Here is a 69616-nt window from a genome sequence, read left to right on the forward strand (position 1 = left end):
ATTATGAGAGGTATAGATAGGATGTCTGTCAGTTGGTTGTTGTGATGTGTCTAGTGTGATAGTGTAGTGGGTAGTGCTCGTCACTCTCACTTTCAGCTTCCACCACTACCTAGAGGCCTTGAGAAAAGGAGAGCTGAATGTAATTCTCTCCCCACCAGTACACAGCCTCTGCAACAACAAGCCTCACGTAGTGTCTCCTCACTGACAGCACACAGAAACTGAACTCCTTTCGGATTCAGGCTGAACTACAGAGGTCTGGCCCCTGCAGACGTAGCATGTAGGCCCACTGGTGTGGACACATCCTGGTGCTTGTGGATCAGATCCCCACCTATGGGTAGGTAGCCACACTGCCTTGTGGGCAGCCTCGGAGGAGACAAAGGCTACGGGAGTAAATCCAGAGTGGAGACCCTAAGGCGAATGCACATCATTGAACATCCTTCCGACAGCTCCAGCAGCCAAGCTGGTGCCAAGCATATTCCTTTAGACGACACTGGTCAGGCTGAAAGGAGGATGCTGACAATTGACCATCCCAGGATCTCCACACTTTCCACCCAGGCTTGTGGCCTGGAGAGATCGCTCATCCACTGTCCTTCAATGCCATCATCATAGAAAAGGTAAATGGAAATAGACTACAACAAGAGGTCATGTGTTAAGGATGAAAGATGAAATGTTCAGGGCAAGATGAGGGGAAACTTCTTCACTCTGAGAGTGTGGAACGAGCTGCCAGCACAAGGGTGGATGTGAGCTCAATTTCAACATTTAAGAGAAGTTTGGACAGGTACATGGATGGGATGGCCCCATCATTAAAATTTTCCCTCAACCCATTTTCAAGGACTCTTCATCTCATATTCTTGATATTTATTGTTCATTTATTTTTTATAATTACTTGCAGAATTGTACTGGTTGAACACCCAGTTGGTGTGGTCTTTCATTGATTCAATGATGGCTGTTGTTCTATTATGGATTTATTGAGTATGCCCACAAGAAAATGAATCTCAGGGTTGCATATGCTGACATCTATATACTCTGATCATAAATTTACTTTGAACTTTGTGCAGGTGTACCTAATAAAGTGACCACTGAGGTTACATCCCAGAACCCCTCTCCAACAGCACCGTGGGGTACCTTCATTAGACGGGTGGTAGCAGCCAAGGTGGTGGCTCACCTCTCACATTCTCAAGGGCAACTTGGCATCAGGAACTGGCCACTGACACTCCCTTCACAGTTCCCATGACCCAGATTCAATCTTAACCTCTGTGTGGAGTCTGCACGGCATCACTGTGGCCGTCCTGGTTTCCTCTGATGCTCCGGTCCCCCTCCCGTTCCAAAGCCACACAGGTACATTAATAGGCCACGGCCAGTTGTCCCTGGTTGTTGGTGAGCGGCAGGAGAACTGGGAGAGTTGATAGGCAATTGAGAGAGAACATTTCCGGGGATATCAGTGAGGCATGGGATGGGTGGAGTGTTTTTATATATCAAAATAACTTCATCCATAATATACATGGTTTGCAATGCCTTTCATTCTTACATTCCTAGTCAGTGTGTTCTATCACATTCCAATAGCACAGCTGCTACTTCTCCGGTCCTCGGCACTGTACTGTCCTCACCCAACCCAGCCTCTCCCCGTCCAGTAGCCAAAGAACCCTAGTCTCCCACTGAGCCTTTGTGTTACTGCACCAAGCCTCAGGGCATCTGTCAGCACATTCTCCTGCAGCCTGCAATGTCCCAGTCAGCACTGTTCCTCCTCTCACTGCGCTGGCAGACTAACGGGCATGACGATCATGTCCATGTGTGACTCTGGGAACAGCCCTTGGCCAGTGGTGGGATGGGGCTGGTATTAACTCAATGGGCTGACTGGCCTCGTTTGCTGTAAGGAAATACAGATTATGGAAGAAGATAGAACACAGAACATTGAACACTACAGGACAGTCCCTTCAGCCCATGACTTTGTGCCAACCTTTTAACCTACTCTATGATCAATCTAATCCTCCCTTCTACATAGCCCTCCATTTTTCTATTATCAACGTGCCCACTTAAGCATTCCTTAAATGTTCCTAAATGTATCTTGCTCTAGCAGGGTGTTCCACACACTCACAACTCTCTCTGTAAACAACCAACCTCTGACACCCCCCCACCCATACTTCCTCTAACTATCATAACCCCTCATATCAGCCATTTCCGCCCTGGGTAAAAGTCACTGTCTGTCTACTCGATCTATGCCTCTTTTCACCTTGTGCATCTCATCCAAAGAGAAAAGATGGAGCTCACTCAACCTACCTTCATGAGACAGACGGCATCCTGGTAAATCTCCTCCACACGCTCTCCAGAGCTTCCACATCCTTCCTTGGAACACAATATTCCAAGTGTGGTCTAAGCTGGGTCTATAGAGCTGCAACATTACCTCGCAGCTCCTGAACACAATTCCCTGAAGGTGAGGTGGGTTTTGCAGAAGGTGACCAGGAAGACACTTTTTTAAGCTGCCTTTTGGTGTCCAGAAAATTGCATAACATGGAAGAAGGAGATCCTGATTGCCTGCTTCAACCTTCTCTCTAAGGAACTGTTTGACTTTTCATATCCCGGTTAAAGTCCGAGGATGAGCAATGCATGACTCAGCAACTCAGTCCATCTCACACTAATCAGTTCTGATGCATGTGCAGTTGCTGGTGCCTGGTCAGATTAGCTTCAAGCTGCCAGGCAGGTGAATAAAGTTGTCCTTCCCAAATCAGTTTGGAAAACACCAGTCTACTTCATCAGGAGAGAACCAAGCCACTATTTATATAAGGAACATACTTAACTAATTATAAATCACAACCATATTTAAAGCTGTGCAATTGGACACCTCCAGACACGTATAAATCTAATCTCCTGAGTCACACTCTGCAAAGGTTGTACGGACAATTCAGTATGACATTGCAATGCAGAGATAATGGATGTTGTGATTAACTACAGCAGGGGCCAGAGTCTGAATTTACAAATTAGTTTAAGTGCAATTCCTTGGAAAAGAGTGACTGCTTTGAGAAGAGACTTCGTTAAACATGAGTAAATAACCGTGTTCTGAGCTCATGCAGATTCACCAACAGGTCTCTCTGGGGAGAAATGTCAGGGAAAAACTTTATACTGAGATGACAAGAAATGAACACAATATTCCAGTACTCCAGTGTATGCCAGCTTGAAAAAGTCCCTAAATAATCATTACCAACACATTACTTGTGGAGCCGCATACTGGACAATCGTTACACAGTCAGGAGTGCTTACCGTGCCACCTCACACCTTCACTTCAGGTAGTCTGATCATTTGGCTGTACTCCTACTCCCTGTGTGTAAGCAGAAATTGAAGACTGCAGCACCAGTAGTGTGGACCATGAAGGTATGGACACAGGGGACACCGGAGCTTGAGTTGGTGGACTGGACTGTATTCAGGGATTCAGTTTCGAGTCTGAATGAGTATGCTACAGCTGTCATTGACTTTTTTAAAACCTGTTTTGACGAGTGTGTGCCTACAAGAACTTACAGTACATACCCAAATCAAAAGCCATGTATGAACATGGAGATTCAAAGTCTGTTGAGGGCCAGATCTGTGGCATTTAAGGCTAGTGATCTAGAACCATGCAAGAAGGCTCGGTACAACCTATGGAGGGCTATCTCAAGCACAAAAGAACAATTCCAAATGAAGTTGGAAACGGAATTGGATGCAGGGTTTTCAGGCCATTCCTTCCTACAAAGTGGATCCTAACATCATGAATGGCAGTGACACTTCACTCCCAGACGAGCTGAACTCCTTTTATACTCACTTCGAAAGGAAAGAAACTACAGCTATAAGGATCCCTGCAGCACCCAGGGACCCCGTGGTCTCTGTCTCAGAAGCTGACATCAGATCGTCTCTCAAGAGAGTTTACCCTTGCATGGTGACAGGCCTCGATGGGGTACCAGGCAGGACTGTGAAAAACCGGTTATTAGTTCTTTAGTAAAAGTTGAAGAGACAAAATTCCTTTTTTGTACAGATTGAAAAGTCTAGATTTGGACAAGCTCATCGTCACCCCATCAAAAGTTTCCATTGATGGGGGTGTTCAAATACATTTTCAATCTCTCATTGCTACAGATGGAAGTTCCCTCCCTGCTTCAAAAGGGCAACAACTATACACAAGTCCAAGTAGATCAGGGTGAGCTGCCTTATTGTCTGGTAACAGTCACATCAACGATGATAAAGTGCTTACAGAGGTTGGTCATGGCCAGAATCACCTCTTGTCTCAGCAAGAACCTGGGCCCATTGCAATTTGCCTATTGCAACAATAGGTCTACAGCAAATGTGATCTCATTGGCTCTTCATGCATCCTTGAATCACTTGGACGATACTAATACCTATGTCAGGTGTCTATAGCTCAGCGTCTAACACAATGATTCCTACAGTCCGATAAAAAAAACTCCAAAATCTTGGACTCTGTACCTCCTTTTGCAACAGGATCCTCAGTTTACTCACTGAAAACCACGTCTGCGCAGATCGGAAAAAATGCCTCCACCTCGCCAACGGTCGTCGCTGGTGCACCTCAAGGATGTATGCTTAGCCCACTGCTCTACTCTACACCCATGACTGTTCGACTAGACACAGTCAAACACCATCTATAAATTTGCTGACCACACAACTATTGTTGGCAGAATTTCAGATGGTGATGAGAAGGTGTACGAGAGCGAGATAGATCAGCTGGTTGAGTGGTGTTGCAACAACAACCTTGCACAACGTCAGAAAGACCAAAGATCTAATTGTGGACTTCAGAAAGGGTAAGATGAGGGAACACACACCAGAGCTCACAGAGGGATCAGAACTGGAAAGAGTGAGCAGTTTCAAGTTCCTGGGTATCAACATTTCTGAGGATCAATCCAGGACCCAGTACATCAATACAAACATCAAGAAGGCATGATGGCAGCTGTATTTCAATAGGAGTTTGAGGAGGTTTGGTATGTCACCAAAGACAGTCACAAATCTCTACAAATGTACACACACTTCTTGCTGTAATTCAGCTTTTCCCTTTGTGTATTGCAATGTACTGCTGCCACAAAACAAGAAGTTTCACAACACGCACCGGTGATATCAAACCTGATTCTGATCCGGATTCCTCCACAATACAGAATTCGCTTTACGGGTGAGTTGTAATGCTGGACATTAAGTAACCACGGTAGCTTAGCAGTGGGAGGAAACCAGAGCACCCGGAGGAAACCCACACAGTCACATGGAAAACATACGAACTTTTTACAGGCTGCGGCGGAAATTGAATCCGGGCTACTGGTTCTGTAAAGCTTTGTGCTAACCACTACGCTGCTGTGCCATCCCATTACTCTATCATGCCACCCCACTACGCTGCCATTCTGCCCCATTACACTGCTGTGCCACCCCATTACTCTATCATGCCACCCCACTACACTGCCATTCTGCCCCATTACACTGCTGTGCCACCCTATCATGCCACCCCACTACGCTGCCATTCTGCCCCATTACACTGCTGTGCCACCCCATTACTCTATCATGCCACCCCACTACGCTGCCATTCTGCCCCATTACACTGCTGTGCCATCCCATTACTCTATCATGCCACCCCACTACGCTGCCATTCTGCCCCATTACACTGCTGTGCCACCCCATTACTCTATCATGCCACCCCGCTACGCTGCCATTCTGCCCCATTACACTGCTGTGCCACCCCATTACTCTATCATGTCACCCCACTACGCTGCCATTCTGCCCCATTACACTGCTGTGCCATCCCATTACTCTATCATGCCACCCCACTACGCTGCCATTCTGCCCCATTACACTGCTGTGCCACCCCATTACTCTATCATGCCACCCCACTACGCTGCCATTCTGCCCCATTACACTGCTGTGCCACCCCATTACTCTATCATGTCACCCCACTACGCTGCCATTCTGCCCCATTACACTGCTGTGCCACCCCATTACTCTATCATGTCACCCCACTACGCTGCCATTCTGCCCCATTACACTGCTGTGCCACCCCATTACGCTATCATGCCACCCCACTACGCTGCCATTCTGCCCCATTACACTGCTGTGCCACCCCATTACGCTACCGTGCCACCATAGCATAAACCGCTAAGCCTGTGAGCCACAGAGCAGCGTGGCTCGTTGGGCCGGAAGGGCCTGTTGCGTGCTGTATCTCTAAATAAAATAAAATAAAAATGAATAAATGAACTTAGTAGCTGAGGCCTGAGAAACTGCCGACCATTTCCAGCTGACCTACAATAGGAAATTGTTCCTTTCTGAGTTAGTACAACAAGACTAATGTGCACCAGTGCTGGTCAGCGGATGAAGTTCCATTGCTACCCAGAATCGGTGGGGTTGGCTAAAGCGCGGTGGGCACCAGATCGAGGGGTAAGAAACCGGGGGTCTATCAGCCAGTGCTCATCAGGGGGTTGGGTGCAGGGAGGGTCAGTAACTTACGTTATCATATTAGAGGACCTCCCCTAGGACTGGCACTTAGAGCACCACAGCACCTTTGCTGATCTAGAAGCTTGCTCAGATTTGGCATGCCACTTAAAACTTCGACGAACCTTTATAGATGCACATTGGAAAATATCCTGACTGGTTGCATTAGGGCCTGGCATGAAAATACCAATGCCCAAGAGCGGAAAAGCCTACAAAAAGTAGTGGATTTGGCCCAGTCTGTCATAGATAAAGTCCTCCTCACCACTGAGCACATCTACATGGAATGCTGCCACAGGAAACAGCATCCATCATCAGAGAGTCCCATCTCCAAGGTCATGCTCTCCTCTCGCTGCTGCCATTGGCAGAGAGGCATTAGGACCACTCCAGCAGGTGTGTTATTACCCTTCAACCATCAGGCTCCTGAACTGGTGAAGACAACTTCACTCATCTCAACTCTGAACTCATTCCACGATCTATGGATTCACTTTCAAGGACTCTACAGTCATGTTCTCAGTATTGCTTATTTATTGTGTATCTTGTGGACATTGGCTGCTTTTCATCAATTCAACTGTATTGCTTTGCTCCACTCTGAATGTCTGGAAGAAAATGAACCTCAAGGTGATATATGTACTTTAAAGCTTTAAAGCTGGTGAAATGGGGTGGGCGTAGATTCCATTAGGGGGTCTGGGGATTATACTGGATGCGGCTTTTGTATTATTAGAAATCACCTGACATGACCGGCTCCTCTCAGACTGAAAACAGATGCTGGAAACACTCAGCAGGTCAGGCAGCACTTGAGGAGAGAAAAACAGTCATTGTTTCCAGCTGGAGTTCCTTCGTCAAAAACAGTTAACTGTCTGGGAGTGGGCTTACAGAAAATACATCACCCATCTCTCTCTGTAAGTTATGTTGGTCAATAAAACCCTTCACTAGCTTGCTCCACAAACTCTCTGGCAGTATCTCAGGGTGCTGAACTAGGAGATTGAAGATTCAGTGGCTTAGTCAGTGAGTTCATGTGGAACAGATATTGCTGCACATAGTTTCCTGCTTACCTTCGTCAGGCAGGGCGTTGACTATAAGAGACAGGATATTGTGTCACGACAACACAAGTCATTGCTGAGACTGCATCTGGAGATCTGTGTGCAGTTCCCTTGTTTGAACTCCACATTTAGAGAAACACCTTGACTGCATCCATCCTGTTGACCCTTGCAAGAATTATGCAAGCTTCAATAAGATCTCTATTCTCAGTCTTCAAAACCATAGAAAATACAAATCAAAGACGTTTATTATCATAGAGATGGAGTCATAGAGAAGTACTGCACAGAAACAGGCCCTTTGGCCCATCTAGTCCATGCTGAACCATTTAAACCACCTAACCATACATGGCCCATAGCCCTCCATACTCCTTGCATCCATTGTAGCTATCCAAACTTCTCTTCAATGTTGAAATCAAGCTCACATGTGCCACTTGTGTTGGCAGCTCATTCCAGACTCTCACAACCCCCTGAGTGAAGTAGTTTCCCCTCATGTTCCCCTTAAACCTTTCACCTTTCACTCTTAACCCATGGCCTCTGGCTATAGTCTGGCTATAGTCAGTGGAAAAAGCCTGCTTGCATTTACCCTATAAATACCCCTCATAATTTTGTATACTTCTATCAAATTTCCTCTCAATCTTCAGCATTCCAAGGAATAAAGTTCTATTCAATCTTTCCTTATAACTCAGCTCCTCCAGTCCTGGCAACATCCTTGTAAATTTTCTCTGTACTCTTTCAACCTTGTTTACATCTTTCCTGTAGGTTGATGATGATGATGATGACGTCGATTCAGGCCTGAGAGGCCAGCGTCGGGCATTTTCGTGCCTTACAAGGCACGGAACGAAAGACTGTGTGGCGCGCCACTCCTCACACAGACATTTCGCAGTTTTTTTTCTTTATTTTACGAGGTCGAGTTGTGAGCTCAACACTCAACCCGGCACAGATGGAAAGTGTTTTCGGGAACAGCCCGACTGGATTCTAATCCGGGAACCTCTGTTCCAGAGTCCGGCACTAATGTCACTGCGTCACCAACCTCCTGTAGATTGATGACCAAAGATGCACATACTGCCAATTAGGCCTCACCAACTTATACAACTTCAACGTAACATCCCATCTCCTGTGCTCAATATTTAGATTATGAAGATCAATGCGCCAAAAGCTTTTTTATGATCCTGTCTACTTGTGACACCACTTTCAAGAAACTATGGATCTGTATTCCCAGATCCCGCTGTTCCACCACACTTCTCAGTGCCCTACCGTTCACTGTGTAAGACCTACCCTAATTGGTCTGACTGAAGTGCAAAACCTTGCATTTGTCTGCGATAAATTCAATCTGCAATTTTTCAGCCCATTTTTCCAGCAGGTCCAGATCAATCTGCATGCTTTCACAGTCTTCCTTGCTGTCTACTGCACCTCCAGTCTTGATGTCATCCGCTAATTTGCTGATCCAGTTTACCACGTTTTCATCCAGATCGTTGCTATAGATGACAAACAACAATGGACCCAGCACTGAACCCTGTGGCACTCGATTAGTCACAGGCCTCCAGCCAGAGAGGCCACCATCTACTACCACTCTCTGGATTCTCCTGTATGCCAACGTCTAATCCAATTCACTATCTCATTTTGAATACCAAGTGACTGAACCTTCGTGACCAAACTTCCATGCAGGAAATTGTCAACTGCCTTGCTGAAGTCCATCTAGACAACGCCCACTGCTTTGCTTTCAGCCACTTTTCTGGTAACTTCCTCGAATAACTCTGTAAGATTGGTTAGACATGACCTACCATGCACAAAACCATCCTTAATCTGTCTGTGTCTATCCAAATACTTATTAATCCAATCCCTTGGAATACCTTTCAATAATTTTCCCACTACAGATATCAGGCTCACCAGCCTATGATTCCCTGGCTGATCTTCAGAGCTTTTCTAAACCAGCGGAACAACATTAGCTGTCCTACAATCCTCCGGTACCACTGACACTGCTTACCACCAACATACATCATGAAATGTGTTGTTTTGCTGCAGCAACAGATAAAATAAAAAAAAACAAGTGATACAAAAAGAGAGGCAGTGTACACAAGTTCATGGATTGCCCAGAAATCTGACAGTGGAGGGAGCTTAGGATAAAATAACCCTTAGGAGGCAGTGATCACAATATGATTGAGGTCAATTTGAAATTTGATAGAGAAAAAGTAAAGTCTGATGTGGCAGTATTTCAGTAGGGTAAAGGAAATTGCCGTGGTATGGGAGAGTAGTTAGGCAGGATTAATTGGAAGGAGATGCTGTCAGGGATGACAGCAGAGCAGCAATGGTATGAGTTTCTGGGGAAAATGAGGAAGGTGCAGGACAGATGTATTCCAAAAATGAAGAAATACTCAAATGGTAAAATAGTACAACCGTGGTGAAAAGGGAAGTCAAAGCTATTGTAAAAGCAAAAGAAAGGGCATACAACACGGCAAAAATTAGTGGAAAGATAGAGGATTGGGAAGTTTTTATAAACCTATAGAGAGCAACTAAAAAAAATCATTGGGAGGGAAAAGATGAAATATGAAAGCAAGCTGGCAAATGATCTCAAAGTTGATGGTAAAAGCTTTTTCAAGTGTTTAAAACATAAAAGAGAGATGAGATTGGGTATAGGACTGCTAGACAAGATAGGACAAAGTCAGAATGGTTTCCTAATCTTGTCTGACAGACCTGTTGGAATTATTTGAGAAGATTCGTTTCTATAAGAAAAATAGGAGGCTATGGGTAAGCTTAGGTAGTTCTAAGGTAAGGACATGTTCAGCTCAGCTTTGTGGGCCGAAGGGCCTGTATTGCCCTGTAGGCTTTTCTATGTTTCTATGTTTCTATTACGAGTAGGATAGATAAAGGGGATGCAATGGATGTTGTATATTTGGACTTTCAGAAGGCCCTTGACAAGGTGCCACATATGAGGCTGCTTACCAAGTTAAGAGCCCATGGTATTACAGGAAAGTAACTAAAATGGTTAGAGTACTGGCTGATCGGTAGGAGGCAGCGAGTGGGAATAAAAGGATCCTTTTCTGGTTGGCTGCCAGTGACTAGTGGTGTTCCACAGGGGTCGGTGTTAAAATCGCTTCTTTTTATGCTGTATACCAATGATTTAGATGATGGAATATATGGCTTTGCTGCCAAATTTGCAGATGATATGAAGATTGGTGGAGGGGCATGTAGTGTTGAGGAAACAGCTAGGATGCAGAAGGACTTTGACAGATTAGGAGAATAGGCAAGAGAGTGCTAAATGAAATACAATGTTGGAAAATGCCTGGTCATGCACTTTGGTAATAGAACTAAATGTGTGGACTATTTTCTAAACAAGGGGAAAATCCAAAAATCTGGCATGCAAAGGAACTTGTACAGAACACCCCCAGGTTTAACTTGCAGGTTGAGTCGGTGGTGAGGAAGGCACATGCCATGTTAGCATTCATTTCAAGAGGTCTAGAATACAAGGGCAGGGATGTGATGCTGAGGGTTTATAAGGCACTGGTGAGGCTGCACCATGAGTATTGTGAATAGTTTTGGGCTCCTCATCTAAGAAAAGATATGATGGCATTGGAGAGCATTCAGTGGAGGTTCATAAGAATGATTCCAGGAATGAAAGGGTTATCATACAAGGAACGTTTGACGGCTCTAGGTCTGTACTCACTGGAATTTAGGAGGATGAGGGGGCACCACAGTGAAACTTTTTGAATGTTGAAAGGCCTAGACAGAGTACATGTGGAAAGGATGTTTTTCATGGTTGTGGAGTCTAGGACAAGAGGGCTCCACTATCTCATGGTCTTATGGATTTTACCCATGATGGGCTGGGCTGTATCCACTAATTTTTGTAAGATTTTCTGTTCAAGGGCATTAATGTCTCCATACCAGATTGATGCAGCCAGTAAATATACTCTCCATAATTGATATATAGAAGTTAGTCAAAGTTTTAAATGCCATGCCAAATGTTCACAAATTCCTAAGGAAGTAGAGGCACTGATTCGCTTTCTTCATTGTTGCACTTACGTGCTGGGACCAGGACAGGTCCTCTGAAATGATAACAATGATGAATTTAAAGCTTCCTATGATCCCTCGATGGGGACTGGCTCCTGGACCTCTGATCTCCTCCTCCTGAAGTCAATATCAGCTCCTTGGACTTGTTAAAATTGAGTAAGAGGTTGTTGTGGCACCACTCAGCCAGGTTTTCAAAGCTGAATCAACCCCACCTTTGATTTGGCTTATGACAGTGGTGTCATTAGGAACTTAAATATGGTACTGGAGCTGTGCTTAGCCTCACAGTCATAAGTGTAAAGCGCGTAGAGCAGGAGGCTAAGCACACAGCCCTGTGGTGCACCTGTGCTGATGGAGATCATGGAGAAGATGTTATCTCCAATCTGAACTGACTGGGGTCTGCAAATGAGAAAATCAAGGATCCAGTTGCACAAAGAGGTATTGAAGCCCAGGTCTTGAAGCTTATTGATTAGTTTTGAGGGGATGATGGTATTGAATGCCGAGTTGTAGTCAATAAAGAGCATCCTGATATATGTATCGTTGCTGTCCAGACGTTGCAGGGTTGAGTGAAGAGCCAATGAGATGGCATCTGATGTGGACCTGTTGTCACAGTAGGCAAATTGGAGCGGATCCAAGTCACAGAAATTGTTATGTTTTATCACCAACCTCTCAAAGCACTTCATCACTGCGACTGTAAGTACCACTGGACAATAATCACTGAGGCAGGCTGTATGTTTTTCTTGAGTACCAGTATAATTGAATCCTGCTTAAAGCAGTTGGGTAGCTCAGATTGCTGAAGTGAAAGGTTAAAGATCTCAGTGAACACTCCAGCCAGATTATCCAGTCTTTAGTACTCGGCCAGGTACCCCATCCGATCCGGATGTTTTCCGTGGCTTCACTCTCCTAAACAATGCTCTCATGTTGGCCTCAGAGACTGAAATCACAGGATCATCGGGGGTTGTGGGAGTTTGTGATGGCCCCTCCGTGTTTTGACAGATGCTCATCTGGCAGTGAGGCCCTGTTGTCACCTATTTCACTTTATTGCAGGCGAGAGCATTCAAGCCCAGCCACAACTGTCGAGCGTCCTTCATTGATTCAAGTTTAGTCCTTCTTGGACACTGGTATGATGGTTCCCTTTCGAAGCAAGTAAGAACCTCCGACTGCAGCAGTGAGAGATTGAAGATGTCCTTGAACAGTCCCACCAGTTGGTTGGCACAGGTTTTCAGAGCCCTACCAGGTACACCATCAGGGTCCGGTGCTTTGCGAGGGTTCATCCTCTTGATAGATGTTCTGACATCAGTCTCCAAGACAGAGATCGCAGGGCCACCAGATGCTGCAGGGATTCACACAGGGATTCTCCCTTTCAAAGTGAACATAGAAAGTGTTGAGCTCATCTGGGAGTGAAGCACCACAGCCGTTCATGATGTTAGGTTTTGCTTTGTAGGAAAAAACGGCCTGCAAGTCCTGGCAGAGCTGATGTGCATCCAATTTTGTCTCTAACCTCAATCAGAATTGTTTTTTGCCCTTAAAGTAGCATTTAGTACCTGCAGCTGTTGTATATTTCTGAATTACTGACTCCGAATGCCACAGATCTAGCCCTCAGCAGACTACGAATCTCTTTGCTCATCCGTGGCTTTAGGTTTGAGTATGTCCAGTATTTTCTCAAAGGCACAGACTTATCCACACAGGTCTTGCTGAAGTCAATGACATCCATTCAAACTCGAAGATGAAACTCTAACGGTGTCCATTCCATCGACTCAATGCAGTCTTGTAAGTGCTCCTCTGCCTCCCTTGACCATTGCTCACCACTGATGCTGTCTATAGACTGAGAGTAGTATAGCCAGATGATCAGACTTTCCGAAGAGTGGGCATGGGATGTCACGGTAAGCATTCTTGATGGTGATATAACAGTGGACACATGTGTTGCCTCCTCTGGTACAATAGCTGATATGTTGGTGGTGGGTGTTCCATGACTTCTTCAAGCTGGCCTGGTTGGAATCTCCCACAATGGCAGGGAAGGCATCAGGGTGTGTAGTTTCATGCCTGCTGATTATGTCACTCAATTCCTCCAGTGCCTGACTGACGTTGACCTGAGACGAAGGTGCGCTACTACCAGGATAATGGCAGAAATCTCCTTCAGCAGATAAAATGGGCAACACTTGACTACTATATGCTCCAGGTCAGATGAGCAGGACTGAGAAACACCACATTTATGCACCATGATAATTATAATGCGTATTCCTCCTCCTCTACCTTTTAAAGTCTGAGCTGTCGAGTCTTTGTGGAGAATTGTGAAGCCATTGAGCTGTAGAGCTATGTCCAAAATGGCGGGGGTATAGCTATGTTTCTGTGAAGCAAATTATACAGCAGTCCCTGATGTCTCTCCGGTACAGCAATCTTACTCAGAGCATTTCAATTTTATTTTCCAGAGACTGGACATTTGCCAACAGGAATAGTCGGGAGAGGGCACTTGTGCTTCCATCATACTTGCAAACTGGCGCACTGTCCCCACTTCCATTTGCAATTCCAGTGTGCCATCCGAGATTCATCGATTTTGTCTAGCGATGGATCTTTTTAACTGTCTTAAAAGGATGCTGCTTACTGACGTACCCATGGCTGTGACTGTGGGTTTCAGATGTAGTAGTTCTAAATGGATGCATACAGTCCCCCCTGAGAGGCCACATCTTTTTTTTTAATTATTTATTTATTAAATTTTAGAAAATTACAAGAATAAATGTGATGATAAAATAGTAAGAAAAATAATATTAACCCTCCCCCCCCCCTTAGCCCTTGTCTAAAGAAAGAAAGAAGAGAAAGATTGCCTGGATATCGGAGGATCCCCACATGCTCCATGGAGTTCAAAATAATTTTAATATTTATTTTTTCTTTCCCCAATTACTTTATAATTTCATCTTCAAAGGAGCTATGTATTTAATCCTATCTTTTGTAAGTATGGGAACCAAATTTTCAAAAATATATCATATTCATTTCTTAGATTGTATGTAATTTTTTCAAGTGGAATACAACTATGTATTTCATTGTTCCAATGATCCATATTTAAATATAAAACAGATTTCCAAGTAACTGCAATAACTTTTTTGGCTACTGCCAATGCAATTTTTATAAATTTTTTCTGATACTTATTCAATTTAAGTTTCGGTATTGTCCCTTCAACGTCTCCTAATAAAAATAATACTGGACTATGTGGGAGTTGTACTCCAGTAATTTGTTCCAATAAAAGTCTTAGATTTATCCAAAATGGTTGAATTTTAAAACAAGACCAAGTAGAATGTAAAAAAGTACCAATTTCTTGATTACATCGAAAACATTGGTCAGTCATACTTGAATTTAATCTATTTATTTTCTGTGGTGTTATATATAATTGATGTAAAAAAAATATATCGTATTAATCTAAGTCAAACATTTATTGTATTTCTCATACTATCAGAACATAATCTTCACCAATTTTTTCCATCAATTTTAACATTCAAATCAGATTCCCATTTTTGCCTTGATTTATGAATTCCTGATTTAATTGTCTGTTTTTGAATCAAATTATACATACAAGAAGTAATTTTTTTAATTTTTCCTTTCTGAATTAATATTTCTATTTCACTAGGTTTTGGCATCAACATTGTTTGACCCAGCTTTTCTCATAAATAAGCTTTTAATTGAAAATAATGAAAAAAGAGTATTATTTGATATTTTATATTTATTTTTTAATTGATCAAATGACATCAATATACCTCCTTCAAAACAATCACCTATATATTTAATCCCCTTTTGGAACCAATTGTGTAAAAGTGTATTATCCATTGTAAAAGGAATAAGCCTATTTTGAATTAAAGTTCTTTTTGCTAGTAAAGATTTCTTTATCTCATCGTCCATATTTACCTTATTCCATAAATCAATCAAGTGTCTTAATATAGGAGATTCTTTTTTTTCCCATATCCATTTGGATTCCCACTTATATATAAAATCTTCTGGTATGTTTTCTCCTATCTTATCTAATTCTATTCTAATCCATGCCAGTTTTTCTTCATCAAAAAAAAGACACAATAAATCTAAGTTGATTTGTTTTATAATAATTCTTAAAATTTGGAAGTTGTAACCCTCCTAAATCAAATTTACATGTCAATTTTTCCAATGATATTCTTGACATCTTTCCTTTCCAAAGAAATTTCCTTACATATTTATTCAGTTCTTGAAAAAACTTCTGAGGTAATTGTATTGGTAAAGTTTGAAATAAATATTGCAATCTAGGAAATATATTCATTTTTACAGCATTAACTCTACCTATTAATGTTATTGGTAACATCATCCATTTATCAAGATCCTCTTTTTTTTTAATAATGGCAAATAATTTTGTTTATATAAATTTGTGATAAAAATTTATCTATCTCAGCAATCTTATTTTGTGATTCTGATTGATATAGTTCAGTATAAAAAATTTTTTAAATTTCATTAATTTCTAAAGGTTTATAAGTAACCTTATTTACACTTGTTCTAATTGCATTTATTGTTTTAGAAGCCTGTTCTGTTTCAAGCAAGAATTTTATGTGATCTTTCACCTAATTCGTAATATTTCTGTTTAGTTCTCATAATTACTTTTTCTGTACGATGTGTCTGGAGTGTATTATATTGTAGTTTTTTATTATTATATTGTAGTTTTTTATTAACAAGTTGTCTTCATTTTTCTTCTGTCATATATCTTTGAGATTCTTTTTCTAACTTTATGATATCTTTTTCCAATTGATCTATTTCTGCTGTGTATTCCTTCTTAATTTTAGATGTATAACTTATAATCTGACCCCTTAAATATGCTTTCATTGCTTCCCATAATACAATTTTATCCTCAACTGAATGTAAATTTGTATCCAAAAAAAATTGAATTTGTTTTTTCATAAAATCACAAAAATCTTGACGTTTTAATAAAATTGAATTAAATCTCCATCTATAGATCAATTCCTCCTTATCCATCATTGTTATTGTCATTATCAAGGGGGAATGATCTGACAATATTCTTGCTTTATATTCCACACTTTTCACTCTATCTTGAATGTTTTTTCATAATAAAAAAATCAATCCTTGAGTAAGTTTTATGTCTATTTGAATAAAATGAATAATCTCTTTCTCTTGGATTAATTTTTCTCCATATATCAATCAGGTTTAAATCTTTCATTAATGGTAAAGTTAGTTTTATTACTTTTGATTTTGTAGCAACTTTAGTTGATCTATCCAAAACTGGATCTAAACAAAAATTAAAATCTCCACCTATTAATATTTTATCATGTGCATCAGCCAAGTTCAAAAAAACTTCTTGTATGAATTTTGCATCATTTTCATTTGGTGCATAAATGTTCATAGAAATCCATAATTCTGAAAAAATTTGACAATGTGTAATCACATATCTCCCCACAGAATCAATTATTACATTTTATATTTTAATTGGTAAAGATTTATTAACCAAAATTGCAAATCCTCTCGATTTTGAATTAAATGTAGCTGCAATGACATTTCCAACCCAATCCCTTTTTAATTTCCTGTGTTCTGTTTCTGTTAAATGTGTTTCTTGTAAAAAAAAAGCTATATCTCCTTTTATTTTCTTAATATATGTTAAAACTCTTTTTCTTTTCACAGGTCCATTAATTCCATTAACATTAAAACTTTAAAAATTAAGTAAATTAATCAATCATAATACCTTGGGAACTCTTTAAAATTTTCCATGTTGCTATGAGTCTCTCCCCAACCATCCAGGCAAAAAAGAAGAAAAATAGAAGAAAGATAACTAATATATAAGAAAAAAAACAAAATACCCCCCCCCACTAATGTTGCGAATAAAAAGAACACAACATTACCCCCCCATTTTACTGGTCATGGCAATCGCCATGATTGTACACGTGAAACTCGCAACCATCGATCAGGAGCTCCTCCAGCTCCCCCGCAAAAAAAAATGAAAATATATTAGTGAAGAAAAAAAAGAAAATAATTAATATCTTTACTCCCTATTAATACTCCTCGACTATTTTTTTCTTATAAATGTCCGTCAAGTCCAATGTTGTTTCAGTCTTCATCATTAGTCCATTTCATTTCTATAATTCTTCACTCCTCTTCGTGGACATCAGGTAATTCTTGTACAAATTTCTCCGCTTTCCAGTAATCAATGAAAAATCTTCTTTCTTCGTTATCCAGGAAAATTATCAATAAAAAATTTATAGCCCTTTTCCCATAGAGATTTTTTCACTGGATTAAATTCCTTCCGCCTCTTCAGAAGATTGTAACTTATGTCTGGATAAAAAAAAAACTCTTTTCCCTTCTATTATCAATGGCCCATTTCTCTTTTTAGCACCTTGAGTAGCTGCCTTCAAGGTCATTCCTTTATCTTGGTACCTTAAGCATTTTATCAAAATTGATCTTGGATTTTGATCTTGTTGAGGTCTTGGTCTTAAAGCTCTGTGTGCTCTTTCAATTTCAATTACTTGGCTTCCTTCTTTCATTTCCAAAATGTTCGGAATCCATTCTTGAAAAAATTTTATTGGATTTTCTCCCTCTGTACCTTCCATAAGACCAACAACTTTGATATTATTTCGTCTACTAGAGTTTTCAAGCGCATCTATTTTTTCCAAAATCCGTTTTCTTTCTGTTGTCCAGGCAAGATTATTGTCTTCTATCTTATCTATTCTTTCAGTGGTTTCTTCAACTTTTACTTCCATCTCTTTAACTTTATTATCCATCTTCTTTTGTTTTTCCACCACATTATCGAGTGTATTTTGCATCCTTCTTATATCTGTTCTTATAGCTTTTAATTCATTCGTCATATATATCAGGATATCTTTTATGTCTTCTTTAATCTCCTCCTTCTTTTCCTCTTCTTCTTCCTCTGAATTTCCCAAAGAGTCTGATTCTACTTCCAATTCACTTCCAGTCGTAGTTGGGATTTGTAGTTTTGTTAATATTTGTTCATGCGTACTTTCGCGCATGTGTTGTTCTTGCTGTTTCTTCTTAGAGACCGCCAATATTGCTGCAACTTCCTGTCCCACATCATCAGAGTGCCATGCAGAGTGCCATGCCATGACCCTCTTTCATATTGATAAGGCTGGTTCTGCTGGAGTCCGTTTGCCTCGTTTTATATTGAGAAGGTTGGGTCATCTGGGGCCAGGCTGTCTTGTTTTATATTGAGAAGGTTGGGTCATCTGGGGCCAGCCTGTCTTGTTTTATATTGAGAAGATTGGATCATCTGGAGTCAGGCTGTCTCATTTTATATTGAGAAGGTTGGGTCATCTGGGGCCAGGCTGTCTTGTTTTATATTGAGAAGATTGGGTCATCTGGAGTCAGGCTGTCTCATTTTATATTGAGAAGGTTGGGTCATCTGGGGCCAGGCTGTCTTGTTTTATATTGAGAAGACTGGGTCATCTGGAGTCAGTCTGTCTCGTTTTATATTGAGAAGGTTGGGTCATCTGGGGCCAGGCTGTCCTGTTTTATATTGAGAAGATTGGGTCATCTGGAGTCAGTCTGTCTCGTTTTATACTGAGAAGGTTGGGGCATCTGGGGCCAGTCTGTCAATAGATACAATATGAACTCAGTGTCTTTGCTGATCTGAGTATCCCAGGAAGTCTCTATCATTCTCTGCCAATGCTGGTTACAACTTTCAGAAAAAAGGGCTTTGCGTTATTCCAATCAGTTGGGAGGCTATTAGTTTTGCATTTACCTATTAATCAATACTTGCCCGTTAAACTTTGGGCAGCAATTCTTGTTCAGCAGGTGGGAAAGCTACCACACCACTCCAGCATGCCCCTTCACAAGGTCCACTGTGATGGTTCTATGCAATCAAAGGCCAGCGAGTTTAGTGTAGAGTGCTGTAGAGAAAAGATCCCCTTATTTTCCCTTCTCATTGTAATAGTATCTCATTGCCCTAATGGCAATCCCTCTCTGAGCCTCATCCTGGAGCCCAGAGCTTTGCATTTCACCTTCAGTCCCTGTCAATTTCCTTAGTCGCTTTCCCTGCCTACGGAATGGTGGCTACCTTTTTGCCAGCGTGAGCAAGCCGCGGTTTGATGCAAGGGCCACTAAGGAAGTTTTCAGTTGTGCTGGCACTTCTTACATTCCTGCAAAATTCAATAAAGCTCTGTCAGGTGCTGGTCCATGTCAGAGTAGCACTCTGAGAAGCCTTTTAGTTCTGCGCAGGAACTGTGGATGTCAATATATTTATAGATTCTCACAAAGTACTCCTGGGCAGGTGGAGGATGGTTGTCTGTTGTCCATAGACAATCTGAGCACAAATCCAACACCATCTATCTTCTACCTTTAACAGGCCAATAATTGCTTCCTGCAGTCTATATGGCACCTCCAACACACGTGAACCTGTTTATGCTACCTGTGCAAAATGCAACCAGCATGTCCCTTGTGTCAGTTTCCTCAGCCGATTGATGAAACATTCGCATTGCAAGTCAGATGTTTCCCTCAGTGGAGAAATAAACTCCTGTGATATTTTCTCATGCCAGGTATTGGATGGAAGTTGTTAATAAGAGTGTCAAAGGTTATGGAGAGAAGGCAGGAGAATGGAGTTGAGAGGGATAATAAATCAGCCATGATGGATGACTTGATAGCAGACTTGATAGTTCAAATGACCTAATTCTGCTCCTATGGTCTAAAAGAAACTTTCAAACTGAGAACAACAGAGCTCTTCTTTGTCTGATATGACCAAGATAAACAAACTCTCCTTTAAATCACCTAGTACTTTGCAAGTGCCAATCCTCATCAGTGGAAGTTTTGAATGGCAAAGATCTTCTTGATCACCAATCACGAGTTCTGAAGCTCTGTCTGTGATGCACAGAACTGAAAGCACACGTGAACATAATCATTTCTGTATTATGCTTTACAAGGAAATGCGAAACCCTTGTAGTTACACAGTCAGAAAGATATACAAAATAGAAACAAGCTCCTTGGTCCAAATTGTCCACACCCAGCAAACTGCCTAACTGAACTAGTCCCACTTCCAGCAAGATGGTGGCGTGCCTGATTGCAGCAGCTTCTACGGGGTCAATGCAAGGGATTTGTGGATCAATGAGCCTATTCCATTTTTGTTCATTTTTGTGTGCAGGGGAGGGGGATTTAGGAGTTGATGACCAAGCTCTATTCTTTTCTTTCTTGGCTATGTGGCTATTGGGAGAAGAAGAATTTCAGAGTAGCACGCTTTGATAATAGATTAACCTTTTGTATCTTTATATTTTATACCTTTTATTGAGTACAGGAGATTTAATGTTATATTAAAGTTGTGTAAGATGTTGGTGAAGCCTAATTTGGAGTATTGAGTGAACTTTTGGTCACATTTCTACAGGAAACCAGTTTGAAAGACTTGATTCTTTGGAATGTGGAAGCTTGAAGGGAGATTTGATAGAGATATACTAAATTGTAAAGCATGTAGGTAGGGCAAATGCCAGCAGGCTTTTTCCACTGAGGTTGGGTCGGACTACAACCAGAGGTCATGGGTTAAGGGTGAAAGGTGAAAAGTTTAAGGGGACATGAGGGGAAACTTATTCACTCAGTGAGAGTGTGGAATGAGCTGCCAGCACAAGTGGTCCATGCGAGCTTGATTTCAAAGTTTAAGAGGAGTTTGGATAGGTATGTGGGTGGTAGGAGGGCAATGGTCCTGGTGCAGGTCGATAGGAGTAAGCAGTTTAAAAGGTTTAGCAAGGACTAGATGGGCCAAAGGCCTGTTTCTGTGCTGTATTTTTTAATGCAATAGAACATTTAAAAGGGAAATCAGAACAGCTAAAAGAAGACATGAGACTTCTCTGGCAGACCAAGTGAAGGAGAATCCTAAGGCTTCCATAGATATATTATGAGTGTAAAGGGGGTTTCTTCTGATTACCCCGTTTGGCGGGGCCGAAGGCTGCTCCCCCTTGACGATGACGAGCTGAGTGAGCCTGAGGTGACCCAGGGGGTTACATGAGCAAAAGGCTAGCAGGGGACAAAATTGGTTCTCAGGAAGCTGAGAGTGATAATTCATGCATGAAGCTGAAAGAGGTGATCTTACCTAGATATTTTGCATCTGTATTTACTCAGCAGGCAGACACAGAGTCTATAGAAGTGAGGCAAAATAGCAGCAAGGTCACGAACACTACCAATTACAAAGGTTGAGTCATTTTCTGTCGAGGCAAATTAGGGTGAATAAATCCCCAGGGCCTAGCAAGGTGTACCCCCAGACCCTAGGGTAACGTGTAAAGTGTATTCTTGCTATGTTGAAAGATTGGAGCGACTGGGCTTGTATACTCTGGAATTTAGAAGGATGAGAGGGGATCTGATTGAAACGTACAAGATTATTAAAGGATTGGACACGCTAGAGGCAGGAAATATGTTCCCGATGTTGGGGGAGTCCAGAACCAGAGGCCACAGTTTAAGAATAAGGGGTAGGCCATTTAGAACGGAGTTGAGGAAAAACTTTTTCACCCAGAGAGTTGTGGCTCTGCCTCAGAAGGCATTGGAGGCCAACTCTCTAAATGCTTTCAAGAAAGAGTTAGATAGAGCTCTTAAAGATAGCGGAGTCAAGGGATAAGGGAAGAAGGCAGGAACAGGGTACTGATTGAGGATGATCAGCCATGATCACAGTGAAAGGCTGTGCTGGCTCAAAGGGCCGAATGGCCTTCTCCTGCACCTATTATCTATGGGAGGTAGTGCAGAAACTGCAGGGACCCTCGCTCAGATATTTAAAATGTCCTTAGCCACGGTGAGGCGCAGGAGGATTGGAGGATAGCTAATGCTGTTCCGTTGTTTAAGAAATGCTCTAAGAATAAGTCAGGAAATGAACAGTTGGTGAGTCTGACATCAGTAATGGAAAAGTTATTGTTCTAAGGGACTGAATATATGAGTATTTGGATAGACAGGGATTGATTAGGGATAGTCAGCATGGCTTTGTGTGTGGTAGGTCATGTCTAACTAGGAAAGGGGATGAAAGCAAGCCAGGGTATGTTAACAACATGCATTTTGGCAAGGTCCTGCATGGGAGGCTGGTCCAGAAGGCTCAGTCACTCGGAACTCAGGTTGAGGTGTGAGAGGGTAGGTCTCACATGGTGAGCAGTAGAACAGAGGGATCTGAGAATACAGAACCATCTCTCATTGAAAGTGGGGTCATAATTAGATAGGGCAGTAATTATCTTTGCACATTAGCCTTCATAAATGTGCATTTGAGTACCAGAGTTGGGATGTTATGTTGAAACTATATAAGAGCTTGGTGAGGCCTAATTAGGAGTACTCTATAGGGAGAAGCGCTGTCGACGTTTCCGGCCGAGACCCTTCGTCAGGTTCGTCAATTTCGTCCTGACGAGGGTCTCGGCCCAAAACATCGACAGTGCTTCTCTTATAGATGCTGCCTGGCCTGCTGTGTTCCACCACCATTTTGTGTGTGTTGTTTGAATTTCCAGCATCTGCAGATTTCCTCCTGTTTGGAGGACTCTGTTCAGTTTTGATCACCGACCTACAGGAAAGATTTAAATAAATTTGAAACAGTACAGAGCTTACTTTCAATGATGTTGCCAGGACTTAAGGACCTGAGTTATAGGGAATGGTTGAATAGGTTAGGACTTTATTCCCTAACGTGCAGAAGACTGAAGGGAGATTTGATCGAGGTATACAAAATTATGAGAGGTATAGAGAGGTAAATATAGGCAGGCTTTTTCCATTGAGGTTGGGTGAGACTAAAACTTGAGGTCATGGGTTAAGGGTGAAATGTGAAATGTTTAAGGGGAACTTCTTCACTCAGAGGGTAGTGAGTGTGTGGAACAAGCTGACAGCACAAACGGTAGGTACGGGGTCAATTTCAACATTTAAGAGAAATTTGGATAGGTACATGGATTAAAGGGTGTGGAGGTCTATGGTCCAGGTGCAGGTCACTAGGATTAGACAGATTAATGGTTCAGCACAGACTAGGTGGGCCAAAGGTCCTGCTTCTGTGCTGTGGTGCTCTATGAATCCGTGAGTGTTAATGTGAGTGCACAACATTTCTTTCCCTGCCACAGGCCAGTACTCCTCCTATGCCAGGCTTTGATTCAGGGACATAGTCAGAGTCATTGAGGCGTGGAGAGAGAGTGTAACAGGCTCAGATGAAGGGTCCTGCCCTGAAAGGTCAACTGGTTATTCCCATGGATGCTGCATGTCCTGCTGAGTTTCTCCAGCATTTTGTGTGCTCCGTTCTCGATTCCCAGCAGTTACAGAGCCTCTTGTGTTCATGTTGTTCTGCCTGGTATCATCAACCCACACCTGGGTCACAGGTAGTTACTGAGCCAAATTACGTTATGCTTTATTGTGTAATACCGCAGACTCAAGGAGTGGGATAACTTCCCACTTCTTCAGAACAGCAAGGTGTGTCCTGTGGGAGAAGGGATGCAAGATCACCTTGTGTTTAGGAGAAAGGGGCCACTATTCCTTCTTCCCAGACACTGAATTCCACACGGAGTCAGGCACTCTCCAGATGAACACCACCTCTGCATAGTTATGCAGTCTCATACCAGATCCATTGACTGACACCACAACTAATCTCTCTTTACGACAGAATAACCCAATGTGGTGAACTATGTGCCTGTCTGGACACGCCCCCTTCTGACTGCTCCTATGGCTCCTCCCACAGGCCCCTGTATAAAGACGATCTGAGGCCTGACGCTCGGCCTCAGTCTCCAGGACATGGTATGATGGACACTCACTCCTGGTTCCTTCTTCCAGTCAATAAAAGCCGATATCTCGCCTTACGTCTCAGTGTGAGTTATTGATGGTGCATCAATTTTATTGACTAGAAGTTTTAAAACATGGAAACCGTTTTGCGTCCGGACTGGTTAGATTTGGACCCTCAAGACCCTGACGCAGCTCTCGCTTTTGAACACTGGCTTGCATGCTTCCAATCGTACTTGGAGGAGGTTCGTGCAACTGAACCCGCCGTTATGCACAGAATTCTACTCTCGAGGGTCACCCCCAAAGTTTACTCCATTATCCGGGACCTGCCGACCTACGATGGGGCACTGGACGCCCTCAAAAGACAGTAGCTGCGGCCGGTGAACACCGTCTACGCAAGACATCGTTTAGCTACCCGGCAACAGCGGCCTGGCGAATCGTGCGCTGAGTTTCTCCGAGCACTACAGACACTCGTCCGACCTTGTGACTGCAAGACGCTCACGGCAGAACAGCATGCGGAGCTGCTGGTGCGAGACGCCTTTGTGACGGGACTGAGGTCAGTGTACATGCGCCAGCGGCTGCTGGAAAATGCCGACCTTACCTCAAGCTCGGCGATGGAGACGGCCAACGCTCTGGAAGCTGCGCTGCACTACGCCGACGCTGGCCAGTCGCGCGATTCCCCACCGGTTCCGTGGACACCTCAGACCCCGCCACCGCCGGCTCCCGGGAGCGAATTCGCCAACGCCGCTGCCAGTCGCGATTCCACGAGCTCCCCGAACCCGACCACAGCGGCAGCCCGTCAAATGCCTGTGCTTTGTTATTTCTGCGGCCATAAAAAACACCCTCGACAACGCTGTCCAGCGCGAGAAGCGACCTGCTCCAGCTGCGGAAAGCGAGGCCATTTCGCCAAGGTCTGTAAGTCTCAACCTCGAGCGGAGTGCAGCGCTGCAGGTGAAACGTGGGGGCTGCCATCTTGCATGCCCGGATGTGGGCGGCCATCTTTGTCGGCGTCAGCACGCCCCGCCCCCGACCCTCCAATGCTTACCGGGTACCCCGGATGTGAGCGGCCATCTTTGTCGACGTCAGCATGCCCCGCCCCCGGCCCTCCGATGCTGACCGGGTACCCCGACGGCTCAACTCTGGCCACCGTAACCCTCGACCAAAGCGCCCCACACCAGCTTGCAAGGTCCATGATGGACATCCGGGTGGAGGGGCACAGGACTAGATGCCTATTTGACACGGGCAGCACTGGGAGTTTTATTCACCCGGACACAGTGCAACGCTGCGGACTTGCAACGCGGCCAGTAAGTCGGTGGTTCCATTTGGCTTCTGGGTCGCATTCCGCAGACATCCGGGCGGGTTGTGTAGCGACTTTGGTGGTGCAAGGCACAGAATATCGGGACTTTGAACTGCTGGTCATGCCTAATCTGTGCGCACCTGTGCTATTGGGGCTGGACTTCCAGAGCCACCTCGAAAGTGTGACTATGGTATACGACGGGCCCCTCCCACCACTCACTGTCAGGAATCCTCAGTTTTGTGGGACTTCTTCACATACCCCGCTACTGACCACACACACACACACCGGCCCACACATCCCATCCAGAACCAGGCCGACAGCTGCGCTACCGACACCACTTGCAGCCTCTCCACTCTCAAGGTCCCTCCCCCACCGCTGTTCGCCAACCTGACCCCTGACTGTAAGCCTGTGGCAACTAAAAGCAGGAGGTACAGCGCGGGGGACCGGGCCTTCATTCAGTTGGAGGAGCAGCGGCTGCTCAGGGAGGGGATCATTGAGCCAAGCTCAAGCCCTTGGAGGGCCCAGGTGGTTCGGACCGGGCAGAAAAATAGGATGGTGGTGGACTATAGCCAAACCATCAATAGGTTCACGCAGCTTGACGCGTACTCCCTACCCCGCATCGCGGATATGGTCAACCAGATAGCTCAGTACAAGGTGTACTCGATAATAGATCTGAAATCCGCTTATCACCAGCTCCCCATCTGCCCAGAGGACCGCCCCTACACCGCCTTCGAGGCGGGCGGCAGGCTCTATCACTTCCTGCGCGTCCCTTTCGGTGTCACGAATGGTGTCTCTGTCTTCCAGAGGGAAATGGACCGGATGGTGGACCAGTACCAACTGCAGGCCACATTTCCCTATCTGGATAACATCACCATCTGTGGTCACGACTGGCCGGATCACAACGCCAACCTCCAACGATTTCTCCAAGTGGCCGCAGCTCTGAACCTTACTTATAACAGGGACAAGTGTGTGTTTGGAACCACCCGCCTTGCTATACTTGGGTATGTCGTGGAAAACGGGGTTATTGGCCCTGATCCCGAACGTATGCGCCCCCTGTTAGAACTCCCTCTTCCCACCACTCTCAAGGCCCTCAGACGGTGCCTGGGTTTTTTTTCCTATTACGCCCAATGGGTCCCCCATTATGCAGACAAGGCACGCCCCCTGGTCAAGTCTACCTCGTTTCCCCTCTCTGCTGAGGCCTGCGCGGCCTTCAGCTGCATTAAAGCGGACATTGCCAAAGCTACGATGCATGCGGTGGACGAGACCGCTCCCTTCCAAGTAGAGTGTGATGCCTCCGATTTCGCTTTGGCTGCTACCCTCAATCAGGAAGGCAGGCCAGTAGCATTCTTTTCTCGCACCCTCCAAGGCTCCGAAATTCGGCACTCCGCGGTGGAGAAAGAAGCCCAGGCCATAGTGGAGGCTGTTAGGCACTATCTTGCTGGCAAAAGGTTCACCTTGCTGACCGACCAGCGCTCAGTTGCGTTCCTGTTCAGCAATCAACAGTGGGGCAAAATCAAAAATGATAAGATTTTGCGGTGGAGAATAGAACTCTCCACCTACACCTATGATATCCTGTACCGGCCTGGCAGACTCAATGAGCCCCCTGATGCCCTATCCCAGGGAACATGTGCTCGACCAGCTGTACACCCTTCATGCACAACTTTGCCATCCAGGGGTCACCTGATTTTACCATTTCGTGAAAGCCCGGAACCTGCCGTACTCCCTGGAGGACATCAGGACGATGACCAGGGACTGCCAAATTTGCGCTGAGTGCAAACCGCACTTCTACCGTCCTGACACGGCACAACTTGTCAAGGCCACCCGCCCTTTTGAACGACTGAGTGTAGACTTTAAGGGCCCCCTTCCCTCCACTGACCGCAATGTCTATTTTCTCAGTGTTATCGACGAATACTCACGGTTCCCCTTTGCCATCCACTGCCCCGACACCACTGCCACGTCCATCATAAAAGCCCTGCGCCAGCTCTTCACTCTGTTCGGATATCCCTGCTATATCCACAGTGATAGAGGGTCCTCCTTTATGAGTGACGAGCTGCGCCAGTACCTGCTAGCTAGGGGCATTGCTACCAGTCGGACCACGAGTTATAATCCCCGGGGTAATGGCCAGGTGGAGCGGGAGAATGCCACAGTGTGGAAGGCCACACTTTTAGCCCTTAAGTCAAAAGGGTTGCCGGTCTCTCGATGGCAGGAGGTCCTCCCTGAGGCACTGCACTCTGTCTGCTCTCTGTTATGCACGTCCACCAATGCCACCCCTCACGAACGCCTATTCTCTTTTCCCAGGAAGTCTGTCACTGGGACCACCCTACCAGTTTGGCTGACGTCCCCGGGGCCAGTGCTGCTCCGGAAACATGTGAGGAGCAATAAATACTCCCCGCTGGTAGAGAGGGTTCACCTTCTACATGCGAACCCCCAGTATGCTTACATGGTCTTACCTGATGGGTGGGAGGACACGGTCTCCATCCGCGACCTGGCACCCGCAGGTGCAGCAGACCACTACCCTGAAGGCTCTCCGGTAACTATGAACCCTGCACCAGAGGTGACACCGTACTCACCAGGCCCTACACAGATTCCTCACGACACTTGTATACCGGGCGTTTCGTACACATTTATACCAGGCGCCTCGCACATGCGTGAGGGATCACCGGCGCCTAGTGGGCAAGAACAAGCGCAACCTCCGTCCCCTGTGCAATCACCAATGTCACCGGCATCCATGCGATCACAGCCGGTGCTATGTAGATCGCAGCGACAGATTCGACCACCTGATAGACTTGACTTGTAAGAAACTTCGCCACATGGGGACTCTTTCAAACAAAGGGGGGGTGAATGTGGTGAACTATGTGCCTGTCTGGACACGCCGCCTTCTGACTGCTCCTGTGGCTCCTCCCACAGGCCCCTGTATAAAGGCGATCTGAGGCCTGACGCTCGGCCTCAGTCTCCAGGACATAGTATGATGGACACTCACTCCTGGTTCCTTCTTCCAGGCAATAAAAGCCGATATCTTGCCTTACGTCAGTGTGAGTTATTGATGGTGCATCACCCAGGGATGTAGCTCTATAGTTCAAAGATATGGTTCCCAGAGGTGAAAGTTCTGGAAGACACGAATCTGTCCCAGCACATCAGGTGGGCCACTTCAATGCCTGGGCCTGTCTGCTTGCACAACTGAAGATTCATTGTTGTCTCAGGATCACCTGAATCACAGCCAAATTCATTTCTGAGTTTATTGGAAATAAAATCTTATTACATTTCATAATCAGGAGCGGGGGCTTGTAAAAGTTGTTTCGTTGCTATAGTGATAAAACTCTTCTGCACAGCATTGCTGCCTTTTTGCTGGCCTGGTGCCACATCCCACAGGTCTACCTTCTAAAGCATGGTGTCAGCTTTGTGTAGAAGCAGACATTTATTCCCCAGAGGACCCTCCCAAATGTTAGCATTTCTCTCTTCCTCAGAAGGAGTGGAAGAATTTTCAGTCGTGACTGGGCAATTTCATCTTCAGCTTATCTACAATCAGCAGACATGCTCCGATCCTGGTTGCGGTGAACTACATATACCTGTCTGGACACGCCCCCCCCCCCCCCCCTGCTGACTGCTCCTGTGGCTCCTCGCACAGACCCCTGTATAAAGGTGATTGAGGCCTGAGCCCAGCCCTCAGTCTCCAGGATGTAGTATGGTGGTCAACCACTGCTTGTTCTTTCTTCCAGTCAATAAAAGCCGATATCTCACCTTCACGTCTCAGAGAGAGTTATTGATGGTGCATCACTGGTAGAACTGAAACAGTGTTTACACTGGATAACTCGTACTTCCTGCCCTCTACCTGGTTCTCTGAAATCATTGCGGTACAGGGAGGGGCTCAGCTGTTTGCTCATCATCCCCTGACCCACAGGGGCTGTTGGCTGACGGGAATGTGGAACTTCAGAGTCCTACAGCACGCTGATGTGCTTCTGAACTCTCCACCTCTCTGCTCTGCCCAGACTACCCTGCAGTTCAGTAGCCATCAACAAATGCATAGGTTGGGCCTAGCGTCCTGGTGTGAATCAAACACAGAGCTCCAGATACGGTCTTGTGTGGCTCGTGAGACAGTACATTTGGTTAACAAACCTGTAAGTGGTGCTTAGTGCTTGTGTTATTATACAAATGGTACTTTGTAAGACCCTGGTGCTTCTATTTAGTGTTTCTGTCAATAAAGTGATTTCAGACACCTCCTGAAAGTGCATTGCCAGAATACCCAAGGAATCACCGCATTTCACCAAAGGAGCCAACAGATCTGTAGACAATGCAGTTAGCATCAGTCAGGGCTTCATACTACAGCACCTCAAATCCCCTGGTACATACTGTGCGTCAGAAATCTCTTTGGTGATTCAACACCATCGCCTCTGAGCTTCTGCAAGAGAAACTCTCCAAACAATGTAGCGCGAAAGGTTTAAAAAGAAGGCAGCCATATCCAGCATGTAGCATCAGAGTGGGAAGCAGAGTGAGGGGCAGCAGAGTGGGGGTCAGCAGAGTGAGGGGCAGCAGAGTGAGGGGCAGCAGAGTGAGAGACAGTAGAGTGAGGGGCAGCAGAGCGAGGGGCAGTATCGGAGCGGGCAGCAGAGTAAGGGGCAGCAGAGTGAGAGGCAGCAGAGTGGGGGTCAGCAGAGTGAGGGGCAGCAGAGTGAGGGGCAGTATCAGAGTGGGCAGCAGAGTGAGAGGCAGTAGACTGAGGGGCAGCAGAGTGAGAGGCAGCAGAGTGAGAGGCAGCAGAGTGAGGGGTCAGCAGAGTGAGGGGCAGCAGAGTGAGAGGCAGCAGAGTGGGGGTCAGCAGAGTGAGGGGCAGCAGAGTGAGGGGCAGCAGAGTGAGAGACAGTAGAGTGAGGGGCAGCAGAGCGAGGGGCAGTATCGGAGCGGGCAGCAGAGTGAGGGGCAGCAGAGTGAGAGGCAGCAGAGTGGGGGTCAGCAGAGTGAGGGGCAGCAGAGTGAGGGGCAGTATCAGAGTGGGCAGCAGAGTGAGAGGCAGTAGACTGAGGGGCAGCAGAGTGAGAGGCAGCAGAGTGGGGGTCAGCAGAGTGAGGGGCAGCAGAGTGAGGGGCAGCAGAGTGAAGGGCAGCAGAGTGAGAGGCAGCAGAGTGAGAGACAGCAGAGTGAGAGGCAGCAGAGTGAGGGGCAGCAGAGTGAGGGGCAGCAGAGTGAGAGACAGTAGAGTGAGGGGCAGCAGAGTGAGAGACAGCAGAGTGAGAGACAGCAGAGTGAGAGACAGTAGAGTTAGGGGCAGCAGAGTGAGAGACAGCAGAGTGAGGGGCAGCAGAGTGAGGGGCAGCAGAGTGAGAGACAGCAGAGTGAGGGGCAGCAGAGTGAGAAACAGCAGAGTGAGAGACAGTAGAGTGAGAGGCAGCAGAGTGAGGGGCAGCAGAGTGAGAGACAGCAGAGTGAGGGGCAGCAGAGTGAGAGACAGTAGAGTGAGGGGCAGCAGAGTGAGAGGCAGCAGAGTGAGAGACAGCAGAGTGAGGGGCAGCAGAGTGAGAGACAGTAGAGTGAGGGGCAGCAGAGTGAGAGACAGCAGAGTGAGAGACAGCAGAGTGAGGGGCAGCAGAGTGAGGGGCAGCAGAGTGAGAGGCAGCAGAGTGAGAGGCAGTAGAGTGAGAGACAGTAGAGTGAGAGGCAGTAGAGTGAGGGGCAGCAGAGTGAGGGGCAGCAGAGTGAGGGGCAGCAGAGTGAGAGACAGTAGAGTGAGGGGCAGCAGAGCGAGGGGCAGTATCGGAGCGGGCAGCAGAGTGAGGGGCAGCAGAGTGAGAGGCAGCAGAGTGGGGGTCAGCAGAGTGAGGGGCAGCAGAGTGAGGGGCAGTATCAGAGTGGGCAGCAGAGTGAGAGGCAGTAGACTGAGGGGCAGCAGAGTGAGAGGCAGCAGAGTGGGGGTCAGCAGAGTGAGGGGCAGCAGAGTGAGGGGCAGCAGAGTGAAGGGCAGCAGAGTGAGAGGCAGCAGAGTGAGAGACAGCAGAGTGAGAGGCAGCAGAGTGAGGGGCAGCAGAGTGAGGGCCAGCAGAGTGAAAGGCAGCAGAGTGAGAGACAGTAGAGTGAGAGGCAGCAGAGTGAGGGTCAGCAGAGTGAGGGGCAGCAGAGTGAGAGACAGCAGAGTGAGGGTCAGCAGAGTGAGGGGCAGCAGAGTGAGAGACAGCAGAGTGAGGGTCAGCAGAGTGAAGGGCAGCAGAGTGAGAGACAGCAGAGTGAGGGTCAGCAGAGTGAAGGGCAGCAGAGTGAGAGACAGCAGAGTGAGGGTCAGCAGAGTGAAGGGCAGCAGAGTGAGAGACAGCAGAGTGAGGGTCAGCAGAGTGAGAGACAGCAGAGTGAGGGTCAGCAGAGTGAGGGTCAGAAGAGTGAAGGGCAGCAGAGTGAGAGACAGCAGAGTGAGGGTCAGCAGAGTGAGAGACAGCAGAGTGAGGGTCAGCAGAGTGAGGGGCAGCAGAGTGAGAGACAGCAGAGTGAGAGACAGTAGAGTGAGAGGCAGCAGAGTGAGGGGCAGTAGAGTGAGAGGCAGCAGAGTGAGGGGCAGTAGAGTGAGAGACAGTAGAGTGAGAGACAGCAGAGTGAGAGACAGTAGAGTGAGAGGCAGCAGAGTGAGGGGCAGTAGAGTGAGAGGCAGTAGAGTGAGAGGCAGTAGAGTGAGAGGCAGCAGAGTGAGAGGCAGTAGAGTGAGAGACAGCAGAGTGAAAGGCAGTAGAGTGAGAGGCAGCAGAGTGAGAGGCAGCAGAGTGAGGGTCAGCAGAGTGAGGGGCAGCAGAGTGAGAGACAGCAGAGTGAGAGACAGCAGAGTGAGGGGCAGCAGAGTGAGAGACAGTAGAGTGAGGGGCAGCAGAGTGAGAGACAGTAGAGTGAGGGGCAGTAGAGTGAGGGGCAGCAGAGTGAGAGACAGCAGAGTGAGAGACAGCAGAGTGAGAGGCAGCAGAGTGCGGGGCAGCAGAGTGAGGGGCAGCAGAGTGAGAGACAGTAGAGTGAGAGGCAGCAGAGTGAGGGTCAGCAGAGTGAGGGGCAGCAGAGTGAGAGACAGCAGAGTGAGAGGCAGCAGAGTGAGAGGCAGTAGAGTGAGGGGCAGCAGAGTGAGAGGCAGCAGAGTGAGAGACAGCAGAGTGAGAGACAGCAGAGTGAGGGGCAGCAGAGTGAGAGACAGTAGAGTGAGGGGCAGCAGAGTGAGGGTCAGCAGAGTGAGGGGCAGCAGAGTGAGAGACAGCAGAGTGAGGGGCAGCAGAGTGAGGGGCAGCAGAGTGAGGGGCAGCAGAGTGAGAGACAGCAGAGTGAGAGACAGCAGAGTGAGGGGCAGTAGAGTGAGAGGCAGTAGAGTGAGAGGCAGCAGAGTGAGAGACAGTAGAGTGAGGGGCAGCAGAGTGAGAGACAGTAGAGTGAGGGGCAGCAGAGTGAGAGACAGTAGAGTGAGGGGCAGCAGAGTGAGGGTCAGCAGAGTGAGGGTCAGCAGAGTGAGGGGCAGCAGAGTGCGGGTCAGCAGAGTGAGGGTCAGCAGAGTGAGGGGCAGCAGAGTGAGGGTCAGCAGAGTGAGGGTCAGCAGAGTGAGGGGCAGCAGAGTGAGGGTCAGCAGAGTGAGGGGCAGCAGAGTGAGAGACAGCAGAGTGAGAGACAGCAGAGTGAGGGGCAGCAGAGTGAGAGACAGCAGAGTGAGGGGCAGCAGAGTGAGAGACAGCAGAGTGAGGGGCAGCAGAGTGAGAGACAGTAGAGTGAGGGGCAGCAGAGTGAGGGTCAGCAGAGTGAGGGGCAGCAGAGTGAGAGACAGCAGAGTGAGAGACAGCAGAGTGAGAGGCAGCAGAGTGAGAGACAGCAGAGTGAGAGGCAGCAGAGTGAGGGGCAGCAGACTGAGGGCCAGCAGAGTGAAAGGCAGCAGAGTGAGAGACAGTAGAGTGAGAGGCAGCAGAGTGAGGGTCAGCAGAGTGAGGGGCAGCAGAGTGAGAGACAGCAGAGTGAGAGACAGCAGAGTGAGAGACAGTAGAGTTAGGGGCAGCAGAGTGAGAGACAGCAGAGTGAGGGGCAGCAGAGTGAGGGGCAGCAGAGTGAGAGACAGCAGAGTGAGGGGCAGCAGAGTGAGAGACAGCAGAGTGAGAGACAGTAGAGTGAGAGGCAGCAGAGTGAGGGGCAGCAGAGTGAGAGACAGCAGAGTGAGGGGCAGCAGAGTGAGAGACAGTAGAGTGAGGGGCAGCAGAGTGAGAGGCAGCAGAGTGAGAGACAGCAGAGTGAGGGGCAGCAGAGTGAGAGACAGTAGAGTGAGGGGCAGCAGAGTGAGAGACAGCAGAGTGAGAGACAGCAGAGTGAGGGGCAGCAGAGTGAGGGGCAGCAGAGTGAGAGGCAGCAGAGTGAGAGGCAGTAGAGTGAGAGACAGTAGAGTGAGAGGCAGTAGAGTGAGGGGCAGCAGAGTGAGGGGCAGCAGAGTGAGGGGCAGCAGAGTGAGAGACAGTAGAGTGAGGGGCAGCAGAGCGAGGGGCAGTATCGGAGCGGGCAGCAGAGTGAGGGGCAGCAGAGTGAGAGGCAGCAGAGTGGGGGTCAGCAGAGTGAGGGGCAGCAGAGTGAGGGGCAGTATCAGAGTGGGCAGCAGAGTGAGAGGCAGTAGACTGAGGGGCAGCAGAGTGAGAGGCAGCAGAGTGGGGGTCAGCAGAGTGAGGGGCAGCAGAGTGAGGGGCAGCAGAGTGAAGGGCAGCAGAGTGAGAGGCAGCAGAGTGAGAGACAGCAGAGTGAGAGGCAGCAGAGTGAGGGGCAGCAGAGTGAGGGCCAGCAGAGTGAAAGGCAGCAGAGTGAGAGACAGTAGAGTGAGAGGCAGCAGAGTGAGGGTCAGCAGAGTGAGGGGCAGCAGAGAGAGAGACAGCAGAGTGAGGGTCAGCAGAGTGAGGGGCAGCAGAGTGAGAGACAGCAGAGTGAGGGTCAGCAGAGTGAAGGGCAGCAGAGTGAGAGACAGCAGAGTGAGGGTCAGCAGAGTGAAGGGCAGCAGAGTGAGAGACAGCAGAGTGAGGGTCAGCAGAGTGAGAGACAGCAGAGTGAGGGTCAGCAGAGTGAAGGGCAGCAGAGTGAGAGACAGCAGAGTGAGGGTCAGCAGAGTGAGAGACAGCAGAGTGAGGGTCAGCAGAGTGAGGGTCAGAAGAGTGAAGGGCAGCAGAGTGAGAGACAGCAGAGTGAGGGTCAGCAGAGTGAGAGACAGCAGAGTGAGGGTCAGCAGAGTGAGGGGCAGCAGAGTGAGAGACAGCAGAGTGAGAGACAGTAGAGTGAGAGGCAGCAGAGTGAGGGGCAGTAGAGTGAGAGGCAGCAGAGTGAGGGGCAGTAGAGTGAGAGACAGTAGAGTGAGAGACAGCAGAGTGAGAGACAGTAGAGTGAGAGGCAGCAGAGTGAGGGGCAGTAGAGTGAGAGGCAGTAGAGTGAGAGGCAGTAGAGTGAGAGGCAGCAGAGTGAGAGGCAGTAGAGTGAGAGACAGCAGAGTGAAAGGCAGTAGAGTGAGAGGCAGCAGAGTGAGAGGCAGCAGAGTGAGGGTCAGCAGAGTGAGGGGCAGCAGAGTGAGAGACAGCAGAGTGAGAGACAGCAGAGTGAGGGGCAGCAGAGTGAGAGACAGTAGAGTGAGGGGCAGCAGAGTGAGAGACAGTAGAGTGAGGGGCAGTAGAGTGAGGGGCAGCAGAGTGAGAGACAGCAGAGTGAGAGACAGCAGAGTGAGAGGCAGCAGAGTGCGGGGCAGCAGAGTGAGGGGCAGCAGAGTGAGAGACAGTAGAGTGAGAGGCAGCAGAGTGAGGGTCAGCAGAGTGAGGGGCAGCAGAGTGAGAGACAGCAGAGTGAGAGGCAGCAGAGTGAGAGGCAGTAGAGTGAGGGGCAGCAGAGTGAGAGGCAGCAGAGTGAGAGACAGCAGAGTGAGAGACAGCAGAGTGAGGGGCAGCAGAGTGAGAGACAGTAGAGTGAGGGGCAGCAGAGTGAGGGTCAGCAGAGTGAGGGGCAGCAGAGTGAGAGACAGCAGAGTGAGGGGCAGCAGAGTGAGGGGCAGCAGAGTGAGGGGCAGCAGAGTGAGAGACAGCAGAGTGAGAGACAGCAGAGTGAGGGGCAGTAGAGTGAGAGGCAGTAGAGTGAGAGGCAGCAGAGTGAGAGACAGTAGAGTGAGGGGCAGCAGAGTGAGAGACAGTAGAGTGAGGGGCAGCAGAGTGAGAGACAGTAGAGTGAGGGGCAGCAGAGTGAGGGTCAGCAGAGTGAGGGTCAGCAGAGTGAGGGGCAGCAGAGTGCGGGTCAGCAGAGTGAGGGTCAGCAGAGTGAGGGGCAGCAGAGTGAGGGTCAGCAGAGTGAGGGTCAGCAGAGTGAGGGGCAGCAGAGTGAGGGTCAGCAGAGTGAGGGGCAGCAGAGTGAGAGACAGCAGAGTGAGAGACAGCAGAGTGAGGGGCAGCAGAGTGAGAGACAGCAGAGTGAGGGGCAGCAGAGTGAGAGACAGTAGAGTGAGGGGCAGCAGAGTGAGGGTCAGCAGAGTGAGGGGCAGCAGAGTGAGAGACAGCAGAGTGAGAGACAGCAGAGTGAGAGGCAGCAGAGTGAGAGACAGCAGAGTGAGAGGCAGCAGAGTGAGGGGCAGCAGACTGAGGGCCAGCAGAGTGAAAGGCAGCAGAGTGAGAGACAGTAGAGTGAGAGGCAGCAGAGTGAGGGTCAGCAGAGTGAGGGGCAGCAGAGTGAGAGACAGCAGAGTGAGGGTCAGCAGAGTGAGGGGCAGCAGAGTGAGAGACAGCAGAGTGAGGGTCAGCAGAGTGAAGGGCAGCAGAGTGAGAGACAGCAGAGTGAGAGACAGCAGAGTGAGGGTCAGCAGAGTGAGAGACAGCAGAGTGAGGGTCAGCAGAGTGAGGGGCAGCAGAGTGAGAGACAGCAGAGTGAGGGGCAGCAGGGTGAGAGACAGCAGAGTGAGGGGCAGTAGAGTGAGAGACAGCAGAGTGAGAGACAGTAGAGTGAGAGGCAGCAGAGTGAGGGGCAGTAGAGTGAGAGGCAGTAGAGTGAGAGACAGCAGAGTGAGGGGCAGCAGAGTGAGAGACAGCAGAGTGAGAGACAGCAGAGTGAGGGGCAGCAGAGTGAGAGACAGTAGAGTGAGGGGCAGTAGAGTGAGGGGCAGCAGAGTGAGAGACAGCAGAGTGAGAGACAGCAGAGTGAGAGGCAGCAGAGTGAGGGGCAGCAGAGTGAGGGGCAGCAGAGTGAGAGACAGTAGAGTGAGGGGCAGCAGAGTGAGGGTCAGCAGAGTGAGGGGCAGCAGAGTGAGAGACAGCAGAGTGAGAGGCAGCAGAGTGAGAGGCAGTAGAGTGAGGGGCAGCAGAGTGAGAGGCAGCAGAGTGAGAGACAGCAGAGTGAGAGACAGCAGAGTGAGGGGCAGCAGAGTGAGAGACAGTAGAGTGAGGGGCAGCAGAGTGAGGGTCAGCAGAGTGAGGGGCAGCAGAGTGAGAGACAGCAGAGTGAGGGGCAGCAGAGTGAGAGACAGTAGAGTGAGGGGCAGCAGAGTGAGGGTCAGCAGAGTGAGGGGCAGCAGAGTGAGAGACAGCAGAGTGAGAGACAGCAGAGTGAGGGGCAGCAGAGTGAGGGGCAGCAGAGTGAGGGGCAGCAGAGTGAGAGACAGCAGAGTGAGAGACAGCAGAGTGAGGGGCAGTAGAGTGAGAGGCAGCAGAGTGAGAGACAGTAGAGTGAGGGGCAGCAGAGTGAGAGACAGTAGAGTGAGGGGCAGCAGAGTGAGAGACAGTAGAGTGAGGGGCAGCAGAGTGAGGGTCAGCAGAGTGAGGATCAGCAGAGTGAGGGGCAGCAGAGTGAGGGTCAGCAGAGTGAGGGTCAGCAGAGTGAGGGGCAGCAGAGTGAGGGTCAGCAGAGTGAGGGTCAGCAGAGTGAGGGGCAGCAGAGTGAGGGTCAGCAGAGTGAGGGGCAGCAGAGTGAGAGACAGCAGAGTGAGAGACAGCAGAGTGAGGGGCAGCAGAGTGAGAGACAGCTGAGTGAGGGGCAGCAGAGTGAGAGACAGTAGAGTGAGGGGCAGCAGAGTGAGGGTCAGCAGAGTGAGGGGCAGCAGAGTGAGAGACAGCAGAGTGAGAGACAGCAGAGTGAGAGGCAGCAGAGTGAGAGACAGCAGAGTGAGAGGCAGCAGAGTGAGGGGCAGCAGAGTGAGGGCCAGCAGAGTGAAAGGCAGCAGAGTGAGAGACAGTAGAGTGAGAGGCAGCAGAGTGAGGGTCAGCAGAGTGAGGGGCAGCAGAGTGAGAGACAGCAGAGTGAGGGTCAGCAGAGTGAGGGGCAGCAGAGTGAGAGACAGCAGAGTGAGGGTCAGCAGAGTGAAGGGCAGCAGAGTGAGAGACAGCAGAGTGAGGGTCAGCAGAGTGAAGGGCAGCAGAGTGAGAGACAGCAGAGTGAGGGTCAGCAGAGTGAGAGACAGCAGAGTGAGGGTCAGCAGAGTGAGGGGCAGCAGAGTGAGAGACAGCAGAGTGAGAGACAGTAGAGTGAGAGACAGCAGAGTGAGGGGCAGTAGAGTGAGAGACAGCAGAGTGAGAGACAGTAGAGTGAGAGGCAGCAGAGTGAGGGGCAGTAGAGTGAGAGGCAGTAGAGTGAGAGGCAGTAGAGTGAGAGGCAGCAGAGTGAGAGGCAGTAGAGTGAGAGACAGCAGAGTGAGAGACAGCAGAGTGAGGGGCAGCAGAGTGAGAGACAGTAGAGTGAGGGGCAGCAGAGTGAGAGACAGTAGAGTGAGGGGCAGTAGAGTGAGGGGCAGCAGAGTGAGAGACAGCAGAGTGAGAGACAGCAGAGTGAGAGGCAGCAGAGTGAGGGGCAGCAGAGTGAGGGGCAGCAGAGTGAGAGACAGTAGAGTGAGGGGCAGCAGAGTGAGGGTCAGCAGAGTGAGGGGCAGCAGATTGAGAGACAGCAGAGTGAGAGGCAGCAGAGTGAGAGGCAGTAGAGTGAGGGGCAGCAGAGTGAGAGGCAGCAGAGTGAGAGACAGCAGAGTGAGAGACAGCAGAGTGAGGGGCAGCAGAGTGAGAGACAGTAGAGTGAGGGGCAGCAGAGTGAGGGTCAGCAGAGTGAGGGGCAGCAGAGTGAGAGACAGCAGAGTGAGGGGCAGCAGAGTGAGAGACAGTAGAGTGAGGGGCAGCAGAGTGAGGGTCAGCAGAGTGAGGGGCAGCAGAGTGAGAGACAGCAGAGTGAGAGACAGCAGAGTGAGAGACAGTAGAGTGAGAGACAGCAGAGTGAGGGGCAGCAGAGTGAGAGACAGCAGAGTGAGAGACAGCAGAGTGAGGGGCAGTAGAGTGAGGGGCAGCAGAGTGAGAGACAGCAGAGTGAGAGACAGCAGAGTGAGAGACAGCAGAGTGAGAGACAGCAGAGTGAGGGGCAGCAGAGTGAGAGACAGCAGAGTGAGAGGCAGCAGAGTGAGAGACAGCAGAGTGAGAGACAGTAGAGTGAGAGGCAGCAGAGTGAGAGACAGCAGAGTGAGGGGCAGCAGAGTGAGAGACAGTAGAGTGAGAGACAGTAGAGTGAGGGGCAGCAGAGTGAGGGGCAGCAGAGTGAGGGGCAGCAGAGTGAGGGGCAGCAGAGTGAGAGACAGCAGAGTGAGGGGCAGTAGAGTGAGGGGCAGTAGAGTGAGGGGCAGCAGAGTGAAAGGCAGCAGAGTGAGGGGCAGCAGAGTGAGAGACAGCAGAGTGAGAGACAGCAGAGTGAGAGGCAGCAGAGTGAGGGGCAGCAGAGTGAGAGACAGCAGAGTGAGAGACAGTAGAGTGAGAGACAGCAGAGTGAGGGGCAGCAGAGTGAGAGACAGCAGAGTGAGGGACAGTAGAGTGAGGGGCAGCAGAGTGAGAGACAGCAGAGTGAGGGGCAGCAGAGTGAGAGACAGTAGAGTGAGGGGCAGCAGAGTGAGAGACAGTAGAGTGAGGGGCAGCAGAGTGAGAGGCAGCAGAGTGAGGGGCAGCAGAGTGAGAGACAGCAGAGTGAGAGACAGCAGAGTGAGAGGCAGCAGAGTGAGGGGCAGCAGAGTGAGGGGCAGCAGAGTGAGAGACAGCAGAGTGAGGGGCAGCAGAGTGAGAGACAGTAGAGTGAGGGGCAGCAGAGTGAGAGACAGCAGAGTGAGGGGCAGCAGAGTGAGGGGCAGCAGAGTGAGAGACAGCAGAGTGAGAGACAGCAGAGTGAGGGGCAGCAGAGTGAGAGACAGTAGAGTGAGGGGCAGCAGAGTGAGAGGCAGCAGAGTGAGGGGCAGCAGAGTGAGAGACAGCAGAGTGAGGGGCAGCAGAGTGAGAGACAGTAGAGTGAGGGGCAGCAGAGTGAGAGACAGCAGAGTGAGGGGCAGCAGAGTGAGAGACAGTAGAGTGAGGGGCAGCAGAGTGAGAGGCAGCAGAGTGAGGGGCAGCAGAGTGAGAGACAGCAGAGTGAGGGGCAGCAGAGTGAGAGACAGTAGAGTGAGGGGCAGCAGAGTGAGAGACAGCAGAGTGAGGGGCAGCAGAGTGAGGGGCAGCAGAGTGAGAGACAGTAGAGTTAGGGGCAGCAGAGTGAGAGGCAGCAGAGTGAGGGGCAGCAGAGTGAGAGGCAGTAGAGTGAGAGGCAGCAGAGTGAGAGGCAGCAGAGTGGGGGTCAGCAGAGTGAAGGGCAGCAGAGTGAGAGGCAGCAGAGTGAGGGGTCAGCAGAGTGAGGGTCAGCAGAGTGAGGGGCAGCAGAGTGAGGGGCAGCAGAGCGAGGGGCAGTATCGGAGCGGGCAGCAGAGTAAGGGGCAGCAGAGTGAGAGGCAGCAGAGTGGGGGTCAGCAGAGTGAGGGGCAGCAGAGTGAGGGGCAGTATCAGAGTGGGCAGCAGAGTGAGAGGCAGTAGACAGTGGGGCAGCAGAGTGAGAGGCAGCAGAGTGAGAGGCAGCAGAGTGAGAGGCAGCAGAGTGAGGGGCAGTAGAGTGAGAGACAGCAGAGTGAGAGACAGCAGAGTGAGGGGCAGCAGAGTGAGAGACAGCAGAGTGAGGGGCAGTAGAGTGAGAGGCAGCAGAGTGAGAGACAGCAGAGTGAGGGGCAGTAGAGTGAGAGGCAGCAGAGTGAGAGGCAGTAGAGTGAGAGGCAGTAGAGTGAGGGGCAGCAGAGTGAGAGGCAGCAGAGTGAGAGACAGCAGAGTGAGGGGCAGTAGAGTGAGAGGCAGCAGAGTGAGAGGCAGCAGAGTGAGGGGCAGCAGAGTGAGAGACAGCAGAGTGAGGGGCAGCAGAGTGAGAGGCAGCAGAGTGAGAGGCAGCAGAGTGAGAGGCAGCAGAGTGAGAGACAGTAGAGTGAGAGGCAGCAGAGTGAGAGGCAGTAGAGTGAGAGGCAGCAGAGTGAGAGGCAGCAGAGTGAGAGGCAGTAGAGTGAGAGGCAGCAGAGTGAGGGGCAGTAGAGTGAGAGACAGTAGAGTGAGAGGCAGCAGAGTGAGAGGCAGTAGAGTGAGGGGCAGCAGAGTGAGGGGCAGCAGAGTGAGGGGCAGCAGAGTGAGGGGCAGCAGAGTGAGAGGCAGTAGAGTGAGAGGCAGCAGAGTGAGAGGCAGCAGAGTGAGAGGCAGCAGAGTGAGGGGCAGTAGAGTGAGAGACAGCAGAGTGAGAGACAGTAGAGTGAGGGGCAGCAGAGTGTGAGGCAGCAGAGTGAGAGGCAGTAGAGTGAGAGGCAGTAGAGTGAGAGACAGTAGAGTGAGAGGCAGCAGAGTGAGGGGCAGCAGAGTGAGGGGCAGCAGAGTGAGGGGCAGCAGAGTGAGAGGCAGTAGAGTGAGAGGCAGCAGAGTGAGAGGCAGCAGAGTGAGAGGCAGCAGAGTGAGGGGCAGTAGAGTGAGAGACAGCAGAGTGAGAGACAGTAGAGTGAGGGGCAGCAGAGTGTGAGGCAGCAGAGTGAGAGGCAGTAGAGTGAGAGGCAGTAGAGTGAGAGACAGTAGAGTGAGAGGCAGCAGAGTGAGGGGCAGCAGAGTGAGGGGCAGCAGAGTGAGAGACAGTAGAGTGAGAGACAGCAGAGTGAGAGACAGTAGAGTGAGAGGCAGCAGAGTGAGAGGCAGCAGAGTGAGGGGCAGCAGAGTGAGAGACAGTAGAGTGAGGGGCAGCAGAGTGAGAGGCAGTAGAGTGAGAGGCAGCAGAGTGAGAGGCAGCAGAGTGAGAGGCAGCAGAGTGAGAGACAGTAGAGTGAGAGGCAGTAGAGTGAGAGGCAGCAGAGTGAGGGGCAGCAGAGTGAGGGGCAGCAGAGTGAGAGGCAGTAGAGTGAGAGGCAGCAGAGTGAGAGGCAGCAGAGTGAGGGGCAGCAGAGTGAGGGCCAGCAGAGTGAAAGGCAGCAGAGTGAGGGGCAGTAGAGTGAGGGGCAGTAGAGTGAGAGACAGCAGAGTGAGGGGCAGCAGAGTGAGGGGCAGCAGAGTGAAAGGCAGCAGAGTGAGGGGCAGTAGAGTGAGGGACAGCAGAGTGAGAGACAGTAGAGTGAGGGGCAGCAGAGTGAGAGACAGTAGAGTGAGGGGCAGCAGAGTGAGAGGCAGCAGAGTGAGAGACAGTAGAGTGAGGGGCAGCAGAGTGAGGGGCAGCAGAGTGAGAGGCAGCAGAGTGAGAGGCAGTAGAGTGAGAGACAGTAGAGTGAGAGGCAGTAGAGTGAGGGGCAGCAGAGTGAGGGGCAGTAGAGTGAGAGGCAGCAGAGTGAGAGGCAGCAGAGTGAGAGGCAGCAGAGTGAGAGACAGCAGAGTGAGGGGCAGCAGAGTGAGGGGCAGCAGAGTGAGAGAGTAGAGTGAGAGACAGCAGAGTGAGAGACAGTAGAGTGAGAGGCAGCAGAGTGAGAGACAGTAGAGTGAGAGGCAGCAGAGTGAGAGGCAGCAGAGTGAGGGGCAGCAGAGTGAGGGGCAGCAGAGTGAAAGGCAGTAGAGTGAGGGGCAGCAGAGTGAAAGGCAGCAGAGTGAGGGGCAGCAGAGTGAGGGGCAGTAGAGTGAGAGACAGCAGAGTGAGGGTCAGCAGAGTGAGGGGCAGCAGAGTGAGGGGCAGCAGAGTGAGAGACAGCAGAGTGAGAGGCAGCAGAGTGAGAGGCAGCAGAGTGAGGGGCAGCAGAGTGAGAGGCAGCAGAGTGAGAGACAACAGAGTGAGAGGCAGCAGAGTGAGAGGCAGCAGAGTGAGAGGCAGCAGAGTGAGAGGCAGCAGAGTGAGGGGCAGCAGAGTGAGAGGCAGTAGAGTGAGAGACAGCAGAGTGAGAGGCAGCAGAGTGAGAGGCAGTAGAGTGAGGGGCAGCAGAGTGAGAGGCAGCAGAGTGAGGGGCAGCAGAGTGAGAGGCAGTAGAGTGAGAGGCAGCAGAGTGAGAGGCAGCAGAGTGGGGGTCAGCAGAGTGAAGGGCAGCAGAGTGAGAGGCAGCAGAGTGAGAGACAGTAGAGTGAGGGGTCAGCAGAGTGAGGGTCAGCAGAGTGAGGGGCAGCAGAGTGAGGGGCAGCAGAGCGAGGGGCAGTATCGGAGCGGGCAGCAGAGTAAGGGGCAGCAGAGTGAGAGGCAGCAGAGTGGGGGTCAGCAGAGTGAGGGGCAGCAGAGTGAGGGGCAGTATCAGAGTGGGCAGCAGAGTGAGAGGCAGTAGACTGAGGGGCAGCAGAGTGAGAGGCAGCAGAGTGAGAGGCAGCAGAGTGAGAGGCAGCAGAGTGAGGGGCAGTAGAGTGAGAGACAGCAGAGTGAGAGACAGCAGAGTGAGGGGCAGCAGAGTGAGGGGCAGTAGAGTGAGAGACAGTAGAGTGAGGGGCAGTAGAGTGAGAGGCAGCAGAGTGAGAGACAGCAGAGTGAGGGGCAGTAGAGTGAGAGGCAGCAGAGTGAGAGGCAGTAGAGTGAGAGGCAGTAGAGTGAGGGGCAGCAGAGTGAGAGGCAGCAGAGTGAGAGAGAGCAGAGTGAGGGGCAGTAGAGTGAGAGGCAGCAGAGTGAGAGGCAGCAGAGTGAGGGGCAGCAGAGTGAGAGACAGCAGAGTGAGGGGCAGCAGAGTGAGAGGCAGCAGAGTGAGAGGCAGCAGAGTGAGAGGCAGCAGAGTGAGAGACAGTAGAGTGAGAGGCAGCAGAGTGAGAGGCAGTAGAGTGAGAGGCAGCAGAGTGAGAGGCAGCAGAGTGAGAGGCAGTAGAGTGAGAGGCAGCAGAGTGAGGGGCAGTAGAGTGAGAGACAGTAGAGTGAGAGGCAGCAGAGTGAGAGGCAGTAGAGTGAGGGGCAGCAGAGTGAGAGGCAGCAGAGTGAGAGGCAGCAGAGTGAGGGGCAGCAGAGTGAGAGACAGCAGAGTGAGGGGCAGCAGAGTGAGAGGCAGTAGAGTGAGAGGCAGCAGAGTGAGAGGCAGCAGAGTGAGAGGCAGCAGAGTGAGGGGCAGTAGAGTGAGAGACAGCAGAGTGAGAGACAGTAGAGTGAGGGGCAGCAGAGTGTGAGGCAGCAGAGTGAGAGGCAGTAGAGTGAGAGGCAGTAGAGTGAGAGACAGTAGAGTGAGAGGCAGCAGAGTGAGGGGCAGCAGAGTGAGGGGCAGCAGAGTGAGAGACAGTAGAGTGAGAGACAGCAGAGTGAGAGACAGTAGAGTGAGGGGCAGCAGAGTGAGAGACAGTAGAGTGAGGGGCAGCAGAGTGAGAGGCAGTAGAGTGAGAGGCAGCAGAGTGAGAGGCAGCAGAGTGAGAGGCAGCAGAGTGAGAGACAGTAGAGTGAGAGGCAGTAGAGTGAGAGGCAGCAGAGTGAGGGGCAGCAGAGTGAGGGGCAGCAGAGTGAGAGGCAGTAGAGTGAGAGGCAGCAGAGTGAGAGGCAGCAGAGTGAGGGGCAGCAGAGTGAGGGGCAGCAGAGTGAGGGGCAGCAGAGTGAGAGACAGTAGAGTGAGGGGCAGCAGAGTGAGAGGCAGTAGAGTGAGAGGCAGCAGAGTGAGAGGCAGCAGAGTGAGAGGCAGCAGAGTGAGAGACAGTAGAGTGAGAGGCAGTAGAGTGAGAGGCAGCAGAGTGAGGGGCAGCAGAGTGAGGGGCAGCAGAGTGAGAGGCAGTAGAGTGAGAGGCAGCAGAGTGAGAGGCAGCAGAGTGAGGGGCAGCAGAGTGAGGGCCAGCAGAGTGAAAGGCAGCAGAGTGAGGGGCAGTAGAGTGAGGGGCAGTAGAGTGAGAGACAGCAGAGTGAGGGGCAGCAGAGTGAGGGGCAGCAGAGTGAAAGGCAGCAGAGTGAGGGGCAGTAGAGTGAGGGACAGCAGAGTGAGAGACAGTAGAGTGAGGGGCAGCAGAGTGAGAGACAGTAGAGTGAGGGGCAGCAGAGTGAGAGGCAGCAGAGTGAGAGACAGTAGAGTGAGGGGCAGCAGAGTGAGGGGCAGCAGAGTGAGAGGCAGCAGAGTGAGAGGCAGTAGAGTGAGAGACAGTAGAGTGAGAGGCAGTAGAGTGAGGGGCAGCAGAGTGAGGGGCAGTAGAGTGAGAGGCAGCAGAGTGAGAGGCAGCAGAGTGAGAGGCAGCAGAGTGAGAGACAGCAGAGTGAGGGGCAGCAGAGTGAGGGGCAGCAGAGTGAGAGACAGTAGAGTGAGAGACAGCAGAGTGAGAGACAGTAGAGTGAGAGGCAGCAGAGTGAGAGACAGTAGAGTGAGAGGCAGCAGAGTGAGAGGCAGCAGAGTGAGGGGCAGCAGAGTGAGGGGCAGCAGAGTGAAAGGCAGTAGAGTGAGGGGCAGCAGAGTGAAAGGCAGCAGAGTGAGGGGCAGCAGAGTGAGGGGCAGTAGAGTGAGAGACAGCAGAGTGAGGGTCAGCAGAGTGAGGGGCAGCAGAGTGAGGGGCAGCAGAGTGAGAGACAGCAGAGTGAGAGGCAGCAGAGTGAGAGGCAGCAGAGTGAGGGGCAGCAGAGTGAGAGGCAGCAGAGTGAGAGACAGCAGAGTGAGAGGCAGCAGAGTGAGAGGCAGCAGAGTGAGAGGCAGCAGAGTGAGAGGCAGCAGAGTGAGGGACAGCAGAGTGAGAGGCAGTAGAGTGAGAGACAGCAGAGTGAGAGGCAGCAGAGTGAGAGGCAGTAGAGTGAGAGACAGCAGAGTGAGGGGCAGCAGAGTGAGAGGCAGCAGAGTGAGAGGCAGCAGAGTGAGAGGCAGCAGAGTGAGAGGCAGCAGAGTGAGAGGCAGCAGAGTGAGAGGCAGTAGAGTGAGAGGCAGCAGAGTGAGAGGCAGTAGAGTGAGAGACAGCAGAGTGAGAGGCAGCAGAGTGAGGGGCAGCAGAGTGAGAGGCAGCAGAGTGAGAGGCAGCAGAGTGAGGGGCAGCAGAGTGAGAGACAGCAGAGTGAGAGACAGCAGAGTGAGAGGCAGTAGAGTGAGAGACAGCAGAGTGAGAGGCAGCAGAGTGAGAGACAGTAGAGTGAGGGGCAGCAGAGTGAGAGACAGCAGAGTGAGGGGCAGCAGAGTGAGGGGCAGCAGAGTGAGGGGCAGCAGAGTGAAAGGCAGTAGAGTGAGGGGCAGCAGAGTGAGGGGCAGCAGAGTGAAAGGCAGCAGAGTGAGGGGCAGCAGAGTGAAAGGCAGCAGAGTGAGGGGCAGCAGAGTGAGGGGCAGCAGAGTGAGAGGCAGCAGAGTGAGAGACAGTAGAGTGAGAGACAGCAGAGTGAGGGGCAGCAGAGTGAGGGGCAGCAGAGTGAGAGGCAGCAGAGTGAGAGGCAGTAGAGTGAGAGACAGTAGAGTGAGAGGCAGTAGAGTGAGGGGCAGCAGAGTGAGGGGCAGTAGAGTGAGAGGCAGCAGAGTGAGGGGCAGCAGAGTGAGGGGCAGCAGAGTGAGAGACAGCTGAGTGAGAGACAGTAGAGTGAGAGGCAGCAGAGTGAGGGTCAGCAGAGTGAGGGGCAGTAGAGTGAGAGGCAGCAGAGTGAGAGACAGTAGAGTGAGAGACAGCAGAGTGAGAGACAGCAGAGTGAGAGGCAGCAGAGTGAGAGGCAGCAGAGTGAGGGGCAGCAGAGTGAGGGGCAGTAGAGTGAGGGGCAGCAGAGTGAGGGTCAGCAGAGTGAGAGACAGCAGAGTGAGGGTCAGCAGAGTGAGGGGCAGCAGAGTGAGAGACAGTAGAGTGAGGGGCAGCAGAGTGAGAGGCAGCAGAGTGAGAGGCAGTAGAGTGAGGGGCAGTAGAGTGAGGGGCAGCAGAGTGAGAGGCAGCAGAGTGAGGGGCAGTAGAGTGAGGGGGAGCAGAGTGAGAGGCAGCAGAGTGAGAGGCAGCAGAGTGAGAGACAGCAGAGTGAGAGACAGTAGAGTGAGAGGCAGCAGAGTGAGGGGCAGTAGAGTGAGGGGCAGTAGAGTGAGGGGCAGCAGAGTGAGAGGCAGTAGAGTGAGGGGCAGCAGAGTGAGAGGCAGCAGAGTGAGAGACAGCAGAGTGAGAGACAGTAGAGTGAGAGGCAGCAGAGTGAGGGGCAGTAGAGTGAGGGGCAGTAGAGTGAGGGGCAGTAGAGTGAGGGGCAGCAGAGTGAGAGGCAGTAGAGTGAGAGGCAGTAGAGTGAGAGACAGCAGAGTGAGAGGCAGCAGAGTGAGAGGCAGTAGAGTGAGGGGCAGTAGAGTGAAAGGCAGCAGAGTGAGGGGCAGCAGTGAGGGGCAGCAGAGTGAGAGGCAGCAGAGTGAGAGACAGTATAGTGAGAGACAGCAGAGTGAGATACAGCAGAGTGAGGGGCAGCAGAGTGAGAGGCAGCAGAGTGAGGGGCAGCAGAGTGAGAGGCAGCAGAGTGAGAGACAGTAGAGTGAGGGGCAGCAGAGTGAGAGGCAGCAGAGTGAGGGGCAGTAGAGTGAGAGGCAGTAGAGTGAGAGACAGTAGAGTGAGGGGCAGCAGAGTGAGAGACAGTAGAGTGAGAGACAGCAGAGTGAGAGACAGTAGAGTGAGAGACAGCAGAGTGAGAGACAGCAGAGTGAGAGGCAGCAGAGTGAGAGGCAGCAGAGTGAGGGGCAGCAGAGTGAGGGGCAGCAGAGTGAGAGACAGTAGAGTGAGAGACAGCAGAGTGAGAGACAGCAGAGTGAGAGGCAGCAGAGTGAGAGGCAGCAGAGTGAGGGGCAGCAGAGTGAGGGGCAGTAGAGTGAGAGACAGTAGAGTGAGGGACAGCAGAGTGAGAGACAGCAGAGTGAGGGGCAGCAGAGTGAGAGACAGTAGAGTGAGGGGCAGCAGAGTGAGAGGCTGCAGAGTGAGAGGCAGTAGAGTGAGAGACAGTAGAGTGAGAGGCAGTAGAGTGAGGGGCAGCAGAGTGAGGGGCAGCAGAGTGAGAGACAGCAGAGTGAGAGACAGTAGAGTGAGAGGCAGCAGAGTGAGAGGCAGCAGAGTGAGAGGCAGCAGAGTGAGGGGCAGCAGAGTGAGGGGCAGCAGAGTGAAAGGCAGTAGAGTGAGGGGCAGCAGAGTGAAAGGCAGCAGAGTGAGGGGCAGCAGAGTGAGGGGCAGCAGAGTGAGAGGCAGCAGAGTGAGAGACAGTAGAGTGAGAGGCAGCAGAGTGAGGGGCAGTAGAGTGAGAGACAGCAGAGTGAGGGTCAGCAGAGTGAGGGGCAGTAGAGTGAGGGGCAGCAGAGTGAAAGGCAGCAGAGTGAGGGGCAGCAGAGTGAGGGGCAGCAGAGTGAGAGGCAGCAGAGTGAGAGACAGTAGAGTGAGAGACAGCAGAGTGAGAGACAGCAGAGTGAGAGGCAGCAGAGTGAGAGGCAGCAGAGTGAGGGGCAGCAGAGTGAGGGGCAGTAGAGTGAGGGGCAGCAGAGTGAGGGGCAGCAGAGTGAGGGGCAGCAGAGTGAGGGGCAGTAGAGTGAGAGACAGTAGAGTGAGGGGCAGTAGAGTGAGAGACAGCAGAGTGAGGGGCAGCAGAGTGAGGGGCAGCAGAGTGAGAGACAGCAGAGTGAGGGACAGCAGAGTGAGGGGCAGTAGAGTGAGGGGCAGCAGAGTGAGAGACAGTAGAGTGAGGGGCAGCAGAGTGAGAGGCAGCAGAGTGAGAGGCAGTAGAGTGAGGGGCAGTAGAGTGAGGGGCAGCAGAGTGAGAGGCAGCAGAGTGAGGGGCAGTAGAGTGAGGGGCAGCAGAGTGAGAGGCAGCAGAGTGAGAGACAGCAGAGTGAGAGACAGTAGAGTGAGAGGCAGCAGAGTGAGGGGCAGTAGAGTGAGGGGCAGTAGAGTGAGGGGCAGCAGAGTGAGAGGCAGTAGAGTGAGGGGCAGCAGAGTGAGAGGCAGCAGAGTGAGAGACAGCAGAGTGAGAGACAGTAGAGTGAGAGGCAGCAGAGTGAGGGGCAGTAGAGTGAGGGGCAGTAGAGTGAGGGGCAGTAGAGTGAGGGTCAGCAGAGTGAGAGACAGTAGAGTGAGAGGCAGCAGAGTGAGAGGCAGCAGAGTGAGGGGCAGCAGAGTGAGAGACAGCAGAGTGAGGGGCAGTAGAGTGAGGGGCAGTAGAGTGAGGGGCAGTAGAGTGAGAGACAGCAGAGTGAGGGGCAGTAGAGTGAGAGACAGCAGAGTGAGGGGCAGTAGAGTGAGGGGCAGCAGAGTGAGAGGCAGCAGAGTGAGAGACAGTAGAGTGAGAGACAGCAGAGTGAGGGGCAGTAGAGTGAGAGACAGTAGAGTGAGAGGCAGCAGAGTGAGAGGCAGCAGAGTGAGAGGCAGCAGAGTGAGGGGCAGCAGAGTGAGAGGCAGTAGAGTGAGAGGCAGCAGAGTGAGAGGCAGCAGAGTGAGAGGCAGCAGAGTGAGAGGCAGTAGAGTGAGAGGCAGCAGAGTGAGGGGCAGCAGAGTGAGGGGCAGCAGAGTGAGAGACAGCAGAGTGAGGGGCAGTAGAGTGAGGGGCAGTAGAGTGAGAGACAGTAGAGTGAGGGGCAGTAGAGTGAGGGGCAGTAGAGTGAGGGGCAGTAGAGTGAGAGACAGCAGAGTGAGGGGCAGTAGAGTGAGAGACAGCAGAGTGAGGGTCAGCAGAGTGAGGGGCAGCAGAGTGAGAGACAGCAGAGTGAGGGACAGCAGAGTGAGGGGCAGCAGAGTGAGAGGCAGTAGAGTGAGGGGCAGCAGAGTGAGGGGCAGCAGAGTGAGGGGCAGCAGAGTGAGAGGCAGTAGAGTGAGGGGCAGTAGAGTGAGGGGCAGTAGAGTGAGGGGCAGCAGAGTGAGAGACAGCAGAGTGAGAGACAGCAGAGTGAGAGACAGCAGAGTGAGGGGCAGTAGAGTGAGAGACAGTAGAGTGAGGGGCAGCAGAGTGAGAGACAGCAGAGTGAGGGGCAGCAGAGTGAGGGGCAGTAGAGTGAGGGACAGCAGAGTGAGAGACAGCAGAGTGAGGGGCAGTAGAGTGAGGGACAGCAGAGTGAGGGGCAGCAGAGTGAGAGGCAGTAGAGTGAGGGGCAGTAGAGTGAGGGGCAGTAGAGTGAGAGACAGCAGAGTGAGAGACAGCAGAGTGAGGGGCAGTAGAGTGAGGGGCAGCAGAGTGAGGGGCAGCAGAGTGAGAGACAGCAGAGTGAGGGGCAGTAGAGTGAGAGGCAGCAGAGTGAGAGACAGTAGAGTGAGAGACAGTAGAGTGAGGGGCAGCAGAGTGAGAGACAGTAGAGTGAGAGACAGTAGAGTGACAGACAGTAGAGTGAGAGACAGCAGAGTGAGAGACAGTAGAGTGAGGGGCAGCAGAGTGAGAGACAGCAGAGTGAGGGGCAGCAGAGTGAGAGGCAGCAGAGTGAGAGGCAGCAGAGTGAGGGGCAGCAGAGTGAGAGGCAGCAGAGTGAGAGACAGTAGAGTGAGGGGCAGCAGAGTGAGAGACAGTAGAGTGAGGGGCAGCAGAGTGAGAGACAGCAGAGTGAGAGGCAGCAGAGTGAGAGGCAGCAGAGTGAGGGGCAGCAGAGTGAGGGGCAGCAGAGTGAGAGACAGCAGAGTGAGAGGCAGCAGAGTGAGGGGCAGCAGAGTGAGGGGCAGCAGAGTGAGAGGCACCAGAGTGAGGGGCAGTAGAGTGAGGGGCAGCAGAGTGAGGGGCAGCAGAGTGAGGGGCAGTAGAGTGAGGGGCAGCAGAGTGAGAGACAGCAGAGTGAGAGACAGCAGAGTGAGAGACAGTAGAGTGAGAGACAGCAGAGTGAGAGACAGCAGAGTGAGAGACAGCAGAGTGAGGGGCAGTAGAGTGAGAGACAGCAGAGTGAGGGGCAGCAGAGTGAGAGACAGTAGAGTGAGAGACAGCAGAGTGAGAGGCAGCAGAGTGAGGGGCAGTAGAGTGAGAGACAGCAGAGTGAGGGGCAGCAGAGTGAGGGGCAGCAGAGTGAGGGGCAGTAGAGTGAGGGGCAGCAGAGTGAGAGACAGCAGAGTGAGAGACAGCAGAGTGAGAGACAGCAGAGTGAGAGGAAGCAGAGTGAGAGGCAGCAGAGTGAGGGGCAGCAGAGTGAGGGGCAGCAGAGTGAGAGGCAGCAGAGTGAGGGGCAGCAGAGTGAGGGGCAGCAGAGTGAGAGACAGCAGAGTGAGAGACAGTAGAGTGAGAGACAGCAGAGTGAGAGACAGTAGAGTGAGAGACAGTAGAGTGAGGGGCAGCAGAGTGAGGGGCAGCAGAGTGAGAGACGGCAGAGTGAGAGGCAGCAGAGTGAGAGACAGTAGAGTGAGAGACAGCAGAGTGAGAGACAGTAGAGTGAGAGACAGCAGAGTGAGAGACAGCAGAGTGAGAGACAGTAGAGTGAGAGACAGCAGAGTGAGGGGCAGCAGAGTGAGGGGCAGCAGAGTGAGAGGCAGCAGAGTGAGGGGCAGCAGAGTGAGAGGCAGTAGAGTGAGGGGCAGCAGAGTGAGAGACAGCAGAGTGGGGGTCAGCAGAGTGAGAGACAGCAGAGTGAGAGGCAGCAGAGTGAGAGACAGTAGAGTGAGGGGCAGCAGAGTGAGAGACAGCAGAGTGAGGGTCAGCAGAGTGAGAGACAGCAGAGTGAGAGACAGCAGAGTGGGGCTCAGCAGAGTGAGAGGCAGTAGAGTGAGAGACAGTAGAGTGAGAGACAGTAGAGTGAGAGGCAGCAGAGTGAGAGACAGCAGAGTGAGGGGCAGTAGAGTGAGAGACAGTAGAGTGAGGGGCAGCAGAGTGAGAGACAGTAGAGTGAGGGGCAGCAGAGTGAGAGACAGCAGAGTGAGAGGCAGCAGAGTGAGAGACAGTAGAGTGAGAGGCAGCAGAGTGAGAGACAGTAGAGTGAGAGACAGTAGAGTGAGGGGCAGCAGAGTGAGGGGCAGCAGAGTGAGAGACAGTAGAGTGAGGGGCAGCAGTGTGAGGGGCAGCAGAGTGAGAGACAGCAGAGTGAGAGGCAGCAGAGTGAGAGACAGCAGAGTGAGAGACAGTAGAGTGAGGGGCAGCAGAGTGAGGGGCAGCAGAGTGAGAGGCAGCAGAGTGAGAGACAGTAGAGTGAGGGGCAGCAGAGTGAGAGACAGTAGAGTGAGGGGCAGCAGAGTGAGAGACAGTAGAGTGAGAGGCAGCAGAGTGAGAGGCAGCAGAGTGAGAGGCAGTAGAGTGAGGGGCAGCAGAGTGAGAGACAGCAGAGTGGGGGTCAGCAGAGTGAGAGACAGTAGAGTGAGGGGCAGCAGAGTGAGGGGCAGCAGAGTGAGAGACAGTAGAGTGAGGGGCAGCAGAGTGAGGGGCAGCAGAGTGAGAGGCAGTAGAGTGAGGGGCAGCAGAGTGAGAGACAGCAGAGTGGGGGTCAGCAGAGTGAGAGACAGCAGAGTGAGAGGCAGCAGAGTGAGAGACAGTAGAGTGAGGGGCAGCAGAGTGAGAGACAGCAGAGTGGGGGTCAGCAGAGTGAGAGACAGCAGAGTGAGGGGCAGCAGAGTGAGGGGCAGCAGAGTGAGGGGCAGCAGAGTGAGAGACAGCAGAGTGAGGGGCAGTAGAGTGAGAGGCAGCAGAGTGAGAGACAGTAGAGTGAGAGACAGTAGAGTGAGGGGCAGCAGAGTGAGAGACAGTAGAGTGAGAGACAGTAGAGTGACAGACAGTAGAGTGAGAGACAGCAGAGTGAGAGACAGTAGAGTGAGGGGCAGCAGAGTGAGAGACAGCAGAGTGAGGGGCAGCAGAGTGAGAGGCAGCAGAGTGAGAGGCAGCAGAGTGAGGGGCAGCAGAGTGAGAGGCAGCAGAGTGAGAGACAGTAGAGTGAGGGGCAGCAGAGTGAGAGACAGTAGAGTGAGGGGCAGCAGAGTGAGAGACAGCAGAGTGAGAGGCAGCAGAGTGAGGGGCAGCAGAGTGAGGGGCAGCAGAGTGAGAGGCAGCAGAGTGAGGGGCAGCAGAGTGAGGGGCAGCAGAGTGAGAGACAGCAGAGTGAGAGGCAGCAGAGTGAGGGGCAGCAGAGTGAGGGGCAGCAGAGTGAGAGGCACCAGAGTGAGGGGCAGTAGAGTGAGGGGCAGCAGAGTGAGGGGCAGCAGAGTGAGGGGCAGTAGAGTGAGGGGCAGCAGAGTGAGAGACAGCAGAGTGAGAGACAGCAGAGTGAGAGACAGTAGAGTGAGAGACAGCAGAGTGAGAGACAGCAGAGTGAGAGACAGCAGAGTGAGGGGCAGTAGAGTGAGAGACAGCAGAGTGAGGGGCAGCAGAGTGAGAGACAGTAGAGTGAGAGACAGCAGAGTGAGAGGCAGCAGAGTGAGGGGCAGTAGAGTGAGAGACAGCAGAGTGAGGGGCAGCAGAGTGAGGGGCAGCAGAGTGAGGGGCAGTAGAGTGAGGGGCAGCAGAGTGAGAGACAGCAGAGTGAGAGACAGCAGAGTGAGAGACAGCAGAGTGAGAGGAAGCAGAGTGAGAGGCAGCAGAGTGAGGGGCAGCAGAGTGAGGGGCAGCAGAGTGAGAGGCAGCAGAGTGAGGGGCAGCAGAGTGAGGGGCAGCAGAGTGAGAGACAGCAGAGTGAGAGACAGTAGAGTGAGAGACAGCAGAGTGAGAGACAGTAGAGTGAGAGACAGTAGAGTGAGGGGCAGCAGAGTGAGGGGCAGCAGAGTGAGAGACGGCAGAGTGAGAGGCAGCAGAGTGAGAGACAGTAGAGTGAGAGACAGCAGAGTGAGAGACAGTAGAGTGAGAGACAGCAGAGTGAGAGACAGCAGAGTGAGAGACAGTAGAGTGAGAGACAGCAGAGTGAGGGGCAGCAGAGTGAGGGGCAGCAGAGTGAGAGGCAGCAGAGTGAGGGGCAGCAGAGTGAGAGGCAGTAGAGTGAGGGGCAGCAGAGTGAGAGACAGCAGAGTGGGGGTCAGCAGAGTGAGAGACAGCAGAGTGAGAGGCAGCAGAGTGAGAGACAGTAGAGTGAGGGGCAGCAGAGTGAGAGACAGCAGAGTGAGGGTCAGTAGAGTGAGAGACAGTAGAGTGAGGGGCAGCAGAGTGAGAGACAGTAGAGTGAGGGGCAGCAGAGTGAGAGACAGCAGAGTGAGAGGCAGCAGAGTGAGAGACAGTAGAGTGAGAGGCAGCAGAGTGAGAGACAGTAGAGTGAGGGGCAGCAGAGTGAGAGACAGCAGAGTGAGAGGCAGCAGAGTGAGAGACAGTAGAGTGAGAGGCAGCAGAGTGAGAGACAGTAGAGTGAGAGGCAGCAGAGTGAGAGACAGCAGAGTGAGGGGCAGTAGAGTGAGAGACAGTAGAGTGAGGGGCAGCAGAGTGAGAGACAGTAGAGTGAGGGGCAGCAGAGTGAGAGACAGCAGAGTGAGAGGCAGCAGAGTGAGAGACAGTAGAGTGAGAGGCAGCAGAGTGAGAGACAGTAGAGTGAGAGACAGTAGAGTGAGGGGCAGCAGAGTGAGGGGCAGCAGAGTGAGAGACAGTAGAGTGAGGGGCAGCAGTGTGAGGGGCAGCAGAGTCAGAGACAGCAGAGTGAGAGGCAGCAGAGTGAGAGACAGCAGAGTGAGAGACAGTAGAGTGAGGGGCAGCAGAGTGAGGGGCAGCAGAGTGAGAGGCAGCAGAGTGAGAGACAGTAGAGTGAGGGGCAGCAGAGTGAGAGACAGTAGAGTGAGGGGCAGCAGAGTGAGAGACAGTAGAGTGAGAGGCAGCAGAGTGAGAGGCAGTAGAGTGAGGGGCAGCAGAGTGAGGGGCAGTAGAGTGAGGGGCAGCAGAGTGAGGGGCAGCAGAGTGAGAGGCAGTAGAGTGAGGGGCAGCAGAGTGAGAGACAGCAGAGTGGGGGTCAGCAGAGTGAGAGACAGCAGAGTGAGAGGCAGCAGAGTGAGAGACAGTAGAGTGAGGGGCAGCAGAGTGAGAGACAGCAGAGTGGGGGTCAGCAGAGTGAGAGACAGCAGAGTGAGGGGCAGCAGAGTGAGGGGCAGCAGAGTGAGGGGCAGCAGAGTGAGAGACAGTAGAGTGAGGGGCAGCAGAGTGAGAGACAGTAGAGTGAGAGACAGCAGAGTGAGAGGCAGCAGAGTGAGAGACAGTAGAGTGAGGGGCAGCAGAGTGAGGGGCAGCAGAGTGAGGGGCAGCAGAGTGAGAGACAGTAGAGTGAGGGGCAGCAGAGTGAGAGACAGTAGAGTGAGAGACAGCAGAGTGAGAGGCAGCAGAGTGAGGGGCAGCAGAGTGAGAGGCAGTAGAGTGAGGGGCAGCAGAGTGAGGGGCAGCAGAGTGAGGCGCAGCAGAGTGAGAGACAGTAGAGTGAGAGACAGTAGAGTGAGAGACAGCAGAGTGAGGGGCAGCAGAGTGAGGGGCAGCAGAGTGAGAGGCAGCAGAGTGAGAGACAGTAGAGTGAGGGGCAGTAGAGTGAGAGGCAGCAGAGTGAGGGGCAGCAGAGTGAGAGACAGTAGAGTGAGAGACAGCAGAGTGAGAGACAGCAGAGTGAGGGGCAGTAGAGTGAGAGACAGTAGAGTGAGGGGCAGCAGAGTGAGAGACAGTAGAGTGAGGGGCAGCAGAGTGAGGGGCAGCAGAGTGAGAGACAGCAGAGTGAGAGACAGCAGAGTGAGAGACAGTAGAGTGAGAGGCAGCAGAGTGAGAGACAGTAGAGTGAGAGACAGCAGAGTGAGAGACAGCAGAGTGAGAGACAGCAGAGTGAGAGACAGCAGAGTGAGAGACAGCAGAGTGAGAGGCAGCAGAGTGAGAGACAGTAGAGTGAGAGGCAGCAGAGTGAGGGGCAGCAGAGTGAGAGACAGTAGAGTGAGGGGCAGCAGAGTGAGGGGCAGCAGAGTGAGAGACAGCAGAGTGAGAGGCAGCAGAGTGAGAGGCAGCAGAGTGAGAGACAGTAGAGTGAGGGGCAGCAGAGTGAGGGGCAGCAGAGTGAGAGGCAGCAGAGTGAGAGACAGTAGAGTGAGGGGCAGCAGAGTGAGAGACAGTAGAGTGAGAGGCAGCAGAGTGAGAGGCAGTAGAGTGAGGGGCAGCAGAGTGAGGGGCAGTAGAGTGAGGGGCAGCAGAGTGAGGGGCAGCAGAGTGAGAGGCAGTAGAGTGAGGGGCAGCAGAGTGAGAGACAGTAGAGTGAGGGCAGCAGAGTGAGGGGCAGCAGAGTGAGAGGCAGCAGAGTGAGAGACAGCAGAGTGAGGGGCAGCAGAGTGAGGGGCAGCAGAGTGAGAGACAGCAGAGTGAGGGGCAGCAGAGTGAGGGGCAGCAGAGTGAGAGGCAGCAGAGTGAGAGACAGCAGAGTGAGGGGCAGCAGAGTGAGGGGCAGCAGAGTGAGAGGCAGCAGAGTGAGAGACAGTAGAGTGAGAGGCAGCAGAGTGAGAGACAGCAGAGTGAGAGACAGCAGAGTGAGAGGCAGCAGAGTGAGAGACAGTAGAGTGAGAGGCAGTAGAGTGAGAGGCAGCAGAGTGAGAGACAGCAGAGTGAGAGACAGCAGAGTGAGAGACAGCAGAGTGAGAGGCAGTAGAGTGAGAGACAGCAGAGTGAGGGGCAGCAGAGTGAGAGACAGTAGAGTGAGAGGCAGCAGAGTGAGAGACAGCAGAGTGAGAGGCAGCAGAGTGAGAGGAAGCAGAGTGAGGGGCAGTAGAGTGAGAGGCAGCAGAGTGAGAGACAGCAGAGTGAGGGGCAGTAGAGTGAGGGGCAGCAGAGTGAGAGGCAGCAGAGTGGGGGTCAGCAGAGTGAGAGGCAGCAGAGTGAGAGACAGCAGAGTGAGAGGCAGCAGAGTGAGGGGCAGCAGAGTGAGGGGCAGCAGAGTGAGAGGCAGTAGAGTGAGGGGCAGCAGAGTGAGGGGCAGCAGAGTGAGAGGCAGCAGAGTGAGAGACAGCAGAGTGAGGGGCAGCAGAGTGAGGGGCAGCAGAGTGAGAGGCAGCAGAGTGAGAGACAGCAGAGTGAGGGGCAGCAGAGTGAGGGGCAGCAGAGTGAGAGACAGCAGAGTGAGGGGCAGCAGAGTGAGGGGCAGTAGAGTGAGGGGCAGCAGAGTGAGAGGCAGCAGAGTGAGGGGCAGCAGAGTGAGGGGCAGTAGAGTGAGGGGCAGCAGAGTGAGGGGCAGCAGAGTGAGGGGCAGCAGAGTGAGAGACAGTAGAGTGAGGGGCAGCAGAGTGAGGGGCAGCAGAGTGAGAGACAGCAGAGTGAGAGACAGTAGAGTGAGAGGCAGCAGAGTGAGAGGCAGCAGAGTGAGAGACTGTAGAGTGAGAGGCAGCAGAGTGAGGGGCAGTAGAGTGAGAGACAGCAGAGTGAGGGGCAGCAGAGTGAGAGACAGTAGAGTGAGAGACAGCAGAGTGAGAGGCAGCAGAGTGAGGGGCAGTAGAGTGAGAGACAGCAGAGTGAGGGGCAGCAGAGTGAGAGGCAGCAGAGTGAGAGACAGTAGAGTGAGAGGCAGCAGAGTGAGGGGCAGTAGAGTGAGAGACAGCAGAGTGAGGGGCAGCAGAGTGAGAGACAGTAGAGTGAGAGGCAGCAGAGTGAGAGGCAGTAGAGTGAGGGGCAGCAGAGTGAGGGGCAGCAGAGTGAGAGACAGTAGAGTGAGGGGCAGCAGAGTGAGAGACAGTAGAGTGAGAGGCAGCAGAGTGAGAGGCAGTAGAGTGAGGGGCAGCAGAGTGAGAGGCAGCAGAGTGAGAGACAGCAGAGTGAGAGGCAGCAGAGTGAGGGGCAGTAGAGTGAGAGACAGCAGAGTGAGGGGCAGCAGAGTGAGAGACAGTAGAGTGAGAGACAGCAGAGTGAGAGGCAGCAGAGTGAGGGGCAGTAGAGTGAGAGACAGCAGAGTGAGGGGCAGCAGAGTGAGAGGCAGCAGAGTGAGAGACAGTAGAGTGAGAGGCAGCAGAGTGAGGGGCAGTAGAGTGAGAGACAGCAGAGTGAGGGGCAGCAGAGTGAGAGACAGTAGAGTGAGAGACAGCAGAGTGAGAGGCAGCAGAATGAGGGGCAGTAGAGTGAGAGACAGCAGAGTGAGGGGCAGCAGAGTGAGGGGCAGCAGAGTGAGGGGCAGCAGAGTGAGAGACAGCAGAGTGAGAGACAGCAGAGTGAGAGACAGCAGAGTGAGAGGCAGCAGAGTGAGAGGCAGCAGAGTGAGGGGCAGTAGAGTGAGAGACAGTAGAGTGAGGGGCAGCAGAGTGAGAGACAGTAGAGTGAGGGGCAGCAGAGTGAGGGGCAGCAGAGTGAGAGACAGCAGAGTGAGAGACAGTAGAGTGAGAGGCAGCAGAGTGAGAGGCAGCAGAGTGAGAGACAGTAGAGTGAGAGGCAGCAGAGTGAGAGACAGTAGAGTGAGAGACAGTAGAGTGAGGGGCAGCAGAGTTAGAGACAGCAGAGTGAGGGGCAGCAGAGTGAGAGACAGCAGAGTGAGGGGCAGCAGAGTGAGAGGCAGCAGAGTGAGGGGCAGCAGAGTGAGAGGCAGTAGAGTGAGGGGCAGCAGAGTGAGAGACAGCAGAGTGGGGGTCAGCAGAGTGAGAGACAGCAGAGTGAGAGGCAGCAGAGTGAGAGACAGTAGAGTGAGGGGCAGCAGAGTGAGGGGCAGCAGAGTGAGAGGCAGTAGAGTGAGGGGCAGCAGAGTGAGGGGCAGCAGAGTGAGAGGCAGGAGAGTGAGGGGCAGCAGAGTGAGAGACAGCAGAGTGGGGGTCAGCAGAGTGAGAGACAGCAGAGTGAGAGGCAGCAGAGTGAGAGACAGTAGAGTGAGGGGCAGCAGAGTGAGAGACAGTAGAGTGAGGGGCAGCAGAGTGAGGGTCAGCAGAGTGAGGGGCAGTAGAGTGAGGGGCAGCAGAGTGAGAGACAGCAGAGTGAGAGGCAGCAGAGTGAGAGGCAGCAGAGTGAGGGGCAGTAGAGTGAGAGACAGTAGAGTGAGGGGCAGCAGAGTGAGAGACAGTAGAGTGAGGGGCAGCGGAGTGAGAGACAGCAGAGTGAGGGGCAGCAGAGTGAGGGGCAGTAGAGTGAGAGACAGCAGAGTGAGGGGCAGTAGAGTGAGAGACAGCAGAGTGAGAGACAGCAGAGTGAGAGACAGCAGAGTGAGAGGCAGTAGAGTGAGAGGCAGCAGCGTGAGAGGCAGCAGAGTGAGAGGCAGCAGAGTGAGAGACAGCAGAGTGAGGGGCAGTAGAGTGAGAGACAGCAGAGTGAGGGGCAGCAGAGTGAGAGACAGTAGAGTGAGAGACAGCAGAGTGAGAGGCAGCAGAGTGAGGGGCAGTAGAGTGAGAGACAGCAGAGTGAGGGGCAGCAGAGTGAGGGGCAGCAGAGTGAGGGGCAGTAGAGTGAGGGGCAGCAGAGTGAGAGACAGCAGAGTGAGAGACAGCAGAGTGAGAGACAGCAGAGTGAGGGGCAGTAGAGTGAGAGACAGCAGAGTGAGGGGCAGCAGAGTGAGGGGCAGCAGAGTGAGGGGCAGTAGAGTGAGGGGCAGCAGAGTGAGAGACAGCAGAGTGAGAGACAGCAGAGTGAGAGGCAGCAGAGTGAGAGGCAGCAGAGTGAGGGGCAGTAGAGTGAGAGACAGTAGAGTGAGGGGCAGCAGAGTGAGGGGCAGCAGAGTGAGAGACAGTAGAGTGAGGGGCAGCAGAGTGAGGGGCAGCAGAGTGAGAGACAGTAGAGTGAGGGGCAGCAGAGTGAGGGGCAGCAGAGTGAGAGACAGTAGAGTGAGGGGCAGCAGAGTGAGAGACAGCAGAGTGAGGGGCAGCAGAGTGAGGGGCAGCAGAGTGAGAGACAGTAGAGTGAGGGGCAGCAGATTGAGGGGCAGCAGAGTGAGAGGCAGCAGAGTGAGAGACAGTAGAGTGAGGGGCAGCAGAGTGAGAGGCAGCAGAGTGAGAGGCAGCAGAGTGAGAGGCAGCAGAGTGAGGGGCAGCAGAGTGAGAGGCAGTAGAGTGAGGGGCAGCAGAGTGAGGGGCAGCAGAGTGAGAGGCAGCAGAGTGAGAGACAGTAGAGTGAGGGGCAGCAGAGTGAGGGGCAGCAGAGTGAGAGGCAGCAGAGTGAGAGACAGTAGAGTGAGGGGCAGCAGAGTGAGAGGCAGTAGAGTGAGGGGCAGCAGAGTGAGGGGCAGTAGAGTGAGGGGCAGCAGAGTGAGGGGCAGCAGAGTGAGAGGCAGTAGAGTTAGGGGCAGCAGAGTGAGAGACAGCAGAGTGAGGGGCAGTAGAGTGAGGGGCAGCAGAGTGAGGGGCAGCAGAGTGAGGGGCAGCAGAGTGAGAGGCAGCAGAGTGAGAGACAGCAGAGTGAGGGGCAGCAGAGTGAGGGGCAGCAGAGTGAGAGACAGCAGAGTGAGGGGCAGCAGAGTGAGGGGCAGCAGAGTGAGGGGCAGCAGAGTGAGGGGCAGCAGAGTGAGAGGCAGCAGAGTGAGAGACAGTAGAGTGAGAGGCAGCAGAGTGAGGGGCAGCAGAGTGAGGGGCAGCAGAGTGAGAGACAGCAGAGTGAGGGGCAGCAGAGTGAGAGACAGTAGAGTGAGAGACAGTAGAGTGAGGGGCAGCAGAGTGAGAGGCAGCAGAGTGAGGGGCAGCAGAGTGAGAGACAGTAGAGTGAGAGACAGCAGAGTGAGAGACAGTAGAGTGAGGGGCAGCAGAGTGAGGGGCAGCAGAGTGAGAGACAGCAGAGTGAGGGGCAGCAGAGTGAGGGGCAGTAGAGTGAGGGGCAGCAGAGTGAGGGGCAGCAGAGTGAGGGGCAGCAGAGTGAGGGGCAGCAGAGTGAGGGGCAGCAGAGTGAGAGGCAGCAGAGTGAGGGGCAGTAGAGTGAGAGGCAGCAGAGTGAGAGACAGTAGAGTGAGAGGCAGCAGAGTGAGAGGCAGTAGAGATAGGGGCAGCAGAGTGAGGGGCAGTAGAGTGAGGGGCAGCAGAGTGAGGGGCAGCAGAGTGAGAGGCCGTAGAGTGAGGGGCAGCAGAGTGAGGGGCAGCAGAGTGAGAGGCAGCAGAGTGAGAGACAGCAGAGTGAGGGGCAGCAGAGTGAGGGGCAGCAGAGTGAGAGGCAGCAGAGTGAGAGACAGCAGAGTGAGGGGCAGCAGAGTGAGGGGCAGCAGAGTGAGAGACAGCAGAGTGAGGGGCAGCAGAGTGAGGGGCAGTAGAGTGAGGGGCAGCAGAGTGAGAGGCAGCAGAGTGAGGGGCAGCAGAGTGAGGGGCAGCAGAGTGAGGGGCAGCAGAGTGAGAGGCAGCAGAGTGAGGGGCAGTAGAGTGAGAGACAGCAGAGTGAGGGGCAGCAGAGTGAGAGACAGTAGAGTGAGGGGCAGTAGAGTGAGAGGCAGCAGAGTGGGGGGCAGCAGAGTGAGAGACAGTAGAGTGAGGGGCAGCAGAGTGAGAGACAGTAGAGTGAGGGGCAGTAGAGTGAGAGGCAGCAGAGTGGGGGGCAGCAGAGTGAGAGACAGTAGAGTGAGGGGCAGCAGAGTGAGAGACAGTAGAGTGAGGGGCAGCAGAGTGAGGGGCAGCAGAGTGAGAGACAGTAGAGTGAGGGGCAGCAGAGTGAGGGGCAGTAGAGTGAGGGGCAGTAGAGTGAGGGGCAGTAGAGTGAGGGGCAGTAGAGTGAGGGGCAGTAGAGTGAGGGGCAGCAGAGTGAGAGACAGTAGAGTGAGAGACAGCAGAGTGAGGGGCAGCAGAGTGAGAGGCAGCAGAGTGAGAGACAGTAGAGTGAGAGGCAGCAGAGTGAGGGGCAGTAGAGTGAGAGACAGCAGAGTGAGGGGCAGCAGAGTGAGAGACAGTAGAGTGAGAGGCAGCAGAGTGAGAGGCAGTAGAGTGAGGGGCAGCAGAGTGAGGGGCAGCAGAGTGAGAGACAGTAGAGTGAGGGGCAGCAGAGTGAGAGACAGTAGAGTGAGAGGCAGCAGAGTGAGAGGCAGTAGAGTGAGGGGCAGCAGAGTGAGAGGCAGCAGAGTGAGAGACAGCAGAGTGAGAGGCAGCAGAGTGAGGGGCAGTAGAGTGAGAGACAGCAGAGTGAGGGGCAGCAGAGTGAGAGACAGTAGAGTGAGAGACAGCAGAGTGAGAGGCAGCAGAGTGAGGGGCAGTAGAGTGAGAGACAGCAGAGTGAGGGGCAGCAGAGTGAGAGGCAGCAGAGTGAGAGACAGTAGAGTGAGAGGCAGCAGAGTGAGGGGCAGTAGAGTGAGAGACAGCAGAGTGAGGGGCAGCAGAGTGAGAGACAGTAGAGTGAGAGACAGCAGAGTGAGAGGCAGCAGAATGAGGGGCAGTAGAGTGAGAGACAGCAGAGTGAGGGGCAGCAGAGTGAGGGGCAGCAGAGTGAGGGGCAGCAGAGTGAGAGACAGCAGAGTGAGAGACAGCAGAGTGAGAGACAGCAGAGTGAGAGGCAGCAGAGTGAGAGGCAGCAGAGTGAGGGGCAGTAGAGTGAGAGACAGTAGAGTGAGGGGCAGCAGAGTGAGAGACAGTAGAGTGAGGGGCAGCAGAGTGAGGGGCAGCAGAGTGAGAGACAGCAGAGTGAGAGACAGTAGAGTGAGAGGCAGCAGAGTGAGAGGCAGCAGAGTGAGAGACAGTAGAGTGAGAGGCAGCAGAGTGAGGGGCAGCAGAGTGAGAGACAGTAGAGTGAGGGGCAGCAGAGTTAGAGACAGCAGAGTGAGGGGCAGCAGAGTGAGAGACAGCAGAGTGAGGGGCAGCAGAGTGAGAGGCAGCAGAGTGAGGGGCAGCAGAGTGAGAGGCAGTAGAGTGAGGGGCAGCAGAGTGAGAGACAGCAGAGTGGGGGTCAGCAGAGTGAGAGACAGCAGAGTGAGAGGCAGCAGAGTGAGAGACAGTAGAGTGAGGGGCAGCAGAGTGAGGGGCAGCAGAGTGAGAGGCAGTAGAGTGAGGGGCAGCAGAGTGAGGGGCAGCAGAGTGAGAGGCAGGAGAGTGAGGGGCAGCAGAGTGAGAGACAGCAGAGTGGGGGTCAGCAGAGTGAGAGACAGCAGAGTGAGAGGCAGCAGAGTGAGAGACAGTAGAGTGAGGGGCAGCAGAGTGAGAGACAGTAGAGTGAGGGGCAGCAGAGTGAGGGTCAGCAGAGTGAGGGGCAGTAGAGTGAGGGGCAGCAGAGTGAGAGACAGCAGAGTGAGAGGCAGCAGAGTGAGAGGCAGCAGAGTGAGGGGCAGTAGAGTGAGAGACAGTAGAGTGAGGGGCAGCAGAGTGAGAGACAGTAGAGTGAGGGGCAGCGGAGTGAGAGACAGCAGAGTGAGGGGCAGCAGAGTGAGGGGCAGTAGAGTGAGAGACAGCAGAGTGAGGGGCAGTAGAGTGAGAGACAGCAGAGTGAGAGACAGCAGAGTGAGAGACAGCAGAGTGAGAGGCAGTAGAGTGAGAGGCAGCAGCGTGAGAGGCAGCAGAGTGAGAGGCAGCAGAGTGAGAGACAGCAGAGTGAGGGGCAGTAGAGTGAGAGACAGCAGAGTGAGGGGCAGCAGAGTGAGAGACAGTAGAGTGAGAGACAGCAGAGTGAGAGGCAGCAGAGTGAGGGGCAGTAGAGTGAGAGACAGCAGAGTGAGGGGCAGCAGAGTGAGGGGCAGCAGAGTGAGGGGCAGTAGAGTGAGGGGCAGCAGAGTGAGAGACAGCAGAGTGAGAGACAGCAGAGTGAGAGACAGCAGAGTGAGAGGCAGCAGAGTGAGAGGCAGCAGAGTGAGGGGCAGTAGAGTGAGAGACAGTAGAGTGAGGGGCAGCAGAGTGAGGGGCAGCAGAGTGAGAGACAGTAGAGTGAGGGGCAGCAGAGTGAGGGGCAGCAGAGTGAGAGACAGTAGAGTGAGGGGCAGCAGAGTGAGGGGCAGCAGAGTGAGAGACAGTAGAGTGAGGGGCAGCAGAGTGAGAGACAGCAGAGTGAGGGGCAGCAGAGTGAGGGGCAGCAGAGTGAGAGACAGTAGAGTGAGGGGCAGCAGATTGAGGGGCAGCAGAGTGAGAGGCAGCAGAGTGAGAGACAGTAGAGTGAGGGGCAGCAGAGTGAGAGGCAGCAGAGTGAGAGGCAGCAGAGTGAGAGGCAGCAGAGTGAGGGGCAGCAGAGTGAGAGGCAGTAGAGTGAGGGGCAGCAGAGTGAGGGGCAGCAGAGTGAGAGGCAGCAGAGTGAGAGACAGTAGAGTGAGGGGCAGCAGAGTGAGGGGCAGCAGAGTGAGAGGCAGCAGAGTGAGAGACAGTAGAGTGAGGGGCAGCAGAGTGAGAGACAGTAGAGTGAGGGGCAGCAGAGTGAGAGACAGTAGAGTGAGAGGCAGCAGAGTGAGAGGCAGTAGAGTGAGGGGCAGCAGAGTGAGGGGCAGTAGAGTGAGGGGCAGCAGAGTGAGGGGCAGCAGAGTGAGAGGCAGTAGAGTTAGGGGCAGCAGAGTGAGAGACAGCAGAGTGAGGGGCAGTAGAGTGAGGGGCAGCAGAGTGAGGGGCAGCAGAGTGAGGGGCAGCAGAGTGAGAGGCAGCAGAGTGAGAGACAGCAGAGTGAGGGGCAGCAGAGTGAGGGGCAGCAGAGTGAGAGACAGCAGAGTGAGGGGCAGCAGAGTGAGGGGCAGCAGAGTGAGGGGCAGCAGAGTGAGGGGCAGCAGAGTGAGAGGCAGCAGAGTGAGAGACAGTAGAGTGAGAGGCAGCAGAGTGAGGGGCAGCAGAGTGAGGGGCAGCAGAGTGAGAGACAGCAGAGTGAGGGGCAGCAGAGTGAGAGACAGTAGAGTGAGAGACAGTAGAGTGAGAGACAGCAGAGTGAGAGACAGCAGAGTGAGGGGCAGCAGAGTGAGAGACAGTAGAGTGAGAGACAGCAGAGTGAGAGACAGTAGAGTGAGGGGCAGCAGAGTGAGGGGCAGCAGAGTGAGAGACAGCAGAGTGAGGGGCAGCAGAGTGAGGGGCAGTAGAGTGAGGGGCAGCAGAGTGAGGGGCAGCAGAGTGAGGGGCAGCAGAGTGAGGGGCAGCAGAGTGAGGGGCAGCAGAGTGAGAGGCAGCAGAGTGAGGGGCAGTAGAGTGAGAGGCAGCAGAGTGAGAGACAGTAGAGTGAGAGGCAGCAGAGTGAGAGGCAGTAGAGTGAGGGGCAGCAGAGTGAGGGGCAGTAGAGTGAGGGGCAGCAGAGTGAGGGGCAGCAGAGTGAGAGGCCGTAGAGTGAGGGGCAGCAGAGTGAGGGGCAGCAGAGTGAGAGGCAGCAGAGTGAGAGACAGCAGAGTGAGGGGCAGCAGAGTGAGGGGCAGCAGAGTGAGAGGCAGCAGAGTGAGAGACAGCAGAGTGAGGGGCAGCAGAGTGAGGGGCAGCAGAGTGAGAGACAGCAGAGTGAGGGGCAGCAGAGTGAGGGGCAGTAGAGTGAGGGGCAGCAGAGTGAGAGGCAGCAGAGTGAGGGGCAGCAGAGTGAGGGGCAGCAGAGTGAGGGGCAGCAGAGTGAGAGGCAGCAGAGTGAGGGGCAGTAGAGTGAGAGACAGCAGAGTGAGGGGCAGCAGAGTGAGAGACAGTAGAGTGAGGGGCAGTAGAGTGAGAGGCAGCAGAGTGGGGGGCAGCAGAGTGAGAGACAGTAGAGTGAGGGGCAGCAGAGTGAGAGACAGTAGAGTGAGGGGCAGTAGAGTGAGAGGCAGCAGAGTGGGGGGCAGCAGAGTGAGAGACAGTAGAGTGAGGGGCAGCAGAGTGAGAGACAGTAGAGTGAGGGGCAGCAGAGTGAGGGGCAGCAGAGTGAGAGACAGTAGAGTGAGGGGCAGCAGAGTGAGGGGCAGTAGAGTGAGGGGCAGTAGAGTGAGGGGCAGTAGAGTGAGGGGCAGTAGAGTGAGGGGCAGCAGAGTGAGAGACAGTAGAGTGAGAGGCAGCAGAGTGAGGGGCAGTAGAGTGAGGGGCAGCAGAGTGAGGGTCAGCAGAGTGAGGGGCAGTAGAGTGAGGGGCAGTAGAGTGAGGGGCAGTAGAGTGAGGGGCAGCAGAGTGAGAGACAGTAGAGTGAGGGGCAGTAGAGTGAGGGGCAGAACACAGCCTCCTGGACTGCCATATCTGCACCAGGTGTGTTGAGCTGCAACTCCTCAGAGACCAAGTTAGGGAAGTGGAGATGCAGCTCGATGACCTTCGCCTGGTCAGGGAGAGCGGGGAGGTGATAGAAAGAAATTATAGGCAGGTGGTCACACCAGGGCCATGGGAGACAGACAAGTGGGTCACAGTCAGGAGGGGGAAGGGGAAGAGTCAGGTACCAGAGAGTACCCTGTGACTGTACCCCTTGACAATAAGTACTCCTGTTTGAGTACTGTTGGGGGGGAGACGGCCTACCTGGGGGAAGCGACAGTGGCCATGCCTCTGGCACAGAGTCTGGCCCTGTGGCTCAGAAGGGTAGGGAAAGGAAGAGGAAGGCAGTAGTGACAGGGGACTCTATAGTCAGGGGTTCAGACAGGCGATTCTGTGGACGCAGGAAAGAAACACAGATGGTAGTTTGCCTCCCAGGTGCCAGGGTCCGGGATGTTTCAGATCGTGTCCAAGATATCCTGTGGTGGGAGGGAGAGGTAAGTTTCCAGAGATGTGGTACATATTGGTACCAACGACATAGGTAGGAAAAGGGAGGAGGTCCTGAAAACAGACTAGAGGGAGTTAGGAAGGAAGTTGAGAAGCAGGACCTCAAAGGTAGTAATCTCAGAATTGCTGCCTGTGCCACGTGACAGTGAGAATAGGAATAGGATGAGGTGGAGGATAAATGCGTGGCTGAGGGATTGGAGCAGGGGGCAGGGATTCAGATTTCTGGATCATTGGGACCTCTTTTGGGGCAGGTGTGACCTGTACAAACAGGACGGGTTGAACTTGAATCCCAGGGGGACCAATATCCTGGCGGGGAGGTTTGCTAAGGCTACTGGGGAGAGTTTAAACTAGAATTGTTGGAGGGTGGGAACCGAACTGAAGAGACTGGGGAAGAGGCAGTTGGCTTACAAATAGAGAAAGCTTGTAGACAGTGTGTGAGGGAGGCTAGGCAGGTGATAGAAAAGGGACGCGCTCAAACCGATGGTTTGAGATGTGTCTATTTTAACGCAAGGAGCGTTGTGAACAAAGCGGATGAGCTTAGAGTGTGGATCAGTACTTGGAGATATGATCTGGTAGCCATTACAGAGACTTGGATGGCTCAGGGACAGGAATGGCTACTTCAAGTGCCGGGTTTTAGATGTTTCAGAAAGGACAGGGAGAGAGGCAAAAGAGGTGGGAGCATGGTACTGTTGATCAGAGATAGTGTCACGGCTGCAGGAAAGGTGGACGCCATGGAGGGATTGTCTACAGAGTCTCTGTGGGTGGAGGTTAGGAACAGGAAGGGGTCAATAACTTACTGGGTGTTTTTTATAGACCGCCCTATAGTAACAGGGATATCAAGGAGCAGATAGGGAAACAGATCCTGGAAAGGTGTAATAATAACAGAGATGTCGTGATGGGAGATTTTCATTTCCCAAATATCAATTGGCATCTCCATAGAGCAAGGGGTTTAGATGGAGTGGAGATTGTTAGCTGTGTTCAGAAAGGTTTCATGACACAATATGTAGATAAGCCTACAAGAGGAGAGGCTGTACTTGATTTGGTATTGGGAAATGAACCTGGTCAGGTGTCAGATCTCTCAGTGGGGGAGCATTTTGGAGATAGTGATCATAATTCTATCTCCTTTCCAATAGCATTGGAGAGAGATAGGAACAGACAAGTTAGAAAAGCGTTTAATTGGAGTAAGGGGAATTATGAGGCTATCAGGCAGGAAATTGGAAGCTTAAATTGGAAACAGATGTACTCAGGGAAAAGTATGGAAGAAATGTGGCAAATGTTCAGGAGATGTTTGTGTGGGGTTTATGTAGGGTGCAGGAACCATGGTGTACAAAGGCTGTAATAAATCTAGTCAAGAAGAAAAGAAAAGCTTACGAAAGGTTCAGAGAGCTAGGTAATGTTAGAGAACTAGAAGATTATAGGGCTACAGGAAGGAGCTTAAGAAGGAAATTAGGAGAGCCAGAAGAGGCCATGAGAAGGCCTTGGTGGGCAGGATTAAGGAAAACCCCAAGGCATTCTACCAGTATGTGAAGAGCAAGAGGATAAGACATGAAAGAATAGGACCTATCTGTTATGGTCCGGTCCGGAGCCCGCATTCCGGTTCTTGATCCAGTCTGCGGACACCGGACTCCAGGTCTTGTAGCCGTCCCTCCTTTCGCCCTTGAGCCCAATTAGTCACACCTGTGGATCGTCGTGGCTTGTTGGGGCTCAAGGAGGTGCACCTGATTGCCCATCGGCTGGCAGTGTATATAGGGGGCTCTGGGGGCTGAGTGGAGTTGGTGTGTGTGCTCGTTTGTGTGTTCTGCCCATCCTGTTCCTCAGGTTGCCCTGGCTTGGAGTTCCTCTTGTTAAAGATGAGTTCTTCAAGTAAGCCTGGCAGTCACCCTGGGCCTAGTTCCCTTGCCTCTGTTGGACAAGTCTGGCTAGACTGCCATTGCCCGGCAGGGGACTCTGCCCCTTTCCATCCCTTGCTGCTGATGGGTTGTGTCCTGCAACCTACCCAGGTGCCTGTGACCTGCTCAGGCCCCTGTGTTCCTGCCTGGGAGGTCTGGGCCCTGCCCAAGAATTATGTGGCTGCCCAGTGAACTCCTAGACCTTAACTGAACTCTGGTATCCTCCTGCCTGCCTGAACTCTAAGACTCTCCTGGAACCCCAGAATCACCTTGAATGTCATGTCCATCACACACACCACAGTCACCATGTCTTGTCTATCGTTTAATTGTTCCTGTCTTGCCCCTAGTACTTCAGTGCCTGTGTTCTGCACTTGGGTCCAGCCTCCTGTCCCCTTATGACACTATCAAGTGTGACAGTGGGAAAGTGTGTATGGAACCGAAGGGAATAGCAGAGGTACTTAATGAATACTTTACTTCAGTATTCACTATGGAAAAGGATCTTGGTGATTGTAGTGATGACTGAAAATCTTGAGCAGGTAGATATTAAGGAAGAGGATGTGCTGGAGCTTTTGGAAAGCATCAAGTTGGATAAGTTGCCAAGACAGTATGAGATGTACCCCAGGCTACTGTGGGAGGTGAGGGAGGAGATTGCTGAGCCTCTGGTGATGATCTTTGCATCATTAATGGAGACGGGAGAGGTTCTGGAGGATTGGAGAGTTGCGGATTTTGTTCCTTTATTCAAGAAAGGGAGTAGAGATAGCCCAGGAAATTATAGACCAGTGAGTCTTACTTCAGTGGTTGGTAAGTTGATAGAAAAGATCCTGAGAGGCAAGATTTATGAACATTTGGAGAGGCATAATATGATTAGGAATAGTCAGCATGGCTTTGTCAAAGGCTAAGTCATGCCTTACGAGCCTGATTGAATTTTTTGACTAAACTTATTGATGAAGGAAAAGCAATAAATGTAATGGATTTCAGCAAGGCATTTGATAAGCTACCCCATACAAAGCTTATTAAGAAAGTAAAGAGGCATGGGATCCAAAGGGACATTTCTTTGTGGATCCAGAACTGGCTCGCCCACAGAAGGCAGGTTGTAGACAGGTCATATTCTGCATGGAGGTCGGTCAACAGCGGAGTGCCTCAGGGAACTGTTCTGGGACCTGTACTCGACCTGGATAAGGAAATGGAGGGATGGGTGAGAAAGTTTGCTGATGACACAAAGGTTGGAGGTGTTGTGGATAGTGTGGAGGGTTGTCAGAGGTATACAGTGAGACATCCATAGGATGCAAAACTGGGCTGAGAAGTGGCAGATGGAGTTCAACCCAGATAAATGTGAAGTGGTTCATTTTGGTAGGTCAAATATGATGGCAGAATATAGTACTAATGGTAAGACTTTTGGCAGTGTGAAGGATCGGAGGGATCTTGCGGTCTGAATCAATAGGACACTCAAAGCTGCTGCGCAGGTTGACTCTGTGGTTAAGAAGGTATACGGTGCATTGGCCTTCATCAAGTGTGGGATCAAGTTTAAGAGCCAAGAGGTAATGTTACAGCTATATAGGACCCTGGTCAGACCCCACTTGGAGTACTGTGCTCAATACTGATTGCCTCACTACAGGAAGGATGTGGAAGCCATAGAAAGGGTGCAGAGGAGATTTATAAGGATGTTGCCTGGATTGGGGAGCATGCCTTGAGAGAATAGGTTGAGTGAACTCGGCCTTTTCTTCTTGGAGCAACGGAGGACCTGATAGAGGTGTATAAGATGATGAGAGGCATTGATCGTGTGGATAGTCAGAGGCTTTTTCCCAGGGCGGAAATGGTTTCCACAAGAGGACACAGGTTTAAGGCACTGGGGAGTAAGTACAGAGGAGATGTCAGGGG

The sequence above is a fragment of the Hypanus sabinus genome, chromosome 19 (assembly GCF_030144855.1).
Source record: "Hypanus sabinus isolate sHypSab1 chromosome 19, sHypSab1.hap1, whole genome shotgun sequence".
NCBI classification, from domain to species: domain Eukaryota; kingdom Metazoa; phylum Chordata; class Chondrichthyes; order Myliobatiformes; family Dasyatidae; genus Hypanus; species Hypanus sabinus.